Raw genomic sequence first — 72,089 nt, forward strand, 5'->3', positions numbered from 1 at the left:
ATGTTTAAAGCATCAGTTTCTGAATTACTATGATGTACACCAAAAACTAACACAACATTGTAAATCAACTACACTTCAACTTTAAAAAAGCTTGTAAAATGCAAAAAATTAAATTAAATGACAGAAGATAACCTCTATGGAATTATTTAAGTTTAAAAACAGCATATCAGTTTCTAAATAAATGTAAGATGTTTCAAACTCTATAGAGAAAAGCACTCACCAATGCCAGGATTTCTTTTTTCTTTAGTAGATCATGATTAATGCTTGAAATAGAAATAATTATTGGCATTGTTATTATAAGATCAAAATTTTGTTTGCCTGTCTATATCCCTCAACAGACACTGATGGAGAAAATTCTTTTTTGAAATTATCTTTAAAAGTTCATTTATTCTACTTGTTTGTGTAGTATCTCCCTTCATACAATTCTTTATTAATATACCCAGGTAAATGAGTTCACAGCATTCATAAGTGGCATTTTCCTATATCCTTTAACCAGAAATGCTGTAATATTCAAAATAGAAGCCATGCCCTTTTAACTACAAGCTTGTATTTCTTTCCTTTTTCTTTTTTGTTTTAATTGAAGTGTAGTTGATTTACAATGTTGTATTAGTTTCAAGTGTACAGCAAAGTGATTCAGAGATAGATAGATAGTAGATAGATGGATAGATAGATAGATAGATATTCTTTTTCAGATTCTTTTCCATTACAGGTTATTACAACAGATTCACAAAAACCAAAAAGAAAAGAAGTCAAGCATAATACAAAAGAAAACTATCAAACCACAAAAGGAAAAATAGAAAGTAAAAGAAAGGAACAAAGAAGAAATACAATCAACTAGAAAACAAGGTTTAAAATGGCAATAAATACATATCTATCAATAATTACCTTAAATGTCAATGGACTAAATGCTCCCATCAAAAGACATAGAGTGGCAGATTGGATAATAAAACAAGAGCCTACAATATACTTCCTATAAGGGACCCACTTTAGGATGAAGGACAAGCTTATATTTAGAATTTTAATTAGTCAAAACACTATGTAAGCACATGTATCAGTTAGGACAAGCTAAGTCATACTACAGTAACAAACATCTCCTGGATCCCAGACGGTTTATTGCTTCCTCTTATTGCGTGTCCAGCATGGGTAGTTAGGGGGCTCTGCCCATTTAATCACACGGGGCCTCAATCTGATGGAGGTAAATGCTTCCACATTCACCGCATGGGTGACAACAGAGAGCTGCAGTGGAATCCCTGGCAATTAAACACTCCTACCCTTAGAGGAAACACCCATCACTTTCACTTCCATTTCACTGATTAAGAATGTAATGTAATCATGTCCAAGTAAAACCTGTCATATTAGTGATTTTTTTTGGAGGTGGGGGTTGGCTGCACTGTCCAATATATCAATCACTAGCCACATGTGGCTAAGGAGCTCTTGAAACATGCTGATCTGAATTGAGATGTGCCAGAAGTACAAATTACACACTGGATTTCTTAGACTCTGTACACGTAAGAACATAAATGATCTCAATCATTTTTTAATATTGATTGTGTGTTGAATGGATAATATTTGGGATATCCAAAATTCAGATAAATAAAATATATTACTAAAATTAATTTCACCTGTTTCTCTTTACTTAATGAGACCATTAGAAAAGGTGGAAGCCCTTATGTGCGTGGATTGTATTTCTGTCGGATAGTGTTTCCCCAGTCCAGTCAGGATTCTGTCAGCCAATTCAAGAGTCTGCTCTTTCCCTTCTCTCAAGGACCAACTCCGGGGGGGCTAAGTGTGCACGATATTCAGAGAAAGGGCTCGTCTGGTACAGCTGCCCTCTGTTCTCCTCAAGCATCTATGGAGATGGACTTCATCCCACCTGGTCTTCTTGGGCAGCCTCTAGACCCGCTGCATCCAGCTGGGGTCGGTACTCCCCGCAAGACTTAACAGCTGATACAGCTCATGTCTGGACACTGACAAACCTCTCAATGAGACCCAGCGGCCTCCGCTTGTCATCTGTCCATCTCGGGTCCATCTGCCTTTCTCAGATATCGATGGTCCATCGTTCCCTTACTGTTTTGGACACAGGATAAGGTTGGACAAGGTTGACAGTCTCCCTGAGCAACACCCCCAAGCTTACATGGTCTTTTTATTGTGGTAAAAAACCGCTGCATAAAGTCCACCATTTTAACTATTTTTAAGTGTACAGTTCATTGGCATTAAGTACATTCACATTGTCCTACAACCACCACCTCCATCCATGTCCAGAACTTTTTCTTCATCCCAAAATGAAACTCTGCACCCATTAAACAATGTGCATTTTTTAAACCCATCCCCGTGGAGCTCAACCCAGAGTTAGGGTATTGGCTTTTGTCCATAGAAAACACATCAGGGATTCAGTCATATGATATCACTTATATGTGGAATCTATAAAAAAAAAGACAAACTTGTTTACTTAATAAGTAAACAGAAAGAGACTCACAGACATAGAAAACAAACTTATGGTTAGCAGTGGGGGAAGGGAGTGGGAAGGGATAAATTGGGAGTTTGAGATTTTCGGAGACTAACTACTATACATAAACTAGATAAGCAAGTTTCTACTGCACAGCACAGGGAACTATGTTCAATATCTCGTAGTAACCTATAATGAAAAAGAATATATGCAGGCATATGGATGACTGAAACATGATGCTGTACACCAGATGCTGACACAACGTTGTAAACTGACTATACTTTAATTAAAAAAAAAAAAAAGAGAGAGAGAGACAGAGAGAAAGCAGCCAAATGAATGCCTTTGACTGGAGGCTTAACTTCAAATCCCGATTCAGAACCCTAGCCCTGGTAAGCTGAGTTAGACCCCATGCTGCCCTCAAGGACTGCAGTAGAGAGGCTATTTGACCCCAGTTTCTCTAGAGACAAACAAGGATGAGGACTCCACACTGTGACCCACATATCTCAGTGCGAGAGCAGCTGAATGTTTCCTGAGACGATCACATCTCTGCTCTCCTCATCCCCTGGCTTCCAGGGCAAAGATGATTCCAAGAGAAAGACGACCAGAAAAGGAGGTGGAGAGGGAGGAAGAGCGCCATTTGCCCTGGTAAAGCTCATCTCCCTCCAAGGAAGGCTGCTTTCCTCAGTAATCTCGCTCAGCATTTATATCAGGATAACCCAACCTCAGCAGCCATCCAACATTCTACCCTCCCCTGCGGTGGCAGTGGCGGTGGGAGGCGGCTTTGCCTCTCTCTCTAGGTCAAGGGGCAAGAAGGGGCCTTGGTTCTCTCCTAGAAAGCAGGGCTAAGACAGTAGGGATGCCCCAAGCCTGCTGGGGTGCCAGCGTCTCTAACAGCAGGTGGAATGTGGAAGCAGGCTGCAAATCCATTCGTACCATGTGCTCCAGGAGAGGCCTGAAGACCCCAGTGGATATTGCTTCTTCCTAAATGAGCTTCGCTGAGACCAACCCACTGCCAGCCTCCTGGCAGGGAATCAGGCCAGTGTCAGTAGAGGGCCTGAAACCCCCCGTGGACGGCAAAGTGAGACCAGTCAGTACCTGTCATCTGGGAGACTGGATACCCTTAGAAGGCCATGTCTAAGATCAGGTCAGTTCTCTTAGCCGAAGCCTTGTTTGTTTCTTTCCTCCCCCGCCAACCCACCACTGTGGTCCCCAAATTCCTCACTGCATAAGTGCATGGGACCTGATTTACTTCCTCCCTGTATTCACTCAGCCTCTTCTGACCCAGCAAGGCCCAGATTCGGTTGCTGCTGCCTCTTCACCCACTGCCTCGGCCTCTCCTAGGTGAGGGCTGGGCTCTCGCGTGGCCTCCATCGTGTCTGTGTGGCTGGGGCCACAGGAGCCCCAGTGCCCGGCCGCAGCCTGCCTGGCTCTACAGAGACCCTGGCTCCTCCCACCTCTTCCAGAGTCACAGGAAGGGCTGTGCCACTGGGCGCGGGCTCTGCTTCCCCCCGCAGTCACTTAACGAGGCCAAATGGCCAAGCCCAGCAGTACAGGGGTTGAACTGTCACCAACAAGAGGCAGCATGAGAATCTACCTGGCAGATAAATTTCTCTCCCCACCTCCAACACAAGGTTCCGAGGCACAGCGCTTGGGATCACCTGTCCCAAGATGGCCATACGACCGCATAACCGGTTTGTGTTCTTCCCGTCTTTTCCTGCCTCACCCCTCTATTTCCCCGACCCGCTCAGCCCTGGTGTCGCACACCCTGCTCCCCCTTCCCCAGTAAGGCATGACCACCCAAGCTTTGCCTCCAGTCCTGCTGCGATGTGATTTAGACACTGAAAGCTTCAGATCAATCGTTCTTCCCCAGGGATGGCTAGAAAAAGACGTTGGTGGAAAGGTGTCTGAAGCCACCCTCAGTGTGCCGAGAGCAAAGGGAGACAAAAGAACAAGCCACAGTCCCAAAATGCCTGTTTGGCAGCTGTTTGGGCCCTTGTAAAGCCCTGCACTCCTCATTTCTTGTGTCCAACCCCACGCTTGCCCTTGACCCTGGCTCCCAGCTCCTGGCCCCTGACTGCTCTCATGCTCATCCTGGCTCACAGCAGTTTGCTCCCAAGCTCCAGCCTTACCTTGCACCTCTGCTTTTTGCCCCCCGCTCACAGGGACTCACTCGGGCTTCTGCTTTCTCGTCCTCACCTGGGGACTCTTTGTGCTCAGGCATGGGCCAGCCGTGCCCCCACCCCAGGGGCTCAGTGAGTCTCAGCACGTGGCTACAATAGCCTGTGCCCTTGAGTTGGAAAGAGGTATTTAGAAGCCCTCAATTGGTAACATGGGAAAATTTTTAATGAGAAGTTGTTAGAGGGAGTTAAGCAATTAAACAATATACACATTAGTTTCTTATTGCAATAGGAGGACCAGGTTAGAGAAATCAAAGCCCCAGAGGAAACCCATCTAGATAACACGTTGCGGGCTAGAATTCTGTCAATACACACCGCCTTTCGGGGGAGCGAGAAGATGCCAAGTTCTGCGAACCAACTGACTTCTTTTAATCTTTGTCCCCCCTCCAAATTCTTTCACCAAAAATTTGTCAAAGAGGCACATTATAAATGAACTGCAATGAATTCAGCTGGTTTTCAGTTAATCAGCTAAAGGTAACAGCACATTTGGTGAACAAAATGATAGCTGAAGACGGAGTTTGCTTAGCATATTAGAGTTTGGGGGAAAGATTCAGGTGAAGAAACTGAAGGCTCAAAAAATCCAAGGGTAACCCTGGTGACTGTGGTTAATGATACTGTACAGATAACCCTTGGACAACAAGGGTGTGAACTGCACAGGTCCACTAGAATGCAGATTTTTTCCAACCAGTACAGTTGGCTTTCCATATCCGTGGGTTCCAATCCACAGATCCAACCAACCTTAGATCTTGTACTATGCTTACAATCCATGGTTCCTGCAGAATCCATAGATATAGGGGATGCAGAGGGCCGACTATGGGACTTGAGCATCCCTGGATTTCAGTATCCTTGGTAGGTCCTGGAACCATTCTCCCCCACCCCGCCCCAGATACCCAGGGACAACTGCATTCAAAAGGTACTGAAAGAATAGATCTTAAAAGTTCTCATCACAAGCTTAAAAAACTGTAACTATGTGTGTAGCCACGTGTGGTGATGTCAACTAGACTCATCGTGGTGGTCATTTCACGGTACATACAAAAATCAAATCACTATGCCGCTTACCTGAAACTAATATAATATTATATGTCGATTATCACTTAATAAAAAGAAAAGAAGGGTGGTGACTGCTGGAAGTCACACAACCATGCATTCAGTGGCCAAGCCACACCTAAACCCAGGCCTCCTGCCTCCCAAGGTAGTGGGTGAGCTTGGTGATTGTGTCTTTGAGAAGCCAAAATCGGACTCTCTGATTGGATCCTAAGACATGGGTGTTGTCCCTCGGCTGTTTCCGCCTCCACTGCTCTTCTGCCAGCCTCCAAAAGCAGGACATGAAAATGGATTTGCTGAAGTGGTAACCCATGGGTTCCAAGCCTTAGCACCTTTTTAAATGAGCCAGTGACACAGAGCCAGGCCAGACGCAACCTCCGCGAATGAATTAATTAGACTCTCGAAAAGAGCAAGCAGGCTTGCCGGGGTGTTTTATTACACAGTTTTCTAAGTGGTAATTGAAAAAGAAGCACTTGATTTTAAATTCCCTCCCTGAGGTGTTAATTGTGGTGGGGAGGGACGGTGGAGACAGAGAGCCCTGTGTTGAATGAGTCGTTCTGTCGCTCAGGGTGTGCTGGGCCCAGAGCCCCCAAGACCGCTCTGGGAAACTGAGAGAGAAGGCGCAGGACGCAAGGTGGCAGCTTGGCTTGGAGAGCTCTAGCCGTTGTTACGACAGGGAAATTTAAAACACGCTCTTTCAGAGATCCGCTCCCAAAGCACTGCAGATCCCAAGGTCAGTATGAATCAGATTTAAGGAAAACGCTGAGCTTGATCCCGGAATTGTCTTCCACACAACCTGTCCCCTCCCTTCCATTTTCCCTCTTCCCTTTCCTTCCATCAAGAAAACTTAGCCTTTGGGCTACCATTCATCTCAATGACGTTCAAGTTTCTTAACTTACTGAGCGGCTGTGATGTATCAGGCCTTGGAGATCGTCCAAGGGGAAATGCAACATTCTGCCCTTTCAGAGGATGCAGTGACGGGAAACAGGCATGTGTCACAGGTATGAACAGCTCCATGGCCCCAGCGGTGCAAGAAACAAGGAAGTGCAGTGTCTCTGACAGTCCACGGAGAGTGGAAGAGTTACTCATGAGGCTACTGGTCCACACAGTGCGAGGAGACAAAGACGGAGTTGAAAAGTATTAAGAAATCATCTACTCAAATCCCTTCACCGATGCAACAGTCCTCCTGCACACTCGGGATCTCAACAAGTAAAAGCCAGAGTGACACTCTGAAATCATGGCCCCACTATGTGACCTTGGGTAAGCTAATTAACTTCTCTCTGTCTCAGTGTCTTCATCAGTAAAATGGGGATGATAATAACACTTGCCTTTTAGGGTTGTTTTTTTTTTTTAATAAGGACTAAGTAAGTTCATATATGTAAAGCATCATAACTGAGCCCAGTGCGTGGGATCCAGTAATATTGGTTTTAAAAACTCCCAGGTGATTCAGCCAACAAAGTTAGGACCTGAAAATGAAATTTAGATCCTTGCTCCTGGGACAGGTAACATCAGCGTCTCCTGGAGGCTGCCTGTTAGAAATGCAAAATCTCGGGCATCACCCCGGATCTACTGAACCAGAATCTGCATTAGAACAAGATGCGCACCGCTCGTGCCTTCTGTGACGATTATACGAGTCCGTGCCTGTCACAGAAGTGCCGGAGCTCTGCCCTCTTTGGCTGCAGAAGCTTTGGCAACCCCGGGACCTCAGTTTCCTCTCTGGTAAAACAGAGGGAAATGCCGGTGTCTGCCCTGGCATTCATCCGATCGGTCTGTAAGTCGAGGCGTGTGGCCTCCCGCCCAGCGCCGCTCCTGAAGAGCTGTGGTCCTCCCCCATCCCCAGCTGGGATCCCCAGGGTGTCCTGCTGGGGAGTCCAGCCCAGGAGCGACTGAATCTGGCAAGAGCTAAAAATTAATTCCCTTCAAATCAATAATTTGCAATTAAACGTAGAAGAAACTAAAGCCAAGGGGGTGGGGTGGGGGGAGGCTTCTGGAAAGAGGACAGCTGAGCATGTCTAGCCTTTGGAACCGAGAGAGGGGAAAAGCCTGAGCCGTTCCAAGCAAACAAGTGAACATTCAGCTCCACTGCCTGTGAGGACGCAAGCTCAGGGACCTAAGAGGTACTTGAGAGGTGGAAAAAAATCAAGAGCTTGTATCAGCAGGACTCAAAGCCAGGAACTAATTTACTTTCCTCAGTGGTCTCCGCATGTACAATTCCCGTGGCTCAGTGCCCCGCTCCACCGTGCTGGGGATCTCTGATGCCTTTAGAACGGGGCTCCACAGTTTGCTGGCTAAAGGCAGCACCCAGCTCATGAAAAGAGCTGGAAGCCAGCCTGGGTCCTCTCCCCATCCTCAGCAGCAAGTGTCAGACCAGGTTGGGTGAGTGCCAGGCGGGCAGTGCCAGTAGGGAGCACAGACGTGATACAAGCAGGCAGCTCAGTGGAGTCAGGCGTGAATGATGCTTGATGTCACACAGCCATAGTGCAATCTGGGGCTGGGAGCCATCCCATGGGTCTCCAGAGACATGCAGGGATCTGCTGAAATTCTGGAAACAGAACTGAAATGTGCTTCGTTTTGGAAATAAATGCATGCCATGGAGCATTGGGGGTGGGGGGAAGGGGAGGCAAAAATAGAGCATAAAGAACCACAGCTCTGAAAAGATAGGAAATTCAGTGCATTGGGATTGTCAAACGAAACACAGGTCCTTTGAGTTTCCTCCAAATCACAGTAAGATGAGGAAGGGAATACCACTTTTTCTTTCACAAGGGTTAACAAATGACTTGCTCACAAGTCCTTCATAATCAAAGCTGGGCTCTTTGCTGGGAAGGACAGGGGGAAGATAATGTGGACAGAGCCGTGGCCTAGGCGCTTTACAACAGCATCTCATGTGATCCTCACAGTATCATTTGGAAACAGATTTTAGTATTATCTTTACTTTACGGAGGAGGAAATTTCCTAGGGTTGATTTTTAAGGCCAGAATATGAACTGAGCCCCACTCTATGCAAAACACTTGTCTACAAGACAAAGAAAGATACAAAGAATTATAAGATACAGTCTTGACATATAATCTAGTCAGCAAAGCAAAATTCACAAAGCAAAAGATGACACAATCCAGCACGTGTTGAGTGTCAAATGGGTAGCAGCACAGAAAAGAGCTAAATGAATGCGGGTAGAGGAATCCATCAGGACCTCAGGGGACAGAAAGATACACAAGTCAGTGCTGAGAATGTCTTGAAAGAAAACACGATTTGAAGGGTGAAAAGGAAGAAGAACATTCCAAGTGAAGAGGGGAGCTGGAATGAGGTCCAGAAATGAGAAAGGGTACATGGGATCCATTAGGTGATCTGAAGACCGTTCATGATTTAATTTTGCTTTGAAGATAGTGTGATAATCCCACACTTTAAGGGTCAGCACTGTAAAGTTGTTCAGATCTTTTCCACTCCTAAAGGAATTCTAATCCCAAGATATAAGAGGAAAAATAACTATTGGGTGATTCAACAATTATTTGCTTGCGTGCTTTGCACCAAGTTCTCCAAGGCACACTGCTAAGAGTTCAGCCTCCTGAAGAAAGCATGGTGGCAGATTCCATGCTCTTAACAGGTGACCAGGAACTGTAGTCTGAGAAACCTACCCAGCTAGAACCACTTCAGGGCACACATCCTTCTAAGCGTAGAGCGAGAGCCACGTGGAAGGCTCCAGCTGTCATACTAGTCAACAGAAGTTATTTTTATTTGTACCCATGGAGACTCATGACTAATTCAACATACCAGTCAAACCAAAGTCACTGTCATAAGAAGAAAGAAGAAAGACACACCAGGAGGAAGCCAAACCACTCTATGGTAGAAGTTCTGCATTCCCCTTCCTTAAGGAGAAGAGGGGGAGGCTGGTTATGACCTCTCTCTTCCCTCTGGAAGAGGCACGACACTCCATCCCCAAGGAGGAAAAGCCATTGTCTAGGTTACTTAAATCCCAGAGCATCCTTTGGGTCCGCCATTCTACTGGGTGGGGCATCTAATGGAACAACAGGTCACAGGGCACATAATTGCTGTATCTTAATACCAATGCAGCAGTTATGGGAGGTGTCCCAGGTTCAGGGTCCTTAAGTCCTTTCTTCTGTTCTTCCTTCCGTCCTCTAAGCTGGAGTGATAAGGATCCCTGAGCTGCTCTGAGCAGCTCTGACCTTCTACCTTCTCTTCCCCTTTGGATGTCATTGGATGTTCATTTCTCTCTCCCTCTCTCTCACCACTGAGGCACCTACTCTCTCTGTTTGGTGCCTTTTGGCTGGGAGTCTAACTCATTGTTCTGCTGCAGATGTAAAATCCAAGATTCATATTTGGATGTTGAAAGAAACAGAGGCATTCACAAAACGTATTTACTTTTGAGGCTATGTCGCCCTCCCTGATAGAGGAAAAAGGACTGGGAGGGAGTTTCAGCCCCGTGACCGGGGTCCTCCGAGGAGGCCTAGGGGGGATGCTAACAAGCACAGATACCCTTCCACTGCCTCGCTCCGCCTCCCGCCTGCCAGGGACGCCTCCTGAGAAGGACAGCTGTCTAGACCAAACAGAACTCGAGTTATTTCTGAGAACCCTACTCAGATTTAACGGCGACACCTTCCTGACACCATCCCTTCATTAGACTCAGTCTCCACGACTTCCAGCGTCCACTGGAAATAATTAACTCCCTGGGACTCGAGGAAAACTGGGGGTTCCAGGCAGATCCTCCCCTCCCTCTTCTCACCCCTCCTCCGCGACCGAAAAACCCCACGCACACCCGGCCCGGCTCCATACAAATTAGATTGAGACATTTTCTGGAAAAACAATCCACGGTTCGGTTTCCATGGAAGCGATCGCGGGTCCCCAGTGGCCGCAAACGGCAGGCAGACGGCGGCGAGGGAGCCCGCAGCCGCCGCGGGCCGTCCCCTGGCCGCCGAGCCCCGAAGGCCCGGCCGCCGGGGGGGAGGCGGCGCCGAGCCGCACCAGCAAAGCCAAACCCCCAGGGAGGCCGCGGAGCCCAGCTGCGCCCCCTCTTCGGGGCCCGTGCATATCTGGGCACTCTGGGCGCGGCTCCAGCCAATCAGCCAGGCTCGTCCTCCCACAGCTTCGCACAGAAGGCTGCTGCTCACTCCGAGCAGATGGCGGCGCCCGGACCAGGGTGGAGGCCGCCCGCATCCTCTCTGCCCAGATCCCCACTTCTCGCAGCCCATGGTGGGTCGACGCCCCTCGCTCCCCCCCCCCCAGCTTCCGAAGTGAGGACCCCCCCTCCTAAATGTGGCCCGGGCACTGCTGGTGGCCTACAAGATGACTCAAGGTACAGCCTGCATGAATATTCTTGAAAAAAATCTGAGTTGCACATTCATCGTGATGTGGGTTCAAAAGGAAAACATCCTCAAACTATGATTTCATAGATAGGATTGCTCAGCATCAGCTGAAAGGGGCGTCTCAAGAAAGCGTGAGTCAATTTTAAGGAAAGATTCAGTCAATATAGGGTAGCTCTTTCATAGGTGGGACACTCCCCAAAAAATCCATGAAAATTGTATGTCAGTCAATAAAGTCTGGGAAATCCGAGTTGAAGGAAAGATTCCAACATCCTCTCTCAGCACTGGATAACTTTCCAAGCAGAAGGAAAAAAACTCTTGACATGATCGGGTACTAGATGGGGACCGACCACACGAGTTCTCCATTATGGCCAAGCAACGCGTTGGGGGTTTCCTTTGTGTCTCTGATTGTATCCAACACCGCTGCCCAGAGCCTTGCTGAAATGCCCAAGAGCTGGTCAGACAGGGTGCTCAGTCCATTGAGTCCTATTTAATAGTGACCAGGATCCTACCCTGGAAGGGGTCTCCCGGCCAGCGAGGCAGGACAGTGCAGGAGGCCAGTGTGTTGAAAGGCTTCTTCCCACTTGGAACCACAATCCTGGAGCCAGTTCTAAGCAGGCAGCACCCTCCTCCTTTCCCCTCAGCCTTACCCAGCTCTTTTTAACTCTTAAGACTCAAATACAACTTCTAAAAAGAAGGCATCTCCAGCCCCAAAATGCCCTTCCCAAGGGCTCACCACCCCCAAAGTGTCATCACAAAGGAAGAACCAAAGCAGACAGGGTGTAGAAGCTTCCAGTCCCCTCTCCCAGCTCCACCCTTTTCCCAGAACCTGTGATGCTTCTGAAGAAAAAGTGAAGACCTGAACCATTGGGTCCCCACTGCAAGTAGTAACAGTAATAACACCACAAGTAATGATGGTAACTGTGATTGAATCTATCCAGACTCATTAGAACTCTGTGAGGTAAGTACCATTGGCTTCATTTTATAGAACACCTTTCTAACACTTAGATTAAGTAACTTGGCTAATGAGCTGCAGGGCCAAGACCGAAACCCAAGTCTTTGTGACTCCAACTCTTGTTCTGTTTCACAGACTCAGCCGCCTCCCTTTCCTGGTCTTCCTCAAACTCCATGGTGTCCTTTTGTGCCTGTTCAGACCCCTCCCTACTTCCTCTGTGCATGTAGTCAGAGGAGGTCCCTAGGGAGCCCATCAATCTGGACTGCTGTAAAAGGCCATTTCCTTATAACACACCCTGAACATCTGTAAAAACAATTTCTCCCCAAGCCTACAACTGAGCCTCATAATAAAAACTCGCCATCCAATATAGCCTTTAAAAAAAATAGTTCTGATGGCATTTTAACTACGAGAGGGGAGTGAGTGATGTTTTATTTCCTGGTTATTCTGGGAAGATGCTTGCCTCTTGCCTCTTTGGGGTAGGGCTTTCTGAGACACCAGGATATTTTTTTTCCCCATTGGGAAGATTTTGTTGGTTTTCAACTGTATAGACGAGATTTTGCTGCTGTAACAATCCCCAAAGACCAGGCACTTAAGTTTATTTTTCACTCACTCTAAGTCGCTCTGGGATCAGGTGATTCTTCAGATGACTCTGCTCTGGGTGAGGCCAGGCATTCAGGCAGCTTCCATCTTACAGCTGCTCTTTTCTAAGGTGGCCAAGGCGTGGAAGAGAGGATACGCGGAACCACACACGAGCTCCTATCACACTGTCCAGAACAAGTCACGTGGTCACAGCTAATTCAAGAGGAAGAGGATGTACAGTCTCCCAATGTCCCAGGAAGGGCGGGCGAATCAGGAAAACAGGGGAGAAGCACTGTTGACCTTCCACGCTGCTCACTGGCTTTGTCGCCCACACATGCAGGAGGACGCAGCGCTGCCAACAAGAGCGCTCAGCGGAAAGAGCACTGGACTTGGAGTCGGGAGTCAAGGCTCTGAGCTGCTTCCCAACCACTTCTTAGCTGTGTGGCCTTCTGGAAGTCACTTGGTCTCCCCGACACTCAGCTTGCTCACTGATGTAATGAGGAGAATGCCGGTTCGGTCAACCTCCCAGGATTAAGGTGGTGAATTTAAATTCGGCAGTGAATGTGTGTCTGCTCAAAAAAAATATGTTACTCGCTAGCACTTTTAAAGTCATCTTTCCCCTCATAGGGAAAGCAAAGGACAAAAACAGAGACAAAAAAAAAAAAAGTCCTGAGTACGTATACCAGTTCTCTCTTCTTGACTAAAGTCATTTGATCTCTCCGAGCCTCAAATAACTGATGCTTCTCTCTGCCCCACAGGAGGTACTGAATGCAAAGCAATGTACATTTTAAGATTCTCTATCAATGGGAGGGATGACGATTCTCCCTTCCCTCTTGCCCCAAAGGTCTCTCCCCCTCCCTCACTTTCCCCTCTATCAAGTTCAAGTCTCCCAGCCTTCAAACTTAACGCCCACCTCCCACTTCATTTCCCACACAATCGCTTCTTTGTTGACCACCAAACGTCCTGGAAACCAGGCTACACATATTCCTGGTCCCCACTCTTATCTTCCGTTCGCTCTTCAGGACACTTTTTCTTTAGTTTCTGCCTCCACTCTTAGAGGAAAGTGTCTCTTCCGGGTCCCCTGACCTCTTCATTCAGTTTCTAACAGTTTTGGCTTTTCCTTGATCTATCACAACATTTGACAACAGGAACCATTCTATCTAATCTCACTGATTCCATTATCATTGCCTTAGCTACCTGACTGGTCTTTCTTCGTTTAGCTATAAAACTGGGAATATACTATCTCCTGGCTAGGTTTATTTTAAGAAAAACATTAATTGATTAACTTAAAGAGGGTATTACTGACCAGTATGAGCCATGCCAGGTGGGAAGTCAAACATCAAAGGAGGGGTACTTAGAGCTGTAGCTTCTGGACATAAAGAGATGTGATCGTGGGGGAAGGTGAGAAAAGCCCGGTAAGTGCAACGAAGCCATGGGAGGGAGGCTGACATGGGCGTGAGGGCTACTTAACGGGTTACGGTCCAGCCCATGTTGAGCTACCAGAAGACCCTCCAGGGCGGCAGAAAGACACTGTGAGCACCTGCTTCTCTTTGGTGCATCCTCCTCCAGCCTCTCTCGGGAGAGCAGACCCCTCTGCAGGGATTTAACGAAATCAGGGGCTACTATGTGCCAGGTATGCTGATAGGCACAGTCGCATTCTCTCAGTTCATCTGATTTCTGAGCCAGGAGACCAGTGGGTAAAATTAATTTTAGTTCTGCTGCTGGCCTGCCTCTGCATTCTACTAGGAACTGTTCTGAATGAATACAACAAAGCATCTTACAACTATGTGACACTTCAGTTTATAAGATACTTTCACTCACATTGTCGTACTTGTTTCTTAAAGCAAATGTTTTAATCTATTGAGCAGCTTTCTGGGGATTGACAAAAAGAGAAAGGAAAAAAGTTCATTCCTACGGTCAAGGAACTCACAAAGAAGCAAAAATAGAAAACTGCAACACAGTGGAATGTTCTCTGGAAGCTCAGAATGGGAGAGCCTGGCCCATGTTCTCTGGTTTCCCCAGGAGGTGGTTCTGAAGCTTGCAGGGGCATCTGGGCTGTGGACTGAGATAGAGAGAGGGAAAGAGAGAGACACCACAGAGCAGACTGTACCAGTGCACTGGAGGTCAATGAGATGCCCCTGTATCCTTTTATGAAACCTTTTTTTTAAACTTTAAGCACGTAAAGGAATTTCTGTTCCTTGAAGCCAGATGATTCCTGATTGCAGCAGCTGTTGTGACATCACTGTTTTCTCAGCCATCAGACATAAAGGCCCCCTTCTCGCGAGATTTCTCAGCGAACACTGGATTCACCTGCTTATCTCCTCCTCTCACCCCTAACCTCTTGTCCATTTACATCATCCACTGGTCTCCGTCCAACCTCACTCTGTCCTGCAGCCACACCGTCCTCCAGCTGTTGCAATGTCATTCCCCTGTGTCCCCTCCCTCAAGGGCCAGGCTCTGGACTCCCAAGGAGATCACTGATTTTTAGCAAACCTGACTGGCTGGACCATGCAAATCTGCTATTGCAGTTCCAACAGGAGCAGCGCTCTTTTTCTGATAACAGACATGTCATCAGTTACATAAGCAAAAAGCAGAAAATAAAATGCGCCCATCATCCCGTGACCCAGATATATCCATTGTTACCAGTTTCAGGGTACGTACTTCCAGGATCTCTTTTATATAGACACTTACACACTTCAGTTAACAAAAAACAAGATCATTCCACACAAACGTTAACTTGTCATTTTCATGATCATGTTTGCAAGGCTCTCTTTACTTGCGATTTCTATATTTTCCTTATTATGTTAGTAATGGCAAGTGGTAGAAATCAGCTTCAAAACAGCTAAAGCGAAAAGGGGAAATGAAGCATCAGACGGGTTTGCAGGAGGGGCTGAACAGCAGGGCAGCCAGTTCGGGAGACCCAGGCCTGGCTTCTCCTGCTTCCCAACCTCTTTCTTTGCTTTCTTGAGCTCCTTCCACACATCCCTCTGAACATCTGCTCCCCGCTTCACTAATAATTTAGAAGTTTCTGTATTTGTGTTTCCATCTCTTACCTCAGGCCTAACGTTGAGTGTTTCTCTCTTTTTTCTTTATTCAATTTTTTTTTCAAGCTTTGCCCCTTTTCCCCCATTCAAAGAACCATTTCTTGGATTGTTTTAAGTAAATTCTACTCTTTTCCTCTTTTGGTGTTCACTAACTTATTAAAACGTATTCATCCCTTTCTTTTAGTTTCCTTGAGTTCATTCTGTTATTTGTTTTCTATTCTCAGTTTTTTCAACCTTTGTTTAAAAAATAAAAAGGCACCTGTGAACTTTTACCAGGCGCTTTCTTTAGATGATGCTCCAGCCTCTCCACTTCCTTACTCGAAGAATGACTGATGTGGGACGGAGGAGGTACATTTGAGGGGCAGACTCATTGGTGAGGGGCCACTAAAGCAGCTCCTGGAAACACAGAGCCTTCAGACTCTGACCACTCCTTATGGTTCTAGAAAGGCCTGAATTTACACAAGAAATGACACTAGTATTTATCTCGCATCTACTGTTTGCCAAACACTGAACTGGTCACTTTGATGTATATCCTGAAAGGGAGATAATATTTATCTCCATTTTACCAGTAGAACAAGACATGGGCAGAGAGCTGATTAAGTGATCTGCCCACTGACACAGCTAGTAAGTGACAGAAAAGATGGGCAAATATTTCTCCAAGTGTAACTCCAAATGCCATGCTTTTCCCAGTGTTGCAGATAATTTCCAAATAATTCAAGAAAAAAAAAAAGTCATATAAGAAAAACCTGCTTATGGCAGTACTATCTGAGGCCAACAATTCAGACTGCTCATATTTAAAATCTCCAGCATCATAGAGGCAAGTATTTTATCTAGACCTACACCCATCTCTAGATATGTAGACAGATGTATCTCTGCCTCTAAGAACCCTGCATTTTTCCATCATCTATCTCCATCGGTGTACCTTTCTTGATTTTCCAAAGAGATGAGCTCCAAGGATGCTGTTGAAGCAGCTGTTTTGGAAATATCGCCTTCTCTTTGTTCTGAATGCTATTTAAACATTGGCAGGGGGCCTCATTAAAGATGAATCGTTGAATTAGCAAGTAGTGTTGTAGCTAGAAGACACAGCATGTGCTCCTGTGGTGAAAACAGATTTGCACAAAGGAGAGAAGGTTTGGGGGGTGGGCGGGGGCGGGAGATGGACAGAGGATAAAAAGACCCAAGACACAGCAAAGTCAAGTGTTTTACAGTGTTCTCTAATCTGCCCACTGCCACAGGGAAGCCCAAGGAGGCTGCAAGAGGGTCGGGAGAAGTGCCACCTTTTTGAACTATTGAATGGAAAAGACGCCCTTCACCCTGGGGTAATCCTGCTTACGAATAACCTTCACTTCCTCCACTTTATGGTGAACGAATGTCTTGCAGCTTCCGGTAATCTGAAGACTGGGGCACCGATAGCCAGTAACAACAACAAAACCAGTAAGTGATTCTAAGAGGATCTTTCTCGCTGCCCTCCTCCCCACATGCCTTCTCTAGCTTGGAGGCGACAAAGAGATACTAGCAGTTTTATTTCTCTGAATGCGTGTTACTGCGCCCACATTGCGTTCTCGCATTCGTGATGGCTTCAACCGGCCTACGGGTTTGGAAATGAGACAAGCATGGCAGCGGGGAGGCCTGTGGGGCTGAATGACGGCGAGCTGTCGTCCTGGACGCCCTCTGAGGCTGAGACTCACCCCCAAGGGGGCTCTCGTAGGGTGTGCGATTTCACTCGGACCTATTCTTTCCCTTGAATTTTTGATGCTTCAGGATTTGGGTGGAGGAAGAAGAGGGGACAGGAACTCCGTATTACTGAGTCTCTACTGTGTCCAAGTGACAGGGCTAAGGGCGAAGGCACTATTACTTATTCCCTATAGCGACTCCAAAGGAGAGAGTTTTACTCTCATTTTGCAGGTAGAGAAACTGAAGCTCAGAGAGAATAACTTGCCCAAAGTCACACAGCTGATAAATCACCCAGCTGGAACTCAAAACCAGATGTGTCCAACTCCAAGCCTGCGCTTTTGATCTGATCATTCTCCTGGATATTCATGAATGTGGTTTAGGAGAAAGGATTTGGTATACGAGTGAGCAGGCTATGTCAGGAATCCCAAAAGGCCTTGTCTCCAAAGAGCTCTCTGCCACCGAGACCTGCACGCCTCCTGGCACCGTCCCCGGTGGGAACTCACCTTTCTCCTGCCGCTGTCCCAGCTCCCAAGGCCACTGCCTTCTGGGGCAGAAAACAGAAAATTGAGACCCAAGGAGCCAGGGCTTCCAGAGCAGCTGCATCTAGAGTTGTTCTACTTGCAAAGGCCAAGCTTCCTGCTTTGCTGACTTTTTGGACCCCAGATCTTAGGCTGGTACCAGGTCCTAAATATGCTCCTTTCCTTACCAACCAGGCAACCCTCTGATACTTCTTCTCCAGGAAACCAGGCCCTGAAGTGCAGGCAGGGATGGACTTACAAAGAGCCAGCCGGGTAATCCACACCCCTCGACGCTGGACAAGGCCCCTGTCCTTGTCCCGAAACATCGATCACACTGTCTATCATGTCCCTCTCATCACGCCAGCAGATCGAGACTAGAAGCCTTGAATCATGTCCAGGGTCCCTTCATCCCAGCAAAGCTACAGCCGTGAGATGAATCATACCTTAGCTTTCCACCCAGGCTCTTGGTTCGCCAGGACTGAGCTGGGGTTAGTGACGTGGCTGAAAGCAGAGATTCTAACCAGCAGACAGACTCTGGTCTCACGAGCGTGCTGAGGGGCAATCCTGAGGCTCCAGCATCGGCCATCATCAATACCCAGCAGGAGTCCCAGAGTATTCAGAGCCAGTCACCGTGGGCACCAAGCCAATGGTCTGCGGTCGCCTGGCCTTCACCCACCTGCAGGCCCTCTTCCCTGCGTGTGCCAGTAAGCCCTTCAAATCAGCAGTGACAGGGACCAGCCTCAGTGCCCCATAACCACATCCCGCCCCCATTCTGATCGTGCAGAAAAGCCAGTAAACACAGCTGGCTGGCTTGCCAACTGTTCACCAGCAATGGCCCAAATGGTCCTGCGTATCCAAAACCCCAGGACCTCCAGTGGGTGCTCATGGCTGCAGGTTCTCGGACTTCGGCTTTCTGCTTCTCAGGCCAGTATCGTTCTTTTTGCTCAGCCTGTCCTCCAAATTCCCCTTTTCAGGTCACTCAGCACTTCTCTGGGCTCCAGGTGCAGATCAGCCTAGGGTCAGCCTCCCCCAGAGTCTGTACCTCTGTCCCTGGGGAGTTACTGAAGGGTCCTCTGGTCGCTGTGATTCTTTTTTTTTTTAATAAATTTTATCTTTATTGTATTTATTTTTAATTCTCTTTTTTTTTCCCTCTTTTCTTTTTTTAATGGAGGGGGATTGAACCTAGGACCTTGTGTATGCTAAGCATGTGCTCTACCACTGAGAGATACCCTCCCCCAAATTGTGATTCTTTGTTTGTCGTTGTGATGTCCTCATTAGAAGGCATTTTATAAAGTCATCTCCAAGGCGCTCCCTGCTCTGAGGGACACACGCTTTCAAACTCACTGGCCATTATCACCTGAATACTGTAACATGCAAAGGCAGAACACACCGCCAAGCAAACAGTTAATAGACTTAAGTTGAATCTTGGCTCTTCAGTCTTTATTAGTTGTGTGACCTTGGCCAAGATCACTTGCTTGAGCCTCAGTTTTTCACCTTTAAGATGGGCAGATACTACATAGCCCACAGAGTGAGTGTCTTAAATGATCAATGAAGGGAATTATATACATGCATCTACGCCAGTGCCTGGCACCCAGGGAGTAATCATAGGGGTTTTCCCCCTAAGCCTCCAACAAACATTGGCTGTCATTCCTACTGAGCAGTGGACTCAATTAAAATGGTTTATTAGCCCAACTGAAATCACGCGCATCCTCCAGTTAGAATGTCAGCACAACCAGCAAACAATCAAAGCAGCGTGTTCTAAAGAGCAAACTACACACGGAGGAACTTGACTGTGGTTGCAGAGAAACAGGCAACCATTTGTCACAGCTTCTGTGATGGGTACAGAGATGCTGAAGTCAAAGTTGCCTCCTTTTGAAAGCAAGTACGGGATTGGCCTGGGACTTTGAGTTCTCACCTGAAAACCTTTCGCCCCACTGTGCTGAGTACATGGACTATTGCTTTAAATCTTCCCAGTGTCTCAATGAATACTTAGTCTTTCCTTATTTTTAAAGCACAACCAGCTCCTTTCCTGTATAGAGGGAGGAAGGAGAAAAGGGTCAAGGGCCTAGAGACAAGTACCCAGATATTTCGAGGTGTGATACTGCATACGTTTACAGCTGATAATAGGCAAAGATGTTGCCTTAATCAGGGGACACAGGGAGAGGGGAGCAGTTCATGATTTAAATGAACAGGCTTCACTGATGACCACACGCATTCCGGGAGGAGGATTCGGCTCCAGCTGCACTGTTTTGCACTGTTTCGGCTCCGATGAAGAACGTGTGTCTCTTAAACTGACGTGGCATGACCCGTCTAAACAGACAGGCCTTCCCTTAAGAAGGTTTTGTTTCCTACTGTTCAGTACCTCTGCCTTCCCTGTACTTTCTCAGGTTGGGTCATAAAAAAAAAATTGTACCAAAAAATGTACTAGAAACTATTGATTTCTGTTGTGCTAAAGCCCCTGACATTCTGTGCGATGAAGATATTGCTCTGGACCCTGTGAGCCTTCTCATACTTCTCTTCTGCTTATGAGGGTCTCTGAGGATGGTATTAAAGATATTGTAGTTCCCACTTTCTGACTGTGGGATATCAGCAGGGTCTCTCCTGTGTAAAGAATAATTATCAGCACTGCTGTTACCTCTAGTAAGTGTGTAATTACATGCTCGGTTTTGTGGGCTCTAGGCTGTGCAATTTTAAATTATACAATAATGTCAAATTCTCTCTCACTCTCTGTCTCTTTCTCTCCCACTCTCTCCTTTTTTTTAATTTGGGAGGGGTGGGTGGGTAATTTTTTTTTTTAAGAGACAGAAGAAGAAGAGTGCCTGAGAGAGCCTTCCCCCCCCACCCCGAGCCCCACCAGCAGAATTGACAGCGTGGTAATCAGGGAAGGTCACACGCTGCCTCTTCATGCCAGGATTTCAACCTAAGAAGATGCCTCTTTAAAAATATGAGTGGATCTGGCAGGGAGGGAATGGGGTGAAGTGGTTGGGGAAAGGATGGCCAAGGGAGAAGCGGGGAGGAGGGGGGACCGGGGTGTAAAGAAGGAAAGGGAGACGGGGAGGGAAACGCAGGGCGACGGCCAACCCCGCCCCGAGCAACATCTCACCCAGAAAACGAGTTTGTGGGAAGCGTTTGTCTGTTCACTGACTCGCAGCCAGAAATTCGGAGAACTGGCGTCCGCCTCAGTGCGAGGTTTGGGGCCCGTCAGTATCAGCTCTGCGCTAAGGAAACCAGACTGAAAGGGACCCACGCCCCGGCGGCGGGATCCCGAGTCGTGGGCCCGCAGCCGGCCGACCAGCGAGCACCAAGGACGCCCCTCCGCCCCGGGCTGCTGCATCCCCATGGTGGGGGGGCTCCCCCAGCGCCGCTAGGGCTCCCTCTCTCATGCGGAGCTGAGGCCGGGTCTTCTCCCCCCTCTCTCCTTGCGGGGGCTGGAGGCGCAGGGTTGAAGGCCGAGGGCCGGGGTGCAGGTGGCCAAGAATGAAGGGAGGTAGCCCTTGTGCCCAGCGCAGCGCCCACCTGCTCCCGGACCCGTGCTTACAACATCTATTGCATGACGGGCTCCGCTGTTCAGGTGCGCATTTATCCAACGGCCTCTAACAACGGCCACTACCCTGCCTCTTCCATTTCCTCCAGCTCTCCCGAGGGGGGGCTGCCCGCCGCCAGACCGCCCACCGCTGGGGTCTGACACCCGCAGGGTCCCCTGCCTCTGCAATCTCCCCACCAGCCCTCCCCCACGCTGGCTCCCCCACGTCTGCAGCTACTTCCCTGTGTCATCTGCGTGTCTTGAACATACATGCAACCTGCATTTCACAGACTAGGAAAGCAAGGCCAGAGCGGTGACCTGCAGGAGGTTACAGAGCTGTTGCATGACAGATCCAGCAGAACCCAGGCCCCCTACCTACCTTCATGACCTACTGCCATGTCACCGTGCTGCTTCCGAGAACTCCGAGATTAGAGGTGCCAATCACTCCAGACAACTGAGAGAGCTGACCTGATACAGGAGCTACTGTGTACCTGGTAACAGTAATACCTGTATTCACTGAATACTTAATATATGTTTCATTTGACCCTCACAATAATCATGGGAGGTAGGTACTTTATTAACCCTGCACAGATGAAGAAACTGAGGCACAGAGAGGAAAAGTAACTTTCCCTGGCTCCTGAGTAGAGCCAGGATGTGAACTCAACTCTACCTGATTCCAGGGTCTGCATGTTTAACGCCTATGCTCAGGGTTTCCCATAAGGTACATCAATAAATGGGTTGCACTGATGCTTAAGAATGAGTCTATGAGATTCCTCAAAAGCCTAGGAATAGACTTACCATATGACCCAGGAATCCCGCTCCTGAGCATATATCCAGAAGGAAATCTACTTCAGGATGACACCTGCACCCCAATGTTCATTGCAGCACTATTTACAATAGCCAAGACATGGAAACAGCCTAAATATCCATCAACAGATGACTGGATAAAGAAGTGTGGTACATTTATACAATAGAATACTATTCAGCCATAAAAAAAAACAACAACATAATGCCATTTGCAGCAACATGGATGTCCCTGGAGAATGTCATTCTAAGTGAAGTCAGCCAGAAGGAGAAAGAAAAATACCATGTGAGATCGCTCATATGTGGAATCTTAAAAAAAAAAAAAAAAAAAAAAGAACATAAATACAAAACAGAAACAGACTCATAGACATAAAATACTAACTTGTGGTTGCCAAGGGGGCGGAGGGTGGGAAGGGACAGACTGGGATTTCAAAATGTAGAATAGATAAACGAGATTATACTGTATAGCACAGGGAAATAAATACAAAATCTTGTGGTAGCTCTTAGAGAAAAAAAAAATGCGACAATGTATTATGTTCATGTATAACTGAAAAATTGAGCTCTACACTGGAATTTGACACAACATTGTAAAATGACTATTACTCAATAAAAAATGCAAAAAAAATAAAATTAAGTTAAAAAATAAAAAAGAATGAGTCCATGGCCTTTGGTGGGCATTTCTTTGCTGTCTGCCCTGCTCCCTTCCATCCTGCAATACGCAGTTCACTGTTTCTCTCCTCCACAGTCCCAGACGGACATTGGGTTGGGGGCAGTTCGAGTGCATGGCCATTAAATCATCTGAAACTGACAAGGAGTCAGTCAGCAGGCAGAACAAAAGCTAGGCTTCCCTCTCCGAAGGCAAAGCCTGCCACCAGCCTCTAACAGACTTCCCCCTCACAGTCCATCTATAAAGCTTCTTCCACCCGCTATGAGACAACTGCACCGGGAGACTGCCAACCAAAACAGATCGGGTCAGATTGAATTTCTGAATTTAATCATCACATTCTGTGGTTGTTCCAGTCCCCACAGTTCCCGCGGAACGTGCTAAAGGTAGGCAGCTAGAGCTGGGCAAATGAGACTTTAAGACGGCAAATAACAACCTCTTGGATTTAAATAGATGTTTTCATTTCATAGTGTTTTCACATATATTATCCCAGGTGATGCTTCATCAGCCCTGTGGAGAGAAGGCAGCTATTTTTATTCGCCTCTACTCCCACCCCACCACCACAGAGACAAAAGGAGATTTAGCTACTTGGTCAAAATCCAGAAAGGAATGGAAGTCTGGGTTCAGAACCTTAGCAAGTCCTGAATATCGTATGAGTCCTCAGAAATGGTTACCCTTTACCTAGTTCTCTAGTTTGCTGGGCACTACCACTGCCATTGCATTATGTTAATGGAAAAGGACCACTGCCTCACATTAAGTAGGATGACTACTGTCAAAAGACCCCAGGAAATAAACACTGTTGGTGAGGAGGTGGAAAACTGGAACCCTTGTGCACCGTTTATTGGTAGGAACGTAAAATGGTACAGCTGCTGTGGAAAGTATGCTGCTCCTCAAAAAATTAAAAACAGAACTACCGTATGATTCAATAATTCCACTTCTGGGTGTGTGCCCAAAAGAAATGGAAGGAGAATCTGGAAGAGATATTTGTACTCATGTTCACAGAAGCACTACTCGCAACAACCAAGAGGTGGAGGCAATCCAAGCGTCCGCGGATGGATGAACAGACCACAAAATGGGGTCTGCACATACAATGGGATATTGTGCATTCTTAAAAAAGGGAAGACATTCTGACACATGCTATATACATGGATGACCCTTGAAGACACCATAGTAAGTGAAATAAGCCAGTCACAAAAGAACAAATACTGCGTAATTCCACTTGCATAAGGTTCCTAGAACAGTCAAACTCAGAGACAGGAGGTAGAAGGGCGATTGTCACGCAGTGAGGAGGAGAAGGGAATGGAGAGGTAGTGTTTAGCGGGGACCAAGTTTTAGTTTGAGAAGACGAAAGACCCCTGGAGCTGGATGGGGGCTGACAGTTGCACAATGATGTGAATGTACTTAATGCCACTGAACTGTGTGCTTTAAAATGGAGAGACAGCAAATGTTATGTTCTTTTACTATCATCAAAAGTAACAAAAACCGGGAGTGGGTAAGGATAGCTCAGTGGTAGAGCACATGCTTAGCACGCACGAGGTCCTGGGTTCGATCCCTAGTACCACCTCTAAAAATAAATAAACCTAATTACCTCCCCCCCACCACCAAAATAAAATAAATAATGGAATAATAAATAAATAAATAACTTTAAAGTAACACAAATAAACTTTATATTTAAAAATAATAAAGAAATAAACATTAAATAAGTAATTAGAAAAGGACTCAAAAACTCAGGGGAGTTGAATGCCCCTCCATGGAGTGCAGACTGTGTAGAATTGAGCCTAAAAACCAGAGACCAAACCTTCCACCTGCCCTCTTTCCCCAAACCTGCCTCTAGTCAGGTGTCCTGCTTTGAGGACCTCCTGTAGCCTTATGCCAGGGTGAATCTGTTTCGTCTTGATTTCTCCTGCCTTGTTGATCCACAGCTCTGCCCTTCCATGGTAACTTCTCTCCTGCATGTGGAGTTCAAGAAGAAATTGCTCACAGTTTATATGGGATCAATTCAGACCAACGATCAAATCCTGCTCCTGAAGCTAAAACATCAAATCAACACGTCTTTATTAAAAACAGGGCTGGAGACTCTGAAGTTACAACAGAAAGGTAGGTCGGTTCCTGCCCTGAAGGAGGCCGCAAAGTAGCTGAAGAGAAAAGTCCTTAAGTAATTATGATTTACAGATAATTTCAAGAAAGCAAGGTCACAGTGCATACCCAGGTAGCACTTGGATGGACCTTGGAGAATACAGCGGTGAACAGGGGACAACAGAGCCTGTCCTCACGGGAGAGAGCATCGCGAATCAAATCTTCACTCAAGTTAGTATGTAATTATCAGCCTGCTAAATGGGATGAAAGAGAATCCAGGAAGCCCTGAGTATGTGTGGCAGGGGGATCAGATCTGTCTGGGTGGTCAGGGAAGGCTTCCTGGAGGAAGAATGATCTTTCAGCTGAAATCTGAAGGAAGAGTTAAGTCAGCTCTGTGCAGAGCGTGGAGCCTGGATAACAGGTGAGATACTGTAACAGAGGAAGAGAGATTACTTAGTGGTCCTGGAAGTCTGACGAGATGAGATTCAAGGCAGATCTTGGAGGATGGCTGGATGTAGAAAAGGAACGGCTCTGGAAGGCATTTCCTGATGGAAGCATCGTGCCAGTGGGATACAGAGGCAGTAAAGCATGAGTCTTGCTAAAGCTTAATCCCATGAGGACTGGCAAATCCTATTTCCTGACAACAGCAAGACAAGGGGTCCTGTAATCTCTGTTTCCTCCCCATTATCTAATGCTTCTCACCACCCTGACTTACACATGCCACCCAGAGCAACCTCCACTTTTGTCAAAATAGAAACTAGGTACTCGGGGAAGGTGGTTAGATGGGAAGGGCAGGGCAAGAAGAGCATGGAGCAGGTGCCATCCATGGAAGAACGTCCAACCAGGCAAGGCGAGACTGTGTAACCAGCAGGCTCGTAGCCAAGGAAAAGCCTCAGGGCATCTGGGAGCAAAGGGATCCGGAGTGCCAGGAGGGACTGGACTCCCCTGCTTCAGGCCTGAGGTTCTGGGCAGGACTCCAGTCCCAAGAGAGGAAGGAGTCAGCAAAAGCAAGGAGGGGCTGGAACCTGGAAGGAGAGGCCAGCAAGCCTCCCGCCCTGGGAGGAGCATATGCTAATGTGCATGACGGCATATGCAAATAAGCCCTTGACAGGTGCTTGTGGTGGCAGTAAAGATACAACTATAGACTTCTAGACACTCGCAAGCACTCTCAAAGAGCTCATTTAATTATTAAACTTGCAGCCTTTTAGAGCTGAAAAGGACCTTAGAGATTATCTGCCGCACCCCCTTCTTCTTACAAATGGAGATCCAGAGACATTAAATCACTTGACAAGGTCACACAGCTAATTAGCCACAGAACTGGGATGAAAACCCAGGTCTCTTGACTCTTAATCCACTTCTCTTCCCACACATACTTTTCATTTTTAACTTCTAAGAGCTAGGTGTAAATTAGGAAAGAAGCAATCTACAGCCAACCCCGTGACGAGCAGTGGGTTTTCTCCTCTTGGCTGGCATGGACTTCGACTCTGAGACTAGCCCACTTTTTTGTTTGTGATTATTCCACTTCGTTTTATAAGACTGGGTAGAGAATTTGTTCCCATTGTCAATAGGACTGTTTTAACTGTGAGTACAGCCTGTTTCTCTATCTGCAACCGCATGTGTTAATGTTTTGTGTTTCCATGACTTTAGGAAAATGGGAGGCAGACTGTGTGCACATGCACAGCCACCTCAGGTACCGAGTGCAGACACATCTGTGCACACGTTGTTGAACACAAGCTGACGTGCCCTAAGCACAGTGAGGCAAACCAACCAAAATGCCGTCACTTAGAGCAGAGAAAGATTTACTGCAAGAGCCGAAGAAGGAGAACGAACAGCTCATGCTCAAATGACCCAAACTCCTTGATGGTTTTCAGGGAAGAGTCTTTAAGGGCAAAGTCTGGGGGGAGGGCTGCAGGGTGCATGACTTCTTCTGATTGGCTGGTGGTGAGGTAATGGGGTGGTGGTGGTCCACTGCCTGGTTCTGATCAGTCTGGGGTCTCAGCATGGAGTCACCATCCTCCACTGGGGTGAGGGCCTTAGTTCCTGCAGAAGAATTCAAAGCCGTGCATCAGCTTGTAATGTATACCCCTTGAGGAGGAATTCAGACTCCGTTTTACCGTTGAACTATTGTTTCTTGACTGCTTTTCCTTTGTTTCTGCTTTCCCTCACTTCCTTAATTTCTAACGGCTTGAATCTGCTCTTTGGAACTCAGGGAAGGTCTGAGAGACTAAAGCCGCCTACAAACAAGAAACGGGGTGGCGGGGGAGGACACGGAAAGGCTTCTGTACCCGGGAGGGTCCCTCAGGGCCCCGCTCAGTTTCAACCCCCCCTTTCCTTTGATACTCCTCAGTCTTGAGAGGAACCAGCACAGGACAAGAAAGGGAAAACAGTCTGGGCCAGAGAGGTTCATCATAAACTCGATGGAGGAACCTGGTTTTGGGGGGACTCGGTTCCATACAGAGCTTCCTGCAGGGTTAGCTGAGCCGCAGTCACCAGATCTGTCTCTGGGTCCCACCTCTGCCACTGTTACCAGCTGTGTGAATCCGAGTAACTGACTTAGTCTCGCCGAGCCTCAGTTTCCCTCGCTGCTGAGTGATGACAGAAATCACTGCCCAGCCTCGCTCATGGGATCCTTTTTAGGTTCAGAGGTCACATTTGGGAAAGCAAGTATTTGGCCAGAGCACTCTCTTCCTTCAGAGCATCCCCGTGGTTTAGTTCTCTATGGAACACACTCGGGGAAACCCTGCCTTAGGCGCAGTGGGTAACGTCGGTGCCCTGGGACACGACGGGCCTGCATCAGGGCCATCCGGTCCTGGGCACGCGTGCACACTCAGAAATAGGGCCCAGCCTTGGCTGCATTCCTGTTTCACCAGAAAAGATCAGAAAAGCTGCTGAGGAGTGAATTTCAGCAGAAATATACTTGCGAGTTAGGTCATCCCTAGAAAGATTTGTGTTAGTGTCTCTTACGATCTCTTACACCAAAACCCAGCAGAAACTGAGGAACATCCCAAAAGACAATTACAGCTCTTAGTTATTGGCCAAGAGATGCGGTATTTCCACATCCTCCCTCAGACGTCTTTCATGGGGACGGCCTCCCCAGCTTCTTCTCCAGGAACATTCACTTCCAACATCCTCAGTTATGAATTGTAGGGTTTTTAACCCCAAATTCCTCACATTCTGGTACATCGAACGAGAGCTGAGCCTGAAAGTTTCCGCTGAGTCTGATTAGAGACAGACTTTCAAGATCTGGTTGTGTTCCCATCCCATCAGGCCAGCCACTTGCTGAAAACACTCGCTCTGTAACATTTTACTGGAAGCAGGCTTTTGCGATTGAAGAAGACTGTGAACATTGATTTTCTCTCCATTTAATTTTTCATTTATTCCACAACTATCTACTAGCCTCCTGCTATGTGTCAGGGTCTGCCGCAGAGAGTGTGACAGAGGTCCTGCCCGCATGGACAGGATGTGACAGCCTTCGATGCAGCATCTACAAAGGTCTAAGAAATCTGTCCGTGAAGAAATGTGCCCAACTTTGTGGAACCCAACATTTCTCCAAATTACATGAAAGCAGAACCCTTTTTGACTTAACATTTTATGCATGTGAATGGAGAAAGGCTGCCCTAGACTCCATCTGTGTTGTCACTTGGCTTTCTAAGAACAAGGACACTTTGCCAACAGAAGTTGCCCCTAGACCTAAATTGTTGCCATGCAGCATGAAAGAAGAGAGAAATGGGGTTGTCGGGGGCAGGGGGACCAAAGAAGAGAAATGCCCCATCCAGTTCTACTTCTAACCCCGTTAGTCCTGTGAGCCAGTCAGCGGCCTTCATGGTCCCTCCTCCTTGCGGACCCTTTCTTCCATGGGTTCCCGTGAATCCCACCACTCGCCACTAGCAAACGCCTCACCCTCTGCTGCCGAGTCCCGCTCTGCCCACCCTTCACTCTGGACGGGCTTCTAGCTCTCAGCCTCCTTGCTGGGGCTTCATGCTCTGGACCTCTCTGTTCCGTCCTAATCTATTTAAGATGCAGATTCCATTTCCTCTTGGATGAGACCTGGGAGGCAATGGCCAATCTTCCCCCTCCCCCTCCCCCTCAGGGTCCCTGGGACCCCACTGGTGTGGGAGAGAAAGCCTGGCACGGTCCTAGCCTACCAGGGCATCCTATTATCTGCCCGGGTGTTTGGTCCATTTTCATAGAGCTACAGAGTCAAACTCTCGCTTTCCCCAAACTCGCTTCCCACTTGGCCTTCTGCGGGAGGCCTCAAACATAGAGCCGGGGTTCGCATCCCTGGACTGCTCATAATCACCTTCCAGCACCCCGTGGTGGCTGCTGACGGGGCAGTAACTGACCATAGGTCCCCATCCTTTGCCCACAGTTACTTCCCTTGGCCTAACAACACTGTCACTCACAGACGGAACCACAGCCAGGCAGCTGTCATCTGAACCCGCCACCCAACGCGTCTTGTTCTCAGCCCCTGTTCCTCCACCAGAGACCCTGCTTCCCTCTCCTCCGGATCCACTTTTATCCAGAGATTCACAAAGCACAGGTGGCCTCCGGGGTTTCTCAATTGTTGGAGGGGGGCAGACCCTCTCCTCCCACCCCTGTCTGATGTCCCACAGCACAGCCAAGATGTTTTTGCTAATCGGCTTCATACACCCCTGCAGAGGGGCTATTGCTAAGCTCACTGTGGTCAGGAAAGAAAAATCTTGTTCAGACCAGGAAACTGAAAACGTGACGTGTGCAAAGGCAAGCAGGTGGTTGACGTGGAACTACCATTCAAGCCGAGATACCTTGACTCCAAAGGTCACGCCCGATCCATGACACTAAACTGTGGGCAGGGACACACCTGCCTGTGACAGGGTCTCGTCGGTCGGGGTTCCCACGCGCCAAATGCATCACAGACAGAGAATGCCATTCTGAGCTAATTCCAAGCAGAGGGAGCTGCTGATCATGAGAGACTTTCAACCCGGCAGCATGACTTCCCAAGAGAGATCCGGGGAAGCCCCACTGACCTGCGAAGCTTCCAGAAACATTCCACAGGAACACATCTGTAATTGGGAAAGAAAGAAACAATCGAAATGGTCTTTCCAAACTCAAATGTCTGTCATTAAGCTTCTCCTGGGGGAAAGGGGCAGAGAAACCAGGACAGATTTGGGGGAAAGTTGGTCTAATTCTTTTTATTTCCTCATTAGAGAAGCTGTTCTAAGTCAGTGGAGAGATACCACTGTTAATTGCCAGGAAAGGAACCCGTTCACTGCTCTGCTGCCCCTTCCACCTGTCAGTTTCAGAGAGGAAATTCAAGGTGAGGACGACTCTGCGAGCCCAGAGACGGGAAAGAGGGTTCGTCCTCCGGCACGTATGGGAACAGCAACTTGTTTCTCTTAATGCATACCAAAGTTTGCAAATAATTTTTCCTGCAAGTCAGAGAAAACTCAAAACGCCCCCATCACGCTCACACTCACATGCCTTCGCAGGTGGGACAGAGCGGAGTGGAGGCCAGGGACACGGGAGCCTCCCGGCCCTGTGCCAGGGATGTGGACGTGTCACCTCTCTCTGGGTGGGACAACACTTGAGGCCCACCTAGTCTCAAAACGACCAATTTCCTCAATGCCATCAGCAGCTCCTTAGTGCTCCAAGGCTGAATGTAATTTATTTTTTAGCATAATTTCTTTATTTCTAAACAAATGAAAATACAGGAGTGGGAGATTCCACTGATGGCCAAGAAACAGAAAGGCATGAAGGCAACAGCTCAGACCCACCTCCCCACATGGACTCATTGGGTGACTTCGGGCAAGAAGCTGAACGCCTCTGACTGTGGGTGTTTCACAGCCAAGGTGTGGATGATTTATGGTCCTTCTCTGTGCATGTGACGGGGAGGGTCGCTCTGCTTCTCAGGTGTGAAGTAACAAGAGCTAGTGTTTTTAGGGACCTACTCTGCGCTAGATACAGAACAGACGTCAGCTCAGTTAAGCCACACAAAGGTGCTACCGGAACGATGTCATTATCCCCATCCTACAGAGGGAAACAGGCCTGGAGAGGGAAACGGGCATGCAGAAATGCTCGGACAGGTATAGGGAGCTGTGATCAAATATAAGACATTATTATTATTATTATTATTATTATTATTATTATTATTATTATTATTATTATTATTATTATTATTACTTTTACTACTATTATTATTAGCACTATCAACTCTAGATGGGTCTAAAAAATAAGAGTTTAGTGTAGAATTAAGCCTAGTTTTAAAACCTAAATTAAACCAGTCTGGGGAGCCAATAAAACACGCCGTCTTTAGGGAAATATTGCAATGTTAAGGGAAGTTTCCTTATTCATTTCTGTATTATTGGCCCTGGGACACAACAATGAACAAAACAGATCCCAAACTCTCTGCCCTCATGGAGCTCTCCTTCCTGGGGTGGACACAGATAGCGGACGAACACATGAGTGAAAAACAGTGTGTCAGATGATGACACCAGCTAAGGAGGGAAACACGGTGGGAAAGGGGAGAGGGGAACTGCAAATTGAATACGTGGTCAGGGAAGGTCTCACTAAGGTGTCACACTCGGTCACCTTGGAAGAGCCGAGGTATGATGTGTGCTGACGTTGGAGGGAGACTTCGGGGAATGCTGCAGGCCAAGGACAGGGGCCCCGCTCTTCCCAACTCACTTAAGGCCCTGGGACATTCCCAAGGGCAAGACCACACTGCAGGCATGTTCTGAGGCTGCTGAGTGTGGTAGTGGGAAGAAACACAGTTTATCCACTAAAAAGCCTGGACCACACCTGGGAAGTTCTTTTTGGTTTTTTTTGTTTTTTTTTTTTCCTTGCCCTAGCATTTTTAATACAGATATCGGCCCATCGTGTTATCCAGAGAGGCTAACAGTCCCTTTCTGCAAATCCCCCAAATGCAAATGACTCCCGTTAGACTCCCATTTCAAAGTTTCACACAAGAAACAAACATTGCTTTAAGAATACACAGGAACTGCCAAGTTTTTCCTGCAGCTCTCTGATGTCTACAAAATTGAGTCGAAGAGTGTGCCCTTTGGGGCTGACAAGCTCCCCTCTGAGACTCTGTTGCTAGGCAGGGTGACCTGCTTTCAAACCCGAACATTTCTGTCCCCCTAAGAAAGCCCAACCGGACTGGCCCAGCCCCTCCATGGCTTGCGTGTCCTGTAGGACGCAGAGCCACCGACCGGGCCACCTCCATCCCGCTCAGCCCCTCCCCCTCACCGCCCCTTCCCCCACTCCGTTATTAGGTATGCATTTCAGATTTTGAATGGATCTCCTTGTCTGGCGTTAATTGACAGTGAAAGGCTGGTTTTCAAAGCCAAGGTACAAGCACTGAAGGTAAGTGATCAGAGGACTGCCCTCGCAATAAATCACCGCGGCGCGGGGCGCTGTTTGGAGTGTGAATGCAGTGTTCAATAAAGAAACACACTCCACCTTTCAGCTCCGAGCCGACCCTGGCTAATTGACCTCATTGTAGTTCCTCCATTAATCATTCTGGCACATGGGGCAAGAGGCAGTTTCACTGCTTAGGTCTGCAGGGAGGCGGGGGGACCAGATCCACGTGGGGGTGGGTGAGGGTTGAGGGGGCGGTTAGAACGTAAAAGGAAATCATAGACAATTCTCCCTTAATTAACTCATTGGATTTCCAGGTTGGCCAGATATGGTTTACTTTACTAAAGGAATGTGGGGAATAACGCGGGGGCCTTCATTAACTTCACACCAGGACGCAGGAGTTCGGGTCTCTCTAACAAAAGCAGATGTGAGCATCTGTACCCCATCCAGAGAGCAGCTCTGCCAGAGGACCGGGGGGAGCCTAATGCTGCACAATCATTCAGTGTCATCGGTCTCCCCAACCCTGATTAATAAATGGCCCCAGAAGTCTTTCACAGAGGTGACTACAATTTTATTTCACCGATTAGAAGCACGTCACCACGCACACCAGCCCTGCCCGCCTGGCTTACTTTCCTCGTGGCCCCCTCCCTCCCTCCCTCCCACTCTCTGGTCCTGCCCACGGCTCTGCATTGGCTCTGCTGGTGAACCTTCCACGAGTCCGTTTGGTCTGAGAGACGTCTCAGCATGGGAGCCGCAATGCAGAGGTCACTTCGCCCTGCTGCTCCAATGCGATTCAACAAACGTAATTTGGGCACCTGTTCTGTGCCAAGCATTGCGCTGCCCTAGAAATACACACACACACACACACACACACACACAGTGTGATTTGGTCCTGGTCCTCAGAGATCTTAGAGTCTGCATCGATCCATTTATGTTTTCAAAATGCAAGATCTGCCCTTTTGTAACCAAGCTGCTTTAAATTAGGCCCTTTTTTAAAGGTCTTTTTCCCATGATTATTTGCTATTATTCAGGAACGTGGTAGTTTCACAGTTCACAGGGGTAAACAAAGCCCAGAGGGTCAGCAACTTTCAGAAAAGAGGGCCGGAGAGAGGCGGGAGGGAGAAGGGCGAGGGGGCAGCTGTCACTCATTTTACACTTGTGCTTTCCCGCTGCTCCCCTACCATTACTGTTAATGAACTTAATTGTTTGGTTTCCAAATGCCAGCCTGAAGGCTTCCCTCTCCCTCCCCTCGGCGCTGAGCCTCCGTCCTGCGGATCTCCAAATTAACTCGTAAGCAAACACTTCACGTCCAGGCCCCTCCTTCCCTGACGAGCACCTGGACAGAGGAATTCAGGCCAAGACTCCCAGACAAATTCAGACAGAGCGTCCAGAAAGACAGAGTGAGGGCGTTCAGATCCGCATCTGGTATTGTGCACAATTCAACTCCACGTAAGTGTATTTACTGTATGTCTCCTCTAGGGTCCGGTAGTTGCGCTAGTCACTGGGTTTAGAAAGTGGATAAAACACAGTCACTGACCTGGAGCAGTGCATGGCTTCTCGCCCGCGTTTCCTGGGTTCTGCCGCCAGCAACACTACCACTCCTGCAGGACCTGTGAGTTCAGGCTGCTCAGCTTAGCGGGAAAACTTTGGAGTCATTTGGATGGAGACAGGATCCTAAGTCTGTCCATCCACAATCTGGGCAACTCTGTCCACATTACGGAACGTCGCTGAGGCACCACGGTGTCTACTTGGTTGAGTGACCGTGAAGATTGTATGAGTTAATGTAGGTAAAGTGTGGGTACCAGCCCACTGGGAAGACGGTGCTTTATGTAGAAAATTTCAATGAATTATTGCAAAGACTGTCCACAGAGATAATAATATACCAGATCCCAATTTAAAATCCATTCTAATATGTCTCCTCCATCGCTCCTTCCTCTGGAAACACTATTTTATCAATTCGGCATGTGAACAGGAAATGACACACACTAGTGCCCAACAGGAATCCCCGGGGGGTAGCGCTGCCCTCCGAGTCCTAACCGAACCACCTTTCGGGCCCATCACACGTCCCACCTGCTTCCAGCCAATCTCTGCCTGCACCCAGAGTCTACCCCTATTCATTTTTACATATGGAATATCAAAACCAGGGACATTCAGACAGTGCCAAGAATCTTACTTAGATCCCCTCACACAAGGAAACTGAGACTTAAAGAAGTTAGGAGAGTTCTTTACATTTGCCCGGGTAGTTAAGTTTAGTTAGAACTAAGATTAAAGCTCAGATGTACTGATATCAGATCCAGTGAGCTTTTTATTACATGGAGTTGGTTATAGCCAATCCATTCAGATTGGTACCTTATTTTATGCTGCATTAAAGTGTCCTCAAAGACTCTAACACACCAGCATAGCTTCCTTACGAGTCTCTATGCCTCTTCTATCATGCCCCCTTTAATCCAAACCTGCACATCCCTCTCCTAATTAAAATGCACGAAGAAGATAGAATGATATTAGACTTCTGGTTTAAAGTAGTATCCGAATCTGGACCTTTGTTTACCAGTCTCTTCTGCAGTGGGGAGTGGAGGGAGTGAGGAACAGAGGAAAGTTCACAATCAGAAGAAAAGAAAATCTGCCACACAAAATAATGTCAAAATTGGAGGGAATGCTCAGAAACTACAGGCAAGTGAAGTTTTGTTAAGTATAATCTGCCCAATATTTGCCTCATGAGTATCAGTCTTTGCCTCGTAAAAAGGCGATTATTTGGAAAGAAAGAAGGAAAGAGAGAAAGAGAGAAAGGAAAGAAAGAAAAGAAAGAAAGAAAGAGAGAGAGACAAAGAAAGAGAGAGACAGAAAGGGAGAGAGAGAAAGGAAGGAAGGAAGGAAGAAAGAGGAAAGGAAAGGAAAGAGGGAAAGAAAGGAAAGGAAAGGAAGTAAGGAGGGGGGAAGGAGGGGAGGGAGAGAGAGGGATGGAGAGAAGGAAGGAAGAGAAGTCATTCCTCCATCACTTTGCCTCCTGACTCAGAGACCCAGAAGGTGTGAGACCTAGACAACGGGCCCCCTATCGGGGAGGGGGGGCTGCCTTTAATCTTGGCAGAGTACCATTCTCCTCTGTCACACACTCTCACCCAACATTTGTTTTACAGTCACTCAGATATAGCAACTCCCAGAAAACATCTGGAAAGGAAATACGGAGAAAGGCGGTAAGAGGTGGTAACGTATTACATCTTCAAAGGGCAAGTCCCAGCAAACAAGGCCCTGGAGGTAGGAGCAGGGGTAAGAAGAAACAAGGTGACTGAGACTTTTAGGAGCAGAGAGCTGTGTACACCACCGGTTCAGAGGGTCACAGATCCAAGTGGAGGGGAGGAAAACAGCATCTTTATAAAGTGGCCCTATCCCGTGGCCTCAATATTAGCACATTCAGTAATGTGCTCCAAAACATCAACTGGGCGAGTAAGATAAACCATGTGCTAAAAGTCATCAAGTGAAAGAAGGAAGGAAGGAAGGAAAGAAGGAAGGAAGGAAGGAAGAAGGAAGGAAGGAAGGAAAATTCACATACATTGATAAGTCAATGTACATTTTTGCTAAATTTATTAGTGTAATGAATAGAAAACACATTCATACTTTGATTTCTTTTTTAAGGAATTCTCTGTTTTGGGAGAATATATACTAAAATTTCAAAAGATGCAGGCATGGATAATACGTAAACTCTTCAAATCCTCTCTACTTTTGTATCCTACTCAAGAAATGCTCAGTAAGAAAAAGAATAGCTCTTTGAAAACAGCATCTAATATTATACTTAAAGCAAAAAAAGCAAAGACTTTTTTTTTACAATAATGAACAAAAACAGGCTCATTAAGCATTGTTGAGGAATTTTTGATCAATTCAGTTAAGTCAAAAAAAAAAACACACTAATGAGAGGTATAATTATAGAAAAGACTAGAAAATCATCATTCTTTGCAAGTAATATAATTGTCTACCAAAATATCCCTGTGAATTAACTGAACAACCATTAATAAGACTTCAGTAAGTTGGTTCATACCAGTGTTTCTCAACCTTTACTTCACTTTAGAATCACCTGGACAGCTTTTTAAAGCTACCAATACTAGAGAAATTCTGATTTAGTTGTTACTGAGAGCAGCCTGGCTCCATGTATGTGTTAAACGCTCTTCTAATGTGCATGCAAGCTTGAGAACCACTGATACAACCATCAGAAATATAGAAAACTCAATTGCCAAGCTATGGAAGGAACCCAAGTGCCCATCAATAGATGAATGGATAAAGAAGATGTGGTATATATACACAATGGAATACTACTCAGCCATAAAAAAGAATGAAATACTGCCATTTGCAGCAACATCGATGGACCCGGAGATTATTATGCTTAGTGAAATAAGTCAGACAGAGAAGGACAAATACTATACAATATCACTTTTACATGCAACCTAAAAAAATAATACAAATGAATGTATATGCAAAAAAAGAAACAGACACACAGATATAGGAAACAAACTTGTGGTTACCAAAGGGGAGAGGAAATGGGGGAGGAACAAACTGGTATGAAATTAACAGATATAAACCACTATACATAAAATAAACAAGGAAATACTGTAGAGCACAGGGAGTTATACTCATTATCTCCTAATAACCTAAAATGGAATATAATCTGCAAAAATACTGAATCACTATGCTGTACACCTGAAACTAACACAATATTGTACATCAACTATACTTCAATAAAAGTAAAAAAGAATTGAAAGCAAAGTCTAAAGAGATATTTGCATACCCATTCATAGCAGCATTATTCACGATAGCCAAGAGGTGGAAGCAATGCAAGTTTCCATCAACAGATGAACAGATGAACAAAATGTGGTATGGATGTGCAATGGAACATTATTCAGTCTTAAAAAGAAGGAAATTATGATGTAAGCTACCACATGGATGAAACTTGAAGACATTATGCTAAGTGAGATAAATCAGTCACAAAAATATCAATGCCTTATGACTCTACTTACATGAGGTGCCTGGAGTAAGAAAATCCATAGAGACAGAGTAGGAATGGTGGTTGGCAGGAGATGGGGGAGGGGAGAGTTCTTTAGCAGTAAAGAGTTTTCCCATTTTGCAAGATGAAAAGAGTTCTGGATATTACTTGTACAACAATGTGAATGCACTTAAGGTTACTGCACGCATAAAAATGGTCAAGATGGCAAATTTTATGTTACATATATTTTACCACAATTAACATTTTTAAAGCCATTTAAAAGAAAAACAAAAAAACACTCATAAACTTCACAGGAACTGTTATATGAGGAACAATTGAAACTTTTATTGAATTACATAAGAGAAAACTCCTTGAATGGAAAAGATGAATTCCTTCACAAGATGGTTCAATATCATAAAGATGCCATTATCTTTAAATTAATTTATAAATATGATTCATTCCAATCAAATCTCAAATATATATTTTGTGACAGAATAAAATAATTCTACAGTTCATTGAAAAGAAAAAACACCTGTCATTAGACAAGAAAAAAAACAGGACTAGAAATTGGCTTGAATTACCCCATATTAAAGTGTACTAGGAAGATACACTACTTCAAAGAATACAATAATAGCACAGGGAACGACAGACAGATCATTAAAGTGAAGCAGAAAGCCTCGAAACTCACGTAAGAATTTATGATAAAGGTGAAAACAGAGTAAGAACAAATTATTCAGTAAGTTATGTTTAGACAGTCGGTTAACCATTTGGCAGAGAAGTAAAGTTAGATATCCACCTTACACAATATATTGAAATAAATTTCAACTGACTGATACTTTTTATGAAAAGAAAATGAAGTAATAAAAATGTAGAAAAAATACAGATGGATATTTTAAGAGATCTCAGGGCAAGAAAGAACTTTTTGTGAATTCTCTAGAAAATTGACAACTTAAAAATAGAACAGGAAGCTTGAAAGCTGATTCCTTAGGGCTGGGGCTAGGGGAGTGAAGGGTCAGGGGTCAGGAGTCTCATACAAGGATACAGACCTAAGTGCTAAGGAGGGGCTTCATACTGATGAAGACTCCTGAATATACCAGGGATGGACCATGAGAAGGCTGCCACCTTTGTACAGAGGGGACTTTACTTCAACCAGCAGCTGAGGAAAGAAAAAGCATCTGACTCGTTTCCAGGGAGTAAAAAAAAAATCTCCTAAAAGAAGGTGAACACGTAAGCCCATACCATGTGCAGGGATGGAGCACAAATTAGCACCATCTTCTTGATAAAGGAAATTCCAAGCCAACAATTTGTTTTAAAGAACGTATGTGGCTCTTGCAAGAATTTTTTTTTAAATGCTCACTGGATATGAGCTTCCAAAAATATTACAAACAACAAAAGGAAATAAGCTTAGCAAGATCACAAGCTCAAAAGAAGATGGATATTTCCCATCCCTTAAAACTTCAGATAATAGGTTTTTTTAACTGAAGAATATAAATTAAATATGTTTTAAGTAGTCAAAATGATTAAAGAAAGTAAAAAAAAAACATATTGAAAGAAAAGGATATTATGAAAACAGAATAAATATATTTGAAAAAAGAACAAAATAAAACTTAAAGAAATGAAAGATATTGTCATTGCAATAAAACCTCAAAGAATAAACTAAGCAGCAGGTGAGTCCCAGATAAAAAGAGTGTTAAAGACTTGGAAGAGAGTTCTGAGTTAATTACCCAGAATGAAGCATGGAGATATAAAGAAACAGAAAATAAAAAAGAGTGGTTAAGAGATGGGAAGATGAAATAAGAATGTCCAACATACATTTAATAGGAGTTCCAGGGAAATAAACTAGGAAGAATGGGAAGAGGCAATATTTAAAGGAAAAAAATGGCTCAGAATTTTCCAGCACTTGTTAATTCACACCATATATACTGATGAAGCTCTGGCAACATAAAGAAGACGTATTACTAAGCTTTTGCTGGGGTAGCAAACCCATAACCTCAATGGTTTACAATGACATATATGTCGCCAATGTTATGAGGGTTGTTCCACGGCTCTGCTCCAGGCTGTGGGTCCTCTCATTCCAGGACACATGCTGAAGGAAGAGCCCCTATCTGGGACACACTATTAGAGGGTCAGAGGGCAAAAACTGTAAAACACCAAGCTCATCGTGCTGTTGTACGTACAGCTCTTGCTTAGAAGTGACGTGTGTCATGTTTGCTCAACGTTCTACTGGCACAAACAAGTCACGTACCCAAACCTAACGGTGGAACGAGGACGTTTCCTGCACTAGACAAGCACGGCAAAAGAGGGTAAGTATAATCCTCTCACAGGGGAGGAGATGAACAATCATGAGCAAAAACATAAGCTACCATAACATGTTCCCCCCGGCACCTGGTCCGGAGAACACCAAAACAGGGAATGGGGACAGGAATCATTAGGGAGGCTGCAGTGTGAAACAGACAGGTTAGGGAGCGAGCAAGAAACTGTCCTAGGTGATTAGACCTGACGGATGTCAGAGGGTGGACCGTGCAGGTATCTTGGGGAAGAATGTTTCAGGCAGAGGAACAGCAAACGCAGAGGCTCTGAGTCAGGAGCAGGCCCGGGGTGCGTGAGGGAGAGCAAGGAGGCCGCTGTGCCTGTCAAGCAGTGGAGGACACGAGCGCAGCAGCAGAAGAGGTCAGGAAAACAACGGGGGCCAGACTGTGGAGGACTCAGGCTACTGAGGGGCTCAGTTTTCACTAGCAGTGAGATGGAAAGCCATCAGAGGGCTTTGACCAAAAGAATGACATCATCTGGCTTCTGTTTCACCTCCACCAGCGTGTAGAGAAGGAACTGATGGGGAGCAAGGGAGACCAGCTAGGAGATTGCGGAAAGTCCCAGGTGAGGGAGAATGGGGTCGGGGTAAACGTAGTAAAAGTGGCTGGAACCTGAACACGTTCTAAACATGAGTGGCCGCAGGGCACAGATGAAAGAGAAGAGTCAACCGTGATGTTCGGGGGTTTGACCTGGACAGTTGGAAGGACTGTGCGGCTACTGACTATGAGAAGGAGGACTGTAGCACAAAGAAACAGGCAGAGCACAAAAGCTCTCTATGGGTCAATTTTGCAGTATGTCTGAGACACTCACGTGGAGACATCCAGTGAGCTCAGGCTGAATAAACTCATCTGGAATTCAGGGGAGAGGTTCTGACCACAGATATAAATTTGGAAGTCATTACCTTACTACAGATCAAGGGACGACATACTATTTCTATAAAAGGTCAGATAGTAAATATTTTTGGCTTGGCAGACTACATGTGATCTCCTGCGAACATTTTTATGTAAAAGGCATCTTTAGCTCATGGTAGCAGGCTGGATTTGGTTCATGGACTGCTGGTTTGCAGATCTTGCTACAGAGGATTTTTCAGCCCATCGGTATGGATGAGACCACTGAGGGAGTGAGTGCAAACAAAAAAGAGACGGTGTCCACATCCTGAATGAGGAACACTTCAAAGTTTGAGGGTTAAGGAGATGATGAGGAACCAACACATAGCCTGAGAAGAGGCGATCAGTGAAACAGGAGGAAATCTGGGAGAGTGTGTTGTCCTGAGAGCCTAGGGAAGGATGGCTTTCAATCAGGATCAGCCATGTCAAATGCCACTGATGGCTGTAGTAAGCAGGGGATGGAGACCTGACCATGTAATTTAACATCATGGAATTCTGCTAAATTACTCATGATCTCCTGATTAGCATGGGCACAAGGAAAAATGGGAAAAGAGTAGCTGAAGTCAGCACATACAGACAAGTCTTTCAAGGAGTTTTACTGGAAAAGGAGAGCAGAGAATGGGGTACCAGCCGAAGGAAAAGTGAATCAGTAAAGGATCTATTTTTAAGACAGGATAAATAAAGTTATATTTGTATGCTGATGGGTAAGTCCAGTAGAGAGATGGAAATGGATGTGGAGGAGAAACAGCATAGAGTTCCTGGAATGTTGCCTTTGACAGACAAGAAGAGATGACATCGAGTGTGTGGAGGGGTGACTCTGAGCCAGCAGCATGGACCGTTCTCCCAAACTAACAAAAGAGATGGTGGTGTGGACGGACAGAGATGCAGGTAAGCAGGTAGCGTGGTTTTGAGAACCTGGAGAAGGTTTCTTTCCATGGTTCCTACTTTCACAAAACAATGAGTCCTTAATCAGGGGAAGTGAAAAGAAATCTACACTGAGATACTTCACAGTGAAAATGCAAAGTCAGGGGGAAAAAAGGAAAATAAAAACGTCTTTTTTAAAAGCAATGTAAAAAAAAAGACAGGTTTCTTGTTGTACACCTCTCAACAACATGAGAAGCCGGATGACAAGGAGGTGGCCTCAAAGTGAGATGCCCGGCTAATCTTCCATACTGAGTGAAGGCCAACTACTGCTGTTTTTAGGTACAGACCCACCTAGGCTGTAGCAGCCACCAGTGGATGGACTTCTGTTAAGAATTAGGAAGAACCAGGAAGGAAGGAGCAGAAGGCAAAAACAAGAGTGAGCAAGGACACTAAATAAGCATGAATGGTAAGAATTCTTGGCACTTTAAACACAAGGTGAAAGTAAAATATGAGGCCTCAATATCATGGAAGAGGGGGGAACAATCAGAGTGAAAATGGGGTAAGTCCTGACTTTTTCTGAGAGTAGGTATCGTGAGAAACCTAAGATTTTCATAAGTCAAATATCCGTGTTACACATTTAAGGATCAGGGCTGGTTCAACTGAATATCTAGATGGAAAAGAGTTGAGTCTGGACCCCCTTCCTTAGACCACACACAAAAATTAACTCCAAACCGGATGATAAGTATGAATGCAAGGGCTGGAACGATGAAACTCAGAAGGAAAAAAAAAAAAAACCACAGAAGTAAATCTTGTTGAACTGAATTTGGATTAAGCAACGTCTTCTTAGATACAGTATCAAAAGCAGTCGTGACTAAAGAAAATTAGATAAACTGGACTTCACGAAAATTAAAAACTTTCGTGCTACAAATGATACCATCAAGAGAATGAAAGACAATCCACAGGATGGGAAAAAATATTTGCAAACCAAATACATCTGATATGAGACTTGTATGCAAAATATATAAAGAACTCTTGCAAGTCAATAATAAAAAGATAAATAACCCAGTTTAATGATGGGCAAAGGACCTGAGAAGACATTTCTCCAAAAAAAGATGATATAGAAATGACTGAAAAGCACATGAAAAGTGTTCAACATTATTAGCCACTAGGGAAATGCAAATTAATACCACAGAAGTACTACTTCACATCCATAAGATGGTTATTAAACCAAAAAAAAAAAAAAAAAAAGATCATCTCAAGTGTTAGTGAGGAAGTGGAGAAACTGGAACCTTCATACATTGCCAGTGGGAATTTAAAAGGGTGCAACTGAAAGCACGTGTCCACACAAAACTTGTATATAACACTCACTGCACCGTTACTTATAATCACCAGAGAGTGGAAACAACCCAAATATGCACCAACTGATGAATGGAAAAATAAATGTGGACGATGCATACAATAGATCATTTATTCAGCCATAAAAAGGAATGAAGTTCTGATACACAGTAAAGCATACACTGAACCTTAAAAACATTATGTTAAGTGGAAGAAGCCAGTTACAAAAGACCTCAAGATTCCATTTATAGGAAATGTTCAGAACAGACAAATCCATAGAGAGCATAAACAGATTAGTGGTTGCTGAGGGCAGAGCTTGGGCGAGGACAGAGTGACTGATAACATGACTGATGGGGGTGCGGATTCCATTCTGGGTTGATAAAAATGTTGTAAAGTTAGGTTGTGGTGATGGTTGTACCACTCTGTGAATATATTAAAAACCATTGAAGGGGGAGGGTACGGCTCATTGGTAGAACTCGGGTTTAGCATACACATGGTCCTGGGTTCAATCCACTAAAAAAAATAAAAATTGAATTGCATATGTTAAATGGGTGAATTGTTTAGCTTTTAAATTATATCTCACTAAAGCTGTTTAAAACATTCTAAGTGTGACCCTAAAGACAGTAGATTATCTATATAATTTCTAAACCAGTAGAGGTAAAGTGGAGACTAAAAAAAACTCTTCACTTCAAAGGATGGTGGGAAAGGAGGAGAAAGAAATGAAGAAACAGTGAAGAAGGGGGGAGGTGTGGCACAAGTGGTAGAGTGCATGATCAGCGTGCATGAAGTCCTGGGTTCAATCTCTGGTACTTCCTCTAAGAATAAATAAATAAACCTAATTACCCCCCAAAAAAACCCAAAAAAAACCAAACAACAAAAAAAAGTTTAAAAAAAAGTGAAGTACAGTGGGTATAAATAAAATTTTTCAAGAAAATTAGAATAACTATATTTGGGATACCATGAATATGTATTTTTAAGGCACAAACATTATCATACATTGCTGGAGAGTTCTGTGAGAAGTAAAAGTATAAAAACATCCACTTAAAAAATACTGGGGGTCGGAAGGAGATGATTGGGGGGCTGAAGTCAGGGACTGGGCGTGGGCCGTATCTACCACACTTTATCTCTTCGTTAAAGGATCGGAAACGCTATGACAAATTGTTCTAGCTATTAAATCTAACCAAATAAATTTGTAGGTGTCTATCTTTCATATCATTTTATGTTGAAAATTTTTCTTAATTAAAAGGCAATAAAAAGAGCATTGGCAAGAGTTCAGGAAAATGGCTCTCCCCCTCTGCTGCCAAACGTGTAAATCTGTACAAATTTGAAGAGGGAATTTTGACAACATGTAGCAAAAGTTTTTTAAAACATTCACATTCTTTGGTGAGGCAATAACTCTTCTAAAAATATACCCTAGGAAAATACTCGTGTGTGCACAGATTTAATCACACTGATGTGTGCTACATACATGTGCAAGTATATACACACAAAAACACATAAAGTCACGGCGAAATAGAATGTCTATTAGTCGAACATAACATGCAAAATACAGTGCAGTTAATCTAAATAACTCACTGGTGAAAGATACTCTTAAGCCCCTAAGAATCCAATGAAATTTATGTACCCTCAGGCAGATGCACATAACACAGAAAAGAATTTGCAGACAATGCCAGTGGGTCCTGGAGGACTTGAACTTGAGAGGTTTTATTAGGGAAGAGAAACCTGCCAACTAATTCCTGATATTCCTCCAAAAGCCTCTTCCTCCAGGCAGCTTTTGCATGCCCTGACTTCTTCATAGGCACCCCTTCCCTAAGGCCCTGTACAAATCTGTACCCTGATGCTGTATCTCACTTTGTACTGTGATTGTCTGTTTTCTCTCCTTCCCACAAGCCTCCCTGAGAATAGGGTGCACCACCTAATTGGCTTCACATCCCCGGCACAGCACAGGGCCTGGCTCAGGCATAAACAAACACTTGCGGACCAGATATGACCAAATGAACGTTCCTGCAGGAGGGTGACACCGCCTTGTGCTGCACGTAGATCACGTCTCACAAAGAGAAACATCCATCTCACGAATTTACTGATCCACGATCAGCGTCAACACCTGACTGGGCTGTGCACCCCTCCCACCCTTAGCAGACTGTCTTCTGAAATATGCTAGATGTGAAACGCAGCTTTATTGCAAATAGTGAGAAGTAATATACACCCCCTGTGAGTTGCAAACGGGGCACGTGGGAAGCAGGGCTCCGGCTTTGTGCGGACGCAGCCCAGGGCTCAGCTCCCAGCAGCCACGGCCGACACGGAGACCCTCAAATCAGCAGCCGCTCGTTTTCATTCCAGAGGACAAGCTCGCCAATCTTTTCTGAAGTTTTTTCCCCTCCTTTCCTTTCCCGTTATTCCCCATTTCCATCAAGCCGAGCCCTTGAATGCATTTCCCCGCCAGCCATTCAAGAGGCCGTTCCCCCTGGAGCTGGCGACACAGAACCTATTAATAAGCAAACACAACGAACTGGCTCATTCTCCTCATAGTTAAATTCCTCTGCCACCGATTCCTCAAACACTTCCCTTTAGGGTTTTCCTGCGCAGTCCCATTCATTTAGAGGAAACGTGGGAAACCGTTTAATGTTCCTTGTTGCAAGTGAGTGGTGGTAAATGCTGATTACGTGTGCAGAGTGAAATGCTTCTCCTCCGCTTGGCTTCCAGACCCATCTGGTGGCCCTGGCAGAGCCTGAGCCCCACTCCCCGCCCCCAGGGACTCTCACCGCCGCCACGTGGTTAGCATGGAGGGCTGTAAAATGGAAAGCTTTGATTCCTATCGCACCTGACCTCGGGTCTCTCCCATTCTCTGCCTTGGTTCCTCCAACTGTCACGTGATGAAAAGTACCTTGGCTCTTCACTGATCTGATTGAATCTAATTCAAGGATACACTTCTTCACCTACCCTGGGCTGTCGAATGGCTGGGGGCTGCAGAAGAAGCCTGGAAAAGCTCCCATCATTTCAGATCAATTCCAAACAGAGGCTGGGAAACAATGACAGTAGAAAACTCAGCTCCGAAGGAAATGATGGGCAAAGAGAAACATGGAGTGTATGTGTCTGCTGCCCCTCAGGTAGGGGAAAGAAAGCAGAGAGGCTGATTCCCTGGGAAGCAAAACATAAGTCTATCCCAGCCTGTTTTCTAAAAATACCAAAAGGACCTCGTTTTTACACTAACTCTTCTAAACCACTTCAGAGAATAGGGCTTTAGAGAGCCTCCCTCCCTGTTAACAAGTGGTTGTATTTAGAGTAAAACTCTTTTCTTGAGAAAGGAGCCCTTCTAAGCCCCTCATTCTTTCAGTAAGAGAAACTTGGAGAGTCACGTACCAAAATATTTTTAGTTTCTTAATAGACATAAAAACAGAACATTAGAGCAACCAGGTCAACACCAGATGGGCATTTTGAAGCCCAGACAGTTGGAATGACTTACCCCGGGTCACACAGTTGACTGGGGACAAGTCAGGAGTGAGACCACAGGTCTCCTATTCTGAAGCTCCTTCCTCGGTAGGAGTTCTGAGCATCTAGCAAAGTAATCCAGACATTAAGACAATCAGACTATTATCACACTGGACTTCTTACTCCACCAAATGTTTCTTCTACTACAGTCAAACATGGACTCCTTCCTGTACTACAATTTGCTCTTTCCTGCTCATGTGATTCCCCCTACAGGCAGGGCTGCCCTGTCTGGCCACACAGGCTGTGCACTGCACAACTCTAAAAACAAAACATGTTCACGTTGTAATCCATGTGTCAGCCCAGGTGGCCTCCTCATTATTCTGTTGTTATTCAGGGTATTTTCAAGTCACACTTTCACAAAGCCTTCCTTGTTGGGTTTAGAGCACGCTGTTTTCTCCTTTCTCTGAGTTCCTAAGATTTTTATTCTTTGTACCACTTACAAGCTGTGAATCCTTGGACAAGGCAATGATTCTGAGTCTCTGCTTTCCAACATGTAAAATCAGTGGAGATGTGGCGAGGATCAAACAAAGCCAGGTACGTGGAGGAAGCACAAAGTGCTCCAGGATACTCATTATTGCCACCCCAGTGAATTAAATACTCCGTCACAGTGTTTACTAGTTGTTTCTCAGGCTTAAGTCTGATTTTCCCCAATAAGAAATAAGTTCCTTAAGAGTAAGCAGAGACTACTCGTGTTTCCACATCACTCATAGCACGTAATCAAAATTATGGAAATAACTCACACTGCCAGCCCTATTCCAAATGCTTTATACAAATTATGAGGTGTGTTTCAATATTATCTAAGTTTTACAGATGGGGAAAGGAAGCACAGAGAGAAGAAGTAACTCACACAAGAGCCAAAAAGCTAGTCTGTGATGGAGTAAGGATTTGACCTTGGACAAGTGGCTGCACAGTCTGGCCATCTACCTGCTCCATCGCCCCATCTCTTCCATGTATATGCAGGAAGCCTGCAGGAGGAGCTCAGCACACCTGTGACTCTTGCTTGTTTGACCTTTGGGGTATCCTTCTTTTAGACAGTGTTACGTAGAGAAAATCAAGTGCATCTATTCGCCACGTGGTGACAGGACAGGACAGGACAGGACATTCAGTTCCAGCTGGCTCCCTAGCCTACATTCCCATACTGCTGCTTACTGGAGCCTCAGCTGGTTTGTGATTAAAAAAAAAAAAAAGATAATTTTTTTCCTTTTTTATTGTGGTAAAATATTCATAAAATAAAATTCACCGTTTTAGCCATTTTAAGTGTATATTTCAGAGGCATTAACGACATTCACAGTGTTGTGTAACCATCACTACCATCCATCTTCAGAACTTTTTCATCACCCCAAATAGAAACTCAGTACCTACTAAACAGTACTTGCCCCCGACTTCACCAGCCCATGAAAACCTATTCTTTTTTCTGTCTCTGTAAGTTTACCTACTCTAGGTACCTTGTATAAGTAGAATCATACAAAATTTGTTCTTTTGTGTGTGTCTTATTTCACTTGGCACGATGATTTCAAGGTTCATCCATGTTGCAGCATGTATCTGAATCTCATTCCTTTTTAAGGCTGAGTAATACCACATTGTATGTATAATCCACATTTCAGATTATCCATCTATCTGTTGATTGACCTTTGGGTTATTTCTGACTTCTGGCTACTGTGAATAATGCTGCTATGAATGTTGGTGTACAGAAAGACAAAGAAATTTTAATGCTAGCTCCTATCTTATTAATCACTGCTCTAATCTTTATTATTTCCTCACTTCTGTTAGTTTTAGGTTAAGTTTGTCTTTTTCTAGTTTTGAGGTATAACGTTACATTGTAACTTGAGATTTTTCTTTTTTAACATGAGCATTTACAGCTATAAATTTCCCTCTTAACACTGCTTTCATTGCATTCCATAAGTGCTAATGTATTTTGTTTTCATATTTATTTGTCTCAAAATAATTTCTAACTTTCCATGTGATTTCTTCTTTGAACCACTGGTTGTTTAAGGATTGTTTAATTTCCATATATTTGTGGATTTTTCCAGTTTTCCTTCTGCTATTAATTTCTAGTTTCATTCCATTGTGGTTGGTAAAGATACTTTCAGATTTCAGTGTTTTTAAATTCATCAGGACTTGTTTTGTGGCCTAACATATGGTATATCCTGGAAACAGATCTGTCTGCACTTGAAAAAAGTATCTGTTTTGCTATTTTTTGGCTAGAGTATATTGTACATGTCTGTTATGTCCAATTGGTCTATAAGTTTGTTCAAGTCCTCTATTTCTATATTGATCGTTGGTCTGATGTTCTATGCATTAGTGATAGTGAGATATTTAAGTTTCCTAGTATTACTGTAGGTCTGTCTATTTCTTCCTTCAATTCTGTCAATGTTTACTTCATCTATTTAGGAGTTCTGGTGTTTGATGCACATTTGTTTATAATTGCAACATCTTTGTGAATTGACCCTTTTATTATATAAAGTCCTTCTTTGTCTCATGTAACAGACTTAAAGTCAATTTTGTCTGATATTAGTATAGCTACTCCTCCTGGTCTCTCTTGGTTACCATTTGCATGAAATACTTTTCCCCATTATTTCACTTTCAACATATGTACATCATGAAATATAAAGTGAATTTCTTATAGACAGAATATAGTTGAATCCTTTTTTAAAAACTGATTCAGCCAATCAATGTCTTTTTATTGGGGAATTTATTCCATTTACACTTAAAGTAATTATTCATATGGAAGGACTTAATTTTGTTAATTGTTTTCTGTATGTCTTATAGCTTTTGTCCCTCCTTTTCTCTCTTATTGATTTCCTTTGTGTTTCACTGATTTTTGTGTGTGTGTGTACTGACACACTTCTCATTTCCTTTTGTGTATATTCTATAGATATTTTCTTTATAGGTAACATTTTAATAACATCAATTACATAAAACATTTTAAAGTCATAACATTTTATATTAATCTGATCACAATTTAATTTCAATAGCATACAAAAATCCCATTCCTATAAGCGCCTTCCTTTGCTTTATGTTACTGATGTCAGAAATTACATCTTTATATACTGTTGGGAAAGGCAGTCTCACAAATGCAGTCTTTCAATCCCACTGAGCTTCATAAGAATGGAATATTTCCTTACCAAGAGATAAAGAGCCCACAACCTATGTGCCAGGCTTATCACCTCGTGTGGGTCCTGGTGTGGCCCTCTTTGGATCTATCCTGGTTGGAGCCTTTGAGCTCCCATAATGCATATATTGGGCTGTTTGGTAGTGTTCCATAGGTTCCTTATGCTCTCTTCATTTTTTTTTTTTCCTTTTTGCTCTTCTGACTCAGTGATTTCAAATGACTTGTCTTCAAATTCTTTCTTCCACCTCCTCAAGTCAGTAGTTGAATACCTCTAGTGATTTTTTTTTTAGTTCAGTTATTGTATTTTTCAGCTCCAGAAGTTGTTAGGTTCTTTTTTCATGGTGTCTCTATTTTTGCTGACATTCTCATTTTGTTCATACGTTGTTTAACTGATTTTCTTTCACTGTCTACCTGGGTTCTCTTTTGGGTCATTGAGTATCTTGAGGATAGTTATTTTAAATTTTTTGTCAGGCAGCTCAAAGGTCTATGTTTCTTTAGGGTCAGTTTCTGGAATTTTGTTTTGTTTCTATGATTTGGTCATGTTTCCTTGTATCCTGTTTGCCTTATGCTTTTTTGTTGAGACTTCGGCATTTGAAGAAACAACCACTTCTTCTAAACTTCATGGACTGGCTTCATGTAGGAGAAGACTTTCTCCAATCAGCTGAGCTAGAGACGCCAGGATCTTGCAAACCTGTTCTAAGGATGCATCTTCTCTGCGCATGGGCACATGCTTTTAGTCCTCTCAAACTCCCCAAACAGCTTGTCCCTGGTTCTTCTCAGAGGCTGTGATCTCTTGCTCCCTCTGGCATCTGTCTGCAGAACGGCCGCTCTAACGTGTTGCTGTGATCCAATCTGTTTTCTGCAGCTTCCAAACAAGGATGCTGGTCCCATCAGCTCTCTGACTCAGGAGAGACAGATACGAGACCCTCAGACAACCCCCAGACCAGCCAAAATGTTGAATGCACATTCCCCTCTCTTGCTTCTGTCCCAAGGAGTGATCCCTGGTGCATGAGACACCACACCAAGCCAGACAGAGGGAGCGGCATGGACGAATGTCCAAAATGCAGTGAGCTTTCCTCACTCCTTCGCTCGGATCCCTTCTTGGTTTTATGGTGGTTGAGGTATTAAAATTTCTCCACTGGTCTCTAGCGTTCTTGCAAAAATATTCTGGCCTGTATATTGCTAACTATGTGCCTCTGTGGGAGCACAAGGGCCTGATGCTTCCTGATCAGCCATCTTGCTGACATCACTCTAAATGCGTGTTATTTTTACAGGAAGAATAATATATAGTCTCTAAAAGAAGCCTTTCCCCATTAAACGGGTATCTCTCCACCCTTACATGCACTGGGCTTTGATCTTTACCACAACGTTTATCACATTTTACTTTATGGTTATCTTTGATTCAACATATGTTGAATCTCTCCTCTAGGCTAAGGGGTATCTTAAAGTGTGTGTGTGGGCATGTGCATGCGCGTTCTGGACTGGTGTGCTTTAACTGAGGGGGAAAAATTGAAACTAACAAAGCGAAAGGACTTCAAATAATGAAAGTCAAGGAAGGTAGTGGATTGGGGAAAAGCAGGTGCTCCAGGCACAGACAGATCATGAACAAAAGGATAAAGAAGCTGGTGATCAAGATCCAGTTAAGTCGGAGGGAACTAGGTGAAGGTGATTGAAGACCCGCAGAAATCTGGCAGAGACCCACAAAGGTGCAGGGGAAAAGAACCACCATCTTAATTTGCAACTGACAGAGGCCCGTGGGTATTAGAATGCTCATAAATGTTCTCTACACATTTTCAGTTAAATTGACATAGAAATATGAGGCCTGCAGCTCTAGAATGTTTTTTGAAAAATCGAGCTTATTGCATGCAAATGGTTTGCTTGAAAAAAAAATTTTTTCCTCACACGGGAAATGTTAAGACACATTGACATAAAAAAATAAACATACTGGACTTGCGCTGGTTTACATAAACAATTGCACGCTGACCACCAATCTGCTGAACGGGAGCCCTGTGTTAGCTCCTGTTCCCTGGTGTGGAGTTCTGGGACTCATTTAAAAAATAGTACACGTAGGGAGGGGCGGCAAGGGGAAGACACCCAGGGTGACCCCTGCTTGGCTGTCAGGGCTCAGCTGAGGGCTCGTGTCCTGGGATTCAGGGTGCCTGGGAGCACCGGCAGGGCCACCTGACTCAGTGGAGTTAGGGAAACAGACTCGCCCTTTTATTTATCAAAGAACTAGAGATGGAGAAACAATAGTTCCCAAACGTCACTGCTGTTTGAGACACACGTGTAATACACACCCCAACGTGAACGCCTCTGATTTACAGCAATTCGAGCCCTCACTACCTCACAATGAATGAAGTTAACTGATAGGTCAATTCCCTGAACATCTCCAACAACCACCCCTCCATACCTCACTAAGCCTCAGATGGCTGATTTCTAAACAGACAGCAAGGAGTCTGTGTCGGGGGTGGGGTTCAGGGGGTGGTATTAATTTGGTTTGCTTTAACAGCGACACGTTTGAACATCGATGGCCAGCCCCGCCCAGAGGGAGACGGCTCGTGACATTGCTCTTACGAGGACCAGAGTTATTAGCTTAATGTATTGAAACAGGGTGACGCGCTGGACGCGACAGATCACAACCATCACGGGAATCCCGACAACACAGGGAGGGGACAAGGAAGGGAGCTGTGATGCGAACCACATGGCTTCATGACTAATAACACTTCTAAGTGTCTTTATTGTTGTTATTGTTTTAAGTCTGGCTGGCGTTTGGCCTCCCTTATTATAACTGAAACATTATCTATGGCTGCTATCTCCCCTGTATTTCAAAACGTTGTTTTCAGAGCGAGAGAGGAATACATCAGAGACTCTTTCATATCTTACAGAGGGAAAGTTCAAATGTGAGAGTCTTCATAATAAAACCTACCCAGATATAATAAATGGGGCTGTCAGGCTGATTCTCACTTGAGACACCAACTGTAGCTAATATTACTCGATATGCAGATGTTTTCTGTCTCTTTCTCTTGGACCAAAAAAAAAGAGCATTAAATGGAATAGTGATAAATTGGTATTAATCTGCAGAGGCTTTGCTACAGTGTGGCAAAGGACTACACAGGTCAGGAGCGTGAGTGACGGGGCCCTCACCTCTGTGATGAAGGGCCTCAGGAATTTATTAGCTGAACTGTTCGCTCCGCCTCAAGACCACACAACACTATTTTAAAAAGAGAAAATCCAATCCTGAACTCCACTAGAGCTTCTGGTGGGTAGAGACAAGGTCCCCCATGGTGCTCGGAATGTTGCCCTGGGTTGCACACAGTAGGTGTTCAGAAATTAAGGGCTTACTGGAGAATAAAAGTACCAGCACAGTTCTGGCAGAAGGGTAAAAAAAAAAAAAAAAAATTCTGACAATTCTTTATCCAAATGTCAGAGCTAACGCTTGTTCTCAACGGATGCCGCTGTCCCTGGACAGGCCGCCCGTCTGCCTCCTGGAATTTCATTCCAGGCACCACAAACGGTCACCTTCACATTTGTTTCCACTTAACTCCCCCCCAGCCTCCGCCCCTCTCCTCTCCCTCCCCACCAGTGTGCAGGTACGCAACACTGCGGAGGAATGTGCAAAACCTCACTTAGCTTCTCTGCAGAAAAGAAAGAAAGAAAAACTAATGAAAGGAGCAAAGGGCAAAGGGTCTAATGGGGCATCTCCCTAAACGATGAGGCACCTCTTCCTAGAGCACTTGGGGGACCCTTAGTAGGCGTCTCCCGGCGGCCATCAAACACTCTCTGAAGTCCTCAGGACCCAGAGTCTGTAAACCTGGAACACAGCCTTTTATTATGCTTCTGAGAGTTTACTTTGGACAAGTAAGTTAACTCCAAGGGGGGAGCTGGACTCACCTGAAAAGCTAGTGCTGCAATATCCAGTCTACACGTGACTAGACGGGGCAGAAGTCAGGCGCTCACTCACTCACGCACCTCTTATTAACAGAAGTCAGAAACCAGAAGACAGTCAAAAAAGGGAACCAAGTATTTATCCATCAAGACTTTCTCAATGGCTACACATCCAACTGTCACTCTTCCATGGAAACGATCTGGATAATTCATGACAGTGGCTAGCCTCCAAATTATACTTGGGATATTACAGAATTTATCCACAAATAACTTCTCCTTCTCTTTCTCAAGGTTTCTCTCTTTAATAAAATTTAGGTGGGCCAATATTAAAGACTGTTGAGTCTAAACAGCCACAAATGCACAGGTTAGGAGGCTAGGAAGGGGCTAAATCTGAGAGCTTTACTGAACAGGGAGGCTGTGCCTGGACTGTGACTTAACAGGGAGGGTTCACTGGGTGGGAGACTGCCTGCCCTGGACCCACCAGATTTGCAGGTTAAATTCCTGCCACGCTCAGGAACAGAACTGCTCAGACATGCTCATGGACGCCAGCGTTTCAGAATCCAGCTCCTTCTCACACGGTGTTCCAACAAGATCTTTCCTTGTCGATAGATCAACCAAGGGGAGGAAAGGGAGCTACGTCCGTCCAAACTAAACCCAAGATATGGAGTGAAACGAGGGATGAAAGTGTCCTGCCTCGGCACGTCTCCTCCAGTTCATCGTCCCCCATCCCAGGGCATCTCCCCTCTGCTGCGTGGCCCTCGGCCGGCCTCACTTTGCCCGCCCTCTCTTGGGTCTGGGATGACCCGGCTACAAACGCAAGAGCGGTTCTGTCCCCTCCCCACTTCCTCTTCCAGTGAACGCTTCCTCCACAAGGCAGCTGGCCGCCTGATAGAAAGCAAAACGCACAGGTCATCTGCACAAAAGGCTGCCGGGAAATCAGAGCTCCCTTTTGACACAAGGGCCTCAGAGTCTCCCGAGGTCTGGCCCCTCCGTAACACCAGGGATCCCACGGGCCCCGAGGACCTGGAGCCTTAGATCCCTTCGCTGTAAAATGGGAGTGGTGACAACACCCTCCCCGGGCTGGAGATGCTTCCAGTAGCCCGGGACTGGATTCAACTCCGGGCTGCAACATGTTAACAGGTGTGTGACCGTGGACGGGTTGCTCAGGTTTTCCAGCCTCAGCTTCCTCACGTGTAAAATGAGTGACAGTAACCCCTGCCTCCCGGGGTTACTGTGAGGATGAAATGACAGGGTTTAATCAAAGGCACTAAGGACAGGACCTGTCACAGAATAAGCTGCAAAACAGATGCTGGCTCTTGTCACCTCTCCTTGAATTCTGGTAGAACTCTAAGCAGATAAGTGTGCGTGAAGGTGCCTTGTCACCCCTGCACGGAGGCAGGCCCTTGACGCGAGACTGGCCCTAAAAATGCAGGAAGACCCTTCACTGCTGCTGTTTCACCTGCGACTCGCTCCCCACAAGTGGGGACCAAGACAACCTCGAGAGAGACCTTCCCTGGAGTTGAGAACAGAGAACGAAGGTCTTTGATGCCGTAGGGCATCAACAGAAGGTGCCGAGTGCCCACCGTGTCTGTGATGTCTTACCTGAACAGGAGCCACTGCTACTCCCATCGCTTAGATAAAAGTCAGGGCACAGTGAACACAGGCCGGAGGTGACCCAGTCACAGGTAACAGAATGATGCAGGCCAAGCACGTCTTCTTCACTCCCTTATTTTTTCCACCTAGAAGGTGTTAAGAACATCTTCTTCCATGTTCCCATTCCTTCTAGGACTCACTGTTAACTTCCCTGGCCAGAGACGAGCTGGTAAAGAACTTAGACTTTAAACAAGCCAATTTATACTAAAAAGTGAGTGACTAACCGTACTGCCATTTTCCAAAAGTGTCTGCCTCCACGGAGCAGCACAGCACTGAACCAAACCACCTCTGACACTCAGAAGCTTTGTTAGTTTTAGGCAGAGGGTGCTTTCAGGATGACTAACTATGGGAGTTCACGTGGGACCGAGGAGGTTCCTGGCCCACGGGACTGTAGAGGCTAAAATGGGTATGAGTTGGTCACCCGACTTTCCTGGCCCACACTCCGCCTGCTGACGAGGTCGACCATACCTGGCTGACCAGCAGAGGGGAAGACCTGCTTCTTGGTGGTCTGGCCCTCACACCTGCTGCTGGATCTGCCAGGAACAGCTCCACACCCTCCTTCCCACGTCACCTCCACCTACTGAGTCCTCCTCATTCTTTGGAACACAGTTCAGTGGTAACTTCCTTGAGGGGACCTTACCACTCAGGCTGAATGGTTTTCCTTATGATATGTTTGTTTTCAGGTCTCCCTGTGGTCGCCCACATTTACTAACTATAGAAAATAGATAAACAGTAAGGTCCTATTTGGCACAGGGAACTATATTCAGTGCCTTGTAATGGCCTATAATGAAAAAGTATGAAAATGAATAACTGACTCACTATGCTGTACGCCAGACACTAACATAGCATTGTACTATTATACTTCAATTAAAAAAACAAATGAATGAATGAATTGATAAACTAAGTGGAGGGTAGGTGGGTACAAAGGAAAATCTTCCTCTCTGCACCCCAGCTTAAATGTACCCTTCCTTTAAAACATACCCTTTGACCCCATCACTTCCTTCCTAGGAATCTATTTCAGGAGATGCAGAGAGAGCAAAGACTTTATTTTGTTTGGGACTCTTGTCTGCAGATGCAGGCATCTATTAACAATTAACTACATTATTTACACAGTATGATAACAACCTCAGAGAAAACCCTTCAATATCGATGCCTAAGGGGAAAAAAATGAGAACAAAAAGTGTTTACAGATGGTTGAGCGAGGTGGTGAGGCTAGCATAAACGTTTTCTTCTTTCTGCTTTTTTCCAAATTATCTATAATGTACATAATAAATTCTGTTTTTTAAATAAACAAACGAATGAATATGAACATTGTACAATCTGCGTGGGTGCCCAGTTTGAGGCGGTGGCAGCAGCTGGAAGCCCAGGGTGGCTATAAAGGGTAGTACTCGAGTACAGTCTCAGACGGTGACAGTCTTGCGACGTCCGTCACTGTCCATCCCCCAAGCCCAGCCTCCCGGTGTCTCGCAGCCCAGACACAGCTTATCTTGTCCACTGGGGCAAGCTCCTTCCTCAACAAATCCCCGCTCCCCTTCCCCACAACCACTCCAAGAAAAGAAAAATCTATCCTGCCAAAAAAAAAAAACAAAAAACTGTCCACTGCACGATTATCGAGGGGATGGGTCTTATTTACATCCCACTTGGCAACGACGAAAGAGTGGTCACATGGACGAGAGTGAAACTACAGGGGAATGAGTTCCTCAAGGTAAGGTCAACACTCCTGCAACTCATTTGTCAAAGGACACATGGTAACTGACTTCAGGAAATCCAGGAACTGGTTGAAAAGAAGAAAAGACTATTCATTTCCAGATCGTGCTAGGAAAGGTCATTTTAAAACCCATGAGCCAGAAGGAACAGACGTATGTAAACAAGAGACTGAATTGTATTCTGGATCCATTCATTCTGGCTGTTTATCCTGAGAGTAACCCTCAGCCTCTGTACCTCCCAGTATTTGTTTCTGAATATCCCAGGGAACAAAATGAACTAATGGTTTCTTTTTTAATTGCTGGATTGAGAAATCAAAGGGTTTTCTTTATATGTATATATATATAAACGTGTGAGGTCACAAAAAGCTCTGAAAAGCTAATTTAGAGCCATTTGGACTTCAGGCTTTAGAGCACCTATTTAATGAACATTCATTGGACATCTACTACGTGGAAGGATCAGAAGCTGGTTAAGACTCAACATCCACCCCCCAGGAATTCTGCAGTCCAAGAGGGCGACCGTCCGGTAGGACCACTGGAGAGCAGAGTGCGCCCAGGTGAGCCTGCACAGGTCCGAGCTCCACATCTCCCTTCCTGCCCGCTCGCAACGGTCCAGCTGTGTTGTCGGCTGTAAAACTGAGTGGAGAATCCACGCCGTACCTCCTTGCATGAGACTGTGGTGAGGGACAAATGAGATACTTCGTGGGAAAGTGGCCTGGGAACAGTTTACAGAGCTATACGAACGTAAGATGGCACTGTTGTCACTGTGAAATCCTACAGCTCTCTAACAACGTTGTGAAAGTCTTTTATTTTTTTTCCTTGTGGACGCCATCTTCCTCTTAGGATGCTTCTGAATGTACGATAGCGTCACACCTTGAAGAAGAGAATAAATGACATCTTACCTGTGACTGTTTTCCCTCCTGAGCAGATGTCGGTGTGTCCATCACCTTTTCTTTTATGAAAATGCCTCTTATTTTAAGAGTAAAGGAATTTACAAATCATCGACTTTGGTCCCGGGAGAAACTTCAACAAGGCGATTTAAGGGAGAGATGTTTGTGCCACTTTCTTCTCAATGTCTCTTTCTGAAACTGAAAGGACTCAGTTCAAGGACGTAGCAGTGAAGTATTGACTGTTTACACAACTCAAAAACAGCTTTAAAATGAAGAAAAGTAGGCTTATTAATTCAGTGGCTTATTGAAATTCCTCAAACATTCTATTTCACCTTACCAAAATCTAAAAGTTCAACTTTCTTCTTGGGGAATTTTGTGGTGGTTTTTAATAAAAATGTAGGATGGGGTTGCATCAAGACAACCCAATTTCAACTCTTCTTTTTCGGTTGTTCTGGTTTCTTTGTTTATGACTCGATGGAATGACTCAACTGGATTGTAACTTGAGCTGATCAAGAAGAGAGATGGCAATGCGACAGAAAACAGGGTGATGGCCAGGGCGTTTTATTAAGGTTCGTATTCCTTAGCAGGGCATTCTAAGCCACAAATTTCAGTCTCCCATATCTGCCCTTCGGGGCCGCCATACTGCAGCACACAAAGCCCACCACCACGATTACTACCCGCCGGCGGTCATCAGACACGATAAGCCTTGGCTTTTGCTACCCTCTCTGCAATGCCATTCGCTGCCACGTGCACCTGTTAAGATCCTGTGCAGGTCAGGGGTCAGTACAAATATTGCCTCCCCCATCTGGTCTTAGATTACTCCAGGTTGGAGCCAATATTCCCTAATCTCTGTTCCTATCGCTCTTTCTTTGTAATCCTCCTATTAGTTATGACATTCTGCCTGGTTTTAATTATTTTTTACTATGGGTAGCAGAGCATCCTGCTGAAGACAGAACCTCTGTTTCAGTTTTCACTCCTTTAAGCAAGAGGGAACCTAGAGATCATTCCTGCTCATTCTTTGGGGGAGGGAGACTCATCCTGAGATAGAGAAGGCATTTCCCTTAAGCAAAGGAGAGCAGTTGTTTTGTGGTTCTGAGGTCTAGGAACATCTTAGAGGCAAGGTGTTTATTAAAAGGCAGAGGGAGTGGGTGGAGAGATTAAGAACCTCTGGTGTTTCTGGGGTTGAGAAGAAAAGCAACCTCCTTCTGGAGTGGGCTCCCAGCACTGCAAAAAGAGGGGGCCTCGGAGCCCAGCAGAGGCTGAGTCCCGAGCTCTCCTGGCAAAGGTCCTCTGACGTGGGGAGAAGGACAGTGTAAATAACCCAGAGGACTGGGCAGGAAGGCCTGTCATCTAGAAACCCAATGAGGAGAGCAGGCCACAAGACGTAACTCCCTGAGAAGTGGAATCAGCTGGAATTTACCCTCCCGAAAAAAGCCTCTCTGGCCTCTGCCAGCACTCAACAGTGGCACCGTGTGGCAGCAAGGAGCCATGGCAGGGACAGCAGCGACCATGAACAAACGGAGGGTGGGGGGTTCTCAGCTACCTGCAGTGGGTGTCAGCAGGGCCTCCTCGTGGGAGGAGTCTGAGATGGTTTCAGGGGGGAGCAGGACCCTTAAGAGGACGACACTGGAGGATGCCAGTGTGCAATGGAGGGGAAGGGCAGGGGACAATTTTAATTCAACTGGAGAAATGAACAGATGGTGGAAGAGCCTCAGGTCCCCTACTAAACTGCAAGCTCCTTGAGGACAGACGCCGCTTTCATCTCAGGGCCTTGGGTACAAGTGCCCTAAATAAAAACACGTTGCCTCTGCGTACATTTGAGGACTAAATAAACGAGACCGTGAACCCCAGAGAGATGAAGCAACCGACTGAACCATTTTCAGCACGGGCTCTCCCAAAATGCTGTTCACTTGCTTCAAAGTGACTGTTTTGCTTCTCCTTGGATGGGCACCAAAAGAAAAAGTATTTAATGACAACATCAGCCAGGAACGGGCTGGGGGTTATAGCTCAGTGGTAAGAGTGCATGCTTAGCATGCAGGATGTCCTGGGTTCAATCCCCAGTCCCTCCACTAAAAATAAATAAATACACAAATAAACTTAATACCTCCCCCCTACAAAAAAAATTTTTTTAAGATATCAGCCAGGATAAACAACAAGGTCCTCCTGTAGAGCACAGAGAACTATATTCAATATCTTGTAATAATCTATAATAAAAAAAGAATATAAAAAGGAATATATATAACTAAATCACTATGTTGTAGACCAGATATTAACACAACGTTGTCAACTGACTATACTTCAATAAAATTAAATAAATTTTTAAAAAATGTTAAAGATATTAGCTAGCTGGAAACTATCATAGATATTTTCCATGATCCTCTAGGATTTAACCTTTGTTGAATTCTGTGGTGTTTACCCAGCACTTAATTTTCATCCTCGTAAGTCCTTCCTGCTAAGCCATCCCTGACCCGGTAAAGGTACCAAAGCAGAACCGGGTTGGACAGCCTGAGGTCACTGGCAGGACAGGCCCCCAGAACTTTTGGCACCTGCTAATCCTGACATATCCTGCATCAGACTCACCAGCATTCTTGTCTTCTTCATAAGCTGCCTTGACACCTTCAGCTTATGAACGCTCACTTCCACATCCTCTCAGAGCTACTTTTCACCCGGATGGCATCAGTTTAGGTCATAACCCCTCCCTCATTCCACACTGCATACACTTACCCCTCCATAACTCACAGCTTCAATCGCGGGCAGAACTATTTGCAAGCAGATGAGAGAAGTGGGGCTTGCAATATAGAACATATCGTCATCTCCTCCTGCATGATAAGTAGCTGTTACAGTCATTTATTGTTCCCAGGTTCCAGAACCTAAAACTGCTTTACAGATGTTCTTTAGCCCAGCTTCCCAACATCTGTGCAGGGAAGGCAGGGTGCGGAGTTACCAGTTCCATTTTGCAGATGAGAATAGTTATGGGAGACCCAAGGGACAGCAGCTTGACATTTTTAGGACGTTGTGATTATAGTTTATTAGCTTTGCTTGTAACAGACTGAGGCAGCCGGCAAACAGCATGTGTCAATGTCCAGCACGAAGTCATTCTATAAAGTCAAAAAGAGCTAGGAACAGGACCCAAGATGTGGGGACTTCCCAGCTCAAGTTGCATTCGCTGTTTTCTGAAGTTAGAGAGGCATAGAGACAAACACACAGACCTGGAAAGAAGAACACACCAGAACACACAGCATTCAATGCAACAGAGTCATTCGCTTTACTTTCAACGAAGCAAAAGCAGCCCGCTCTGCCTCCCCAGTTTCCCTCACAACAACTGACCTCGATCCAGGCGGCCACCCAAAAGACGTGGTCCCTAAGTCGGGACTATCTGTCTTTTGAGCTTCTAACATCTCTAACGACCATAAAGTAGGACTGTACTCTTGCTGCGAGTCACTGGAGCCTCTCCAAATAGGAATCAGGAGGTTAAAAAAAAAAAGGTAATATACCATTACGCTGGGATTTCCATATCAACACTTCAGAGATAGTTAGATGTTCTCTCAATTTTTTTCCTAAATGAGGTCTATTAGCTCGAGGTATTTCCCGAGGTGCTCATGTCTATTGTCGGTGTGAGTACTGAGTACGTAAAAGGCCGGGGTTTGGGTTGCTCTGCGCAGCTGGTTGGAAACCGCATTAACCTGTGTCCCAGGGTGAGAACAGCAAAGCTCCCTGGATGCATTTGGGAAAATGCAGCATTTCTAATTATTTCACCCTTCCTTCCGTGGTGGGGGTACTCCTCCCGCACACTGACTTAAGAAGCATCTCCAGCGGGGCGGGGCTGCCTCTGCTCACCCCACCTCCTAAACCTACCCGGGCGGGGACAGCTCTCAGGGCAGGGTCCACAGGTCAGAGGCAGGGGCCCAGCCATAGGCTTGAGAAAACACCCAAGTACTTTTTTCCTTCCGTATGACTCTAATTTCAGATGTGGTACTGCTGGTCTTCAGCAGGGCAATAAGCTTAAGTTCTGGGTCTACGACACTGCTTTTGAATGATCACTTTGGATTTGGAACTAAAGAAGTTACGTATTTCCTCCTTGATGCATGGCCAGCAACTAGGGTGTATGCCGTCAAGTGGATGGAGATTCCTTTTGTTACCCCAGAATCTGAGCAGCAGACTCACTTGAAGTAAGCATGTTTCACCCAACATGAAAATATTAGCACACATGCCCACTTTTCCTCCACTTCCAGAGCTCACCAGAGAACCCACGCCGAGAAACAGGATGCTTTAAAAGGACTTAAATGCAGAAACGGATAACCACCGAGGTAACTTGGCTCCTTTTTCACACTCTCCTTAACCATTCTTGGTGATTTAATCTAACCTTAATTTCTCTTCGGTTTCCATTACGATGTATATTTCCTATCTGACCATAAAATGTTCTCTTCTAATGAAATCATTTCTAGGAAAGCCGTGCATCCAGCTATTTGGCATGAAAGCCCTATTTGGTGCACCATGGCTACTGTCCAAGGTGCTCTCTGCCTCGCCCGTGTTTGCTCCTCACCCGCGTGCCTGTTGGGGAAAGTCAGTTTTGTCGGAGAGTCAAGGACGGGCTGTGCTCGTCCTGCCAGGGGAGCTGCCCCCTCCTGCAGGTAAGGAAGCAGATGGACATCACCCTGCCTCTATCCAACACTGTAAAAGTCTTCTTTCATTTTTTTTTTTTTAATAATCAAAAGTAGGTGTTTCTCTGCTCTCAGATGTAGCAGATTTTTCTAAGAGAAGCCAACAGTGGTTTCATCATCATTCCCTGAAGCAAACATTTCAGAAAAGTTTCCTCTGGTTCTTTGTTAGTTGCAAAACAAACGCCAGAGGTCAATTGTTTCTTCCCCTGGCAACCTTAGCACACAGATGCTCTTGGCCGGCACTCACCCTCAAGGCTTTGGATGAGGGGGGACTTCTGCGGTGGATCCTGTGAGCAGCCGTCTTTGACTCTGCACAGGGAGTTTTAAGATTTCTATGTTACTTTAGAAAAAAACAGCTTGATCAACCCATCCTTCTGTTGAGGAGAAAAACCTTTTACTCCACAGCTGTCAGGGAGAGGCCTTATTTCAAGTGTATGACAGGAACCCAGGAATGTGATTCAAGGTCAGCCCCTCAACTCCTGCATCCCCATGGCTCCCACATCACCCTCCCTCACCTCTGCCCACGGAGGCACAGAGGGACGGAGCAAGAAGTGCTCTGGGTCAGGAGGAAAAATCCGGCTGCGTGAGGATTCCAGTTGTCATACGATCCAAATAACTGAGACATAAAATTATTTTGTCGAAATGTCCTTCTTCTGTAAGATATTTGGCACCTTGGCAAAATCGTGGTAAGGGGAGGTATCTAAGTGCCCTTGCCGTGCTGACCACTAGAAAGCAAAGGCTGGTTAGAATCCTTTGTGTGAAAGAGATTAAAATGGGGAAGGGAAAAATACTAGGACTATGGTTACCAAAGGGGAAGGGGCAGGGAGGGATAAATCAGGGGTTGGGGATTAACAGACACACATGACTATATATAAAACAGATAACAACAAGGACCTACTGTAGAGCACAGGGAACTATATTCAACTTGTTGTAATAACATATAATGGAAAAGAATCTGAAAAGAAAATTTATAGATGTATATACATGTATAACTGAATCTCTTTGCTGTACACCTGAAACTAACATTGTAAATCAACTACACTTCAATAAAAATTTTTAATTAAAAATAAAACAGGTAGATAAATTGGAAAAAAAAAAACTAGAGTCCTGTGATAAAAATGCTGTTGATTTCTGCCTGAAAAACGGTAAAACTTAAGAGTCAAAAATGTTTCCCACCTTATCCTTCAGATAATGCGCCCGGCCCCCTTTCCTCCTCGCCCTACAGTTGCCAGGCAGGTAGGAATCTAGGGGACAACGTGGGGGCCAGGCAGAGCTGGACCTAGGCTTCAGGAGTCTGTGTCAGATGTGACTTTGTTTTAAAGGGCAAAATGGTCCCACAGAACAAGGTCGAATTCTCCCGTCACACCTAGGCACCTGAAGATGCCGTGGACTGATGACAATCTACCTTCAGGTGTGGCCCTAAAGTGCAGCCCCAGCCAGAAGTGACATGAGAGAAGAGGGGGGGAAGAGACACGGGGAGAGCACGAGGGTCTAACCTGAGGACTCAAAGATTTACAAAAATAAATCCACGGTCCATGCCAGATCACGGAAGGGCTCAAAGTCGAAAACTGATCTACTCACCAAAGAGGAGGAACGTAAGCATAGAAGTTTACAAACTAAGAGTGGAAACATCACCCTTACATCTTCTCTTGGACACTTTATCTCTTTATCTAAGGGGATGCAAGACATTCCTGAAAGCAGCTTCCTAGGAAGCTCCTCTCATGTAGAGAAAAGGGATCCCTTGTACACTGTTCGTGGGCATGTAAATTGGTGCAGCCTCTGAAAAACAGTACGGAAGTTTCTCAAAAAACTAAAAATAAAACCCAGCAATTCCACTCCTGGGTATATATCTGAAAAAAACCGAAAAGATACATGCATCCCAATGTTCATAGCAGCATTATTTACAATTGCCAAGACAAAGAAAGAACCTAACTGGCCATCAACAGATGAATGGATAAAGATGATGTGGTGTATATATATACAATGGAATACTACTCAGGCCATAAAAAAGAACAGAATTTTGTCATTTGCAGCGACATGGATGAACTTGGAGGGCATTATGTTAAGTGAAATAAGTTAGAGAAAGACAAATACTGTATGATAGCACTTAAATGTGGAATCTAAAAAATACAACAAACTAGCGGTTACCAGTGGGGGTGGGAGAGTGGGAGGTACAACCTCCTGGGTGCAAGATGGGCCATAAGGATGTACTGTACAGTATGGGGAATTTAGCCTATATTTTCTAATAACTGTAAATGAAAAGTGACTTTTAAAATGTTACAAAAATTTTAAACAAAAATAAAAAAATTTTTAAGAACATCCTCTCTTCACAATTCTTTTTCTTTTTCACTCTTCTTTTTCAATTTTTCTTCTACTCATCTTCCAATTCCCCTCTAAAATTTGAGCCTCAGAGAACAGGACAGAACTCTGATAAGCTTTGAGAAGAAAACCTTTCCAATTTCTGGTCCTGGCCATGCAGCCTGAAGAATTTTTGACACATTAAGTAATTAACCTCTCAGCACCTCTGAGTGTTAAGAGACACTGTGCTACCGTTATCTCCCATTTTATAGCCGGCACAACAGAGGCAAACCAAAGTTTAAACACTTGCCTGAAAAACCGGAGTCAATAAACAAGCAAGAAACACACACACCCTTCTTCACTCACTACTCACTTCCAATCAACTCATTTATTGTCAAATGCTCGCTTGCTTTGTTTAGTTTTAATCCCCATGCCATTAACATGGGAGCCTGGAACATGTTGGCTTCTTAACAGCTTGCAGAACCACAATCATTTAGGATGGAAAGTAAACAGCATCTTATCCTCCGAAGGGGAGACGGGAGGTCAGCAGGGAGGGGACACCGCAGTCACGAGCCGGCCAGCATGAGGTAGGCTGAGTGCAGGGGCTCTCGCTGGTGGGGCTGAAGGACAGGGTCCAGGCTCTGGTCTGAGATGCTCTGACTGATCACGACATCCTCTCTATCCAGATCATCTTCTAGTACCAAAAAAGGGGGTGTTGCTCAGATCCCAAGACTTCAACTAGTCCTCATTTTTGCCATTGGGCAAACTCTCCTATGCCTCCTCTTAAATACTTACCTCCTATATTCCAAATTCTGGCCAAAGTCAATGGTTAATCAGGGGGGAAAAAAAACAGAACACAACCAAGAAAAGATAGGATTTGGAATCAGGCTGATGTGTCTTCAGATTCCACTTCCAGTGCTCACTGTAACTATACAACTAGAGGGCAAGTCGTGGAGACTCTCAAAGACTCACTTCCCCATCTGCCGTGTGGTGATAACAACACCGAGCACAGAAAACCACGCCATAGAATAAGGGCGACAAGGCGTGTGGACAGCTGCTCCCACGTGCCTGGCACAGCCAGGGGCTCCGAGTTCCTTTCTGCTCGCCATGTTGTGTTGAAAAATCAAACTTGATTGATTCTATCCAATGTCCCTGTTACTTAATTCTGCTGTTATTGACAGCTAAAAAACAGTATCCTACAAAAAATAAAATCACAGAAAAAGCAGGAAGGAAGGAAGGAGGGAAGGAAGGAAGGAGGGAGGGGGGTGCGCTGCTGACCAGTGGAGCCTCGGGCAGCACGGCTAGCTGGAATTGGGTGTGAAGAACGGAATCAGAGCTGGAAATCTTGTTTCCTAATATATTCTAGCTTGGTGATCTTGGGCAAGTTGCTTACCCTCTCTTTGGCCTTCTTATCTTCTCAATAGGCTTAAAATAATAACGCTTCCCTCATAAGATTTTTTTGAGCATTCGATGTAATAATGGACCTAAAAGGATCTAGTATAGTGTCTGGCATTTGACAAATGCAAAGAAAAAAAAATGCTGATTGAATTTAAATGTCAATTCTAAGATGACTCACCTAAGCCCTCAGTTTCCTCATCCGAAATAATCAGAAGAGCCAGGCGAGTTCGGAGTGTGCAGGGCAGAACATCCTGGAGGGACATGAAGGTCTCACTGGACAGTTGCAATATTAAGTTGTTCTTATTAAAATAAGCCCTCCTTGCTGCATGGGGACAGCATCAAATCCAATCCATCCACAGCCAGGCAAGAAGCAATCAGCCTGCTCCTCAGCAAGAAACGATTAATAATTCAACAAGATGGAGATGCTCGTATTCTTCCAATTGCTCTTCTTCTGGCTCTGAATCCGGCTCCTATTTCCCAAAACCGTAAGTGGAATGCAACTTCACAAACTGACAGGGACGCTACGCACGCTGGAAGTGCAGGGACGCTGTGACAGTTCTCTTCCTGACTAACACCAGGGCTCCGTGATGTTTCCCTGAGCTGAGTTCCTTTAGGGTTGGGTTTGCTACCTGTACAACATCACAAATAAATGAATCTTCAAACCCCCTGGAATGGTTCTCTTCTCACCATGAAATCGTTCTCTTAACAATTAGACCATGGTAGACGTGCACAGAGCACCTACTCTGGGCCAGGCATCATTTCAGCCCCGGATTCTCACAACAACCCTCTGAACAGGTGCTGCATCATCCTCCTTTCGGGACTAAGGACTGAGGCCCAGAAAGGTCAAGTAGCTCGTCCAGTGTCACACTGTTAACAGCCGCACAGGTAAGATGTGAACCCAGACAGCCTGACTCTGTCATCCTCTTCATCCATCATTCTCCGGTGCACATGACCAGAGTACAAGCATGTTGGGGACCAAGGGTACACCTTCCACCAAATCTGCTTCCCCAGACTTCCTACAACAGCACTGAGAATTCAAAGGCACTGAGTAGATGACTGGCAAACCGAATTCCAAAAAGGCATCCAGAGGCCTCCACCAGAAGACCTCGGCAAGCCCCTCTTGCCACCTAGGACCCCTGCATACCACCACACTGGCCATCCCCACACAACCCCAGGGGGCACCCTTCGCAAAGACTACAAAATGTGAAGGAGCCTGCTAGGACCAGGAGCCATTTGCCTCTTGCCACTTCAAACAGGACCCATTTCCCTAGCCCTCTGCAGTGCACTCTGGCCCAGACTCAACCTGTCTACCCCAACAGGAACATTCAGACTCCCGGAAGCAAGCAGGGGTGTCATGTATAACTTCCACTTCTGCACACAGAGGACACTCAATGGAAATGCACCACAGAAAAGGAAACGTGAACGTCCATCTACTTCTCACATTCTGTATCAGAAAATGAGTCTGAAGTGTCGGGGGAACATTTCTCGCCCTGAATGCTTCCCTCTGTGATCAAACATAAACACTACACTGATCAGTAACACTTGATCATGGCTCTATTTTTATTCACATCAAACTTATCTAAGTGGGTCAGAATACTTGGTACCAGTACAAATGAGAGCTTTAAATTAGGATCACAGCTGCACAGCCTCCAGTAGTGCGGAGCGGTCTGCCAGTGTGCCGAGCAGGCAGGGATGCAGGAAGGTTAGATCACGTTGCAGGACTGGCCAAAGCCTCTGCTTTACAACCACAGAGCTCAGGATTACCCCAAACACCAACTGAACCCTGTGGACCAGGGTCGCCCGTGGGTGGGGCCACCCCTGAGAAGCCTTCAGGTAGCACTGGAGTGCTTTAAAACCACAGACTCACAGGGTAGAAAAATTCTCATCTCTTTGGGTGCCATTTCATAATTTTAACTAAATCAAATGGAAAATGTGCTTTTACAACCTTTCCACCACTTGTTCATCAACTTTTTTAAAACAACAGCTGACAAGAAAAAAGAGCAGGGCTCAACTTTAAAGCCTTCAGCACTCAAGTGAATCTAGCTAGAATTTAATATATTGTTCTTTTTTTTTAATAGTTACCTTCTGTATTGGCCAATGATATTGGTTCTCAATACATGGTAGTGCTATAAGGCTTTTAAATAAATGTATTTAAGTTTAAAAAAACAGTTGATCTAAAGAAAACATAGTTGTATGTGGCCATGGAAAAATGCGAAGGTGGCAAATTAAAGAATGAAGACAGGATCACAGCCAACTGTTTGTGAAAACAGACAGATGTTAACACAGGCTGACCCAAGGAGCTACAGAGAGCAGAGGAAGAGACAGGGAAGTGAGCCCACAAGCTATGAGGATTAGTGACAGGGACAAATGTCCCGACCTCTCCCAACTGCAATCTCGGCTCCTGGGTCTGGGCTCCCGGTCAAGTGACTGCCAGAGGGACAGCCACAGAGTGTGGGCAACACCTGCAACTCCCCGTGGAAACGAGCAGCCTCGGGTGCCCAAAGAGACTGGCAAGGAAGTGGGGGCAAGATGGAATGTCTGGAGGAGTATAAAAAGCCGGGCCTCAGTTTCAGACGAGCCCTGTGCAAAGGTAATAAACACACAGAGGAGCAGTCCCCAGGCACCCGGGTGCGACCACTGAATTGGGAGCCGAGAGACCTCCAACTCTGCTGACTCTAACTGTGAGGCCCAAAACAAACATCCTCTCTGGGCCTCGATATCTTCACCTGCAAAACATTCCGTCCAGTTTCTCCATTCCTTGGCTCTGTGTCCTGACCAACCTGACCAACACTTCCAATTTGCATTGTGGGACACCATTTAAAAGAGACATACACTTGCTTCAAGAATACTCTTTCTTCCCATCCGACCTCCCCCTGATGCACATACACACACACACACACACACACACACACACACAACTGCATTCAGAGTTATAATCATTTGACTGTTAATATAATCACTGGCAAGTGTTGGTCATAAACACCCAGTGCAATGGGGTCAGAGTCCCTGGCGGACACTGAGGAATGTGCCTGGTGAATGGTAGAGGGGAACCACTTTTCCAGGGAAGTCCTGGGGAATTAACCACCCATCTATACCTCCGTGGCCTTTCAAACATCTCCCTGCTGGACTCAAGAAGCCCCACTTTCCTTCAACTGGAATTTACCAGTTACAACAGCCTCTTGGCAAAAATACTTCACCTTTTAATGTTGGGAACTGCCCATGGCACATGAAATCCCAACTCTTCTCTTAGGAGTTAAGAAAGCAGGAGGGCAGAGGATGGGTTTCTGTCTTGGTAAACTGAGGTTTAGATACTGTTTTCATGAGATTCACCCAGAGAAATTCTCCCTCTGGGTATCACCCGCTGAAGGGCTAGTGCACGGCTGGAAGGCGCTGAAATGGCAAGCTGAAAAGCAAGCAGCGTAAAAACAGAATCAAACACCACGAGTATTCACTGAGCATCTACTGTTAATTGTGCAGAGACGCAAAAAAAAATATGGTCCCTGGAACCAGGACGCTTGCAGCCAGGCCACAGAGTCAAGGCTGGTGAGAGAGCAACCGGTATGACTCCATCTAATTAGGCAGCCTTTGCTTTCCCCGCCTCGCCCGTGGTCCGTTCACCACACCCCAGGCAGAGACATCTTTCCAAAACACCAATCTAATCGAGTCACTTCCTGTTTAAAGCATTTCAGCAGCTCCACCCCTGGGCGACATCTGCATTCCTCCCATGGTTTCAAAGGCCGTTCAGGAGTGGGCCTCTGCTTACCTCTGGGGTCACGTTTCTCACCAGTCTTCTTCCTCCCTGGTCCTCCACAAGAGCCCGAGAGCGTGCACTGTTCCCAAAACATTCGGGGGTCAGACATCACTCCGTGGTCCTTCATTCCTTTCCCAGCATGCCTCTCTGCTCATCATGCTCCCCCTGCCTGGGACGTAAACACACAGCCCCCGCCTCGCTGACTACCGTTCACCTTCAAGGCTTCACCGAAACATCACTACTCATCGGGGCCTCTCCTCTTGTTCCCACAGTAGGTAGGTTCCTCCTACCCGCCTACCTCCCCGGATTTAGTAAGCCATGGTGTCAGTATTTGTTTAACTGGCTGTTGCCACCATTCTACCTTAAGACCTATGAAACCAGGAACCACGACTGTCTTAATCAACATGGCATTCACTGCCCCCAGCACAACGCACATTTTAAGTGTCCATTCAGTACGTCTGAATGAATGAATGGGTGCTGTGGATCGTTAGAGACAGTGAAGATGAACAAGAACCATAATGCAAAGCAAGGAAGACTGCATGGAGGAGGCACTATTTAACTTGGACCTTACGGCTGAGTAGGATTTTGAAAAGGGAGAGAGGACATGAAATGACAGTCAACAGTCTTGGGGAAATACTTTGAACCATATCCAACACATGGAGGATGTTCAACTAAGTACACAAATAAATAAATAGATTCATGAATTAAAAATAAGTATATGAATGGCTTTCTTGATGGAGGGAACAAAAAAAAATAACATGAATCAAAGATGCTTTTCTGGAAACATAAGATTTGTGCCCTTTACCGACACCCCCAAATGTAAGGCAATAGAACATGTGAATGGAGGCAGAGGAGTTATCAAGGGGTCACAAGTAACCAGCACCTTCCAGGTCCCAGGTCATTTTTGACATCCTTCAACCTTACCTCCACCTGGATGCTTTGTTATTATTTTTAACAGGCCCAGGAATCTAAAGAAATGTCTTCCTGTTGCCTTCGGACTTGAACTATATGTATGTTCAATGAGTTTTTTCCATGGCTCTTGCCTGAAAAACCAAAGGAAATGCAGTCTTTCCAGCAAAAGTATATGCAGAACAGAGTAGACTGGCAGTTATTTCAAAGCCCATCTCAAAAACATTTTTCAGATGAGACAGGCTCTGAGATTTACCCCTCTTCTCAAAGGCTGTGGATTATCCTGGGATTTTTTATTTGGTTTGCAGCTCTCCTGACGAGAAGTCCTGATTAATAGGGGACACGAAGCCCTGTTTAGAAGAATTCAATACGTTATGCTCTAGTCTGATATATCCCGAGCAACTCTTCTGCAAACCCACATTGCAGTGTTCACGTTTGCTCTCTCCTCTGGGGGTTCGAGGGGCCAGGAGAGGGGGAAGTGAGGAGAAAGAAACCAGCTTCTTGGCAGCTTCTCAACAATAGCTCCAGTTCCCCAGCCCCTCCAAAAAAAAAAAAAAAAAGTCTGTTACATCGTTGCTCTAACCCAGAAAATATGCATAGCTTCCTGACAGATTGGATAATGCGGAGATTTGAGAAAATTGTGCAGTTCTCCTGATTTTCATTTCACCCCCAAGTGCTCTGGGTGCAAACAGAACTTCCACCCACACATAATAGTAGTTTCATTTTCTTCAACTGACGAGTGGGACCAGGGAGCAGTAGCCAAGCAGAGGCACATTTTTAGGCAGGGGGACATCAAAATGACACCCAGTCTTGTTTGGCGCTGCCCCTTTTGGTCACTGCTCAGTCGGAGTCCAATCTCTCTCAGCAGCGGCGCCAGCTGACCCAGCTTCGTTGAGGTTAGGTATTCCTGGACCACGGGAGGGAACCTTCCAACGTGCACGCTGGAGAATCAGAAGGAGCCAGAATCCTCCAGCTCACAGTTGCCAAGAAACTCTATATGATGCAGGTGCAAATCATTTTTCCCCCCTCTTTTAAATTCAGACTCATTAAAATATGTATTTTGCAAGGGGATTAAATCTGAACATCTGGGAAAGCGGGGGGGGGAGAAATATCCACAACTCTGGAAATATTTTTTCACTTGGTTTCAGATTTTGATTGTTTGGTTTCTTTGAGGTTGGGGGTAAGAGGCTGCTTGCTGGGGGGGAAGACAGAAAGGGGCAAGGGGAGAGTCAGAAAAGGACGTCGAAGGGCCCCAGACTTCATCAGCAGCCGTAATTGTGGGAAAGTAACCTGAAGATGCCAAACAACAGGAAATTACCAGAAGAATCTGTCAGCACAATCAGCTGCTATTTTCATTGTTCTTTGGCAAATTTATACACAGTTGGGAACACCTGGGCTGGCCTGAAGCCCAGGTTTGACTAATTGCCAGGGGAGAGGAGTCGTCATTTGTCTTCGGAGGGATTTCCTCCGTTCACTCCTCAAAACATGTGGTTTCACTTTTCCCCTCTCTCCGCAGGAAATGGCAGGACAGTGAGACGCAAAATAAATGAGTTCACTTCCAAGAGGTTGCCTCCTAAGAGGCCACTCCAAAAATAACTGTCTTGTGCGAGGCTGTTAATAACCAAGATTCTATATGCTGTCCTCAGAAAACAACATTTCAAAGGCGCAATGATTTCCACCCCCCCCCCCCCGGCCCCTTTCCTTCCAAACGCAGCGCACATTGCAAATAAAAGCCATGGGAGCCGAGAGAAGTAATCAGTGCTCCGTCTTCTGGAGGTGGAGAATGTCACTCCTCTCACTCCCTTGCAAAGCCCCTCTCCTTGG

The sequence above is a fragment of the Camelus ferus genome, chromosome 31, assembly GCF_009834535.1.
Source record: "Camelus ferus isolate YT-003-E chromosome 31, BCGSAC_Cfer_1.0, whole genome shotgun sequence".
Classification (NCBI taxonomy): domain Eukaryota; kingdom Metazoa; phylum Chordata; class Mammalia; order Artiodactyla; family Camelidae; genus Camelus; species Camelus ferus.